The sequence below is a fragment of the Erinaceus europaeus genome, chromosome 12 (assembly GCF_950295315.1).
Source record: "Erinaceus europaeus chromosome 12, mEriEur2.1, whole genome shotgun sequence".
In the NCBI taxonomy this organism is placed as follows: Eukaryota; Metazoa; Chordata; class Mammalia; order Eulipotyphla; family Erinaceidae; genus Erinaceus; species Erinaceus europaeus.
The window spans coordinates 11,171,273-11,224,543 of NC_080173.1; the positions used below are offsets into that span (position 1 = coordinate 11,171,273).

Below are 53,271 nucleotides of genomic sequence, written 5' to 3' on the forward strand. Positions count from 1 at the left end.
AGGAAAGTTGGTGTAGACATTTACTTAGTAAGAATGTGGTGGGTGTCGACTCCAGTGATCTGTGTTTTTCTAGGCAATCACGCACTCACCTTGAGTAATGCATTCAATTTGTAGAGAAATTTCAGCAAAGTTCCACTTTGATTTGTAAAACTTTTCTGTGTATCTGTGGTTATTTTCTCTTTTCACTTATTTAAATTTTTTTTTTACTATTATCTTTATTTATTCAGTGGATAGAGACAGTTAGAAACCAAGAGGGAAGGGGGAGACAGAGAAGAAGAGAGACACCTGCAGCCCTGCTTCACCACTTGCAAAGCTTTCCCCCTACAGGTGGGGACTGGAGGCTCAAACCTGGATCCTTGTGTATTGTAACATGTGTGCTCAACCATGTGTGCCAACACCCAGCCACCGTATTTTCACTTTTTTTTAAAACTATTATATAATTTTAACCAGAGTATTCATTGCTCAGCTCCAGCTTACGGCGGTGTGGGGGACTGGTCTTTCACTTTTTAGTTTGTCAGGACCAAAGATGATCTCATTATTAGACTGAATGTTATGAAGGACCTAGTGGGGGCTGTATTGCTGTGTGGAAAAATGAGAAATGTTATGCATGTAAAAAATATTGTATTTACTGTCAACTGTAAAACATCAATCTCCCAATAAATAAATAAAAGAAACCAATACCCAAACAAAGAGAGCCCTAACAGAATGGGAGAAGATCTTTACATGCCATACATCAGACAAGAGTTTAACAACCAACATATATAAAGAGCTTGCCAAACTCAACAACAAGACAACAAATAACCCCATCCAAAAATGGGGGGAGGACATGGACAGAATATTCACCACAGAAGAGATCCAAAAGGCTGAGAAACACATGACAAAATGTTCCAAGTCTTTGTCAGAGAAATGCAAATAAAGACAACAATGAGATTCCACTTCACTCCTGTGAGAATGTCATACATCAGAAAAGGTAACAGCAGCAAATGCTGGAGAGGGTGTGGGGTCAAAGGAACCCTCCTGCACTGCTGGTGGGAATGTCAATTGGTCCAACCTCTGTGGAGAACAGTCTGGAGAACTCTCAGAAGGCTAGAAATGGACCTACCCTATGACCCTGCAATTCCTCTCCTGGGGATAGATCCTAAAGAACCCAACACATCCATCCAAAAAGATCTGTGTACACATATGTTCTTGGCAGCACAATTTGTAATAGCCAAAACCTGGAAGCAACCCAGGTGTCCAACAACAGATCAGTGTCTGATGAAGTTTTTCTTTCTTTCTTTCTTTCTTTCTTTCTTTCTTTCTTTCTTTCTTTCTTTCTTTCTTTCTTTCTTTTCTTTTCTTTTCTTTTCTTTTTTTTTTTATCAGAGCACTGCTCTGCTCTGGTTTATGGTGGTGCAGGGGACTGAACCTGGGACTTTGGAGCCTCAGTCTTGAGAGTCTCTTTGCATAACTATTATGCCATCTACCCTACCCAAGTTTCTGTTTCTTAGTTACAATTAGACATCAGCAACTTCATATGGTCCCACTTTATATTATTTGCACAGATATTCTCACCCCAATACCCATAATGCTGTGCAGGATCCCTCATTTATCACCACTCAAGAATGTGAGTTAAGACATAGGATAGAATGAAGGATGCTGGCAAAGTTTGAGAATTTTTTTTTTTTAATTCACATAATTTTCCAGGGTGTCCCATGCTCCTGTGGACTGCAGGCAGGCCTCAGTCTCCCCTGGTTTTGTGTCCCTTGGGTGGAGGCAGATGGATCTGTGCTGTTCTTTAGATTAGTGAGCCTCTCAGGACTGGGAGGTGCTGGGGTGGGGCTGGTGGGTGCAGGCAAGTTCTTAGGTTTGGTAATGAGAGTTCCTGCTCTGGTAGGCTTAGGTAGGGCAGTGCAAAAGGAGGTTGAGGTCTGCAGGGAGGGGCTGCTGTGGGCAGAACTGTGGGGTGACAGGAGTGGACACTGACCTGTGGTCTGTCTGACTGGTGGGGGTAGGTGATATGAGGTGAGAGATTTTGGAGGGAGTGGACCCCGGGTCTGCTGTCTCCTAGAGGTCCTGATTCACCTGTGTTTTCCAGGCTGTGTGTCTCTGAGTGGCCCCAACTCTGTGAAGGGCATCATGGGGAGATCCTTGAGTGTGCAGTGTCGCTACGAGGAAAAATACAGAAACCACCTGAAATACTGGTGTAGAAGCCCGTGTTTGACAGAGCAGGCAGTGATTGTGAAGACCAGAGCATCAGAGAGAGAAGTGAGGAGCGGCCATGTGAGCATCAGGGATGAGCCTGCTGCCCTGACCTTCACAGTGACCTGGGAGAACCTCACTGAGGAAGATGCGGGGAAATACTGCTGTGGGATTGATAGGCCTCTGACATTGACAGAATCATGGCTGGATCTCACCGTCAAGGTCACAGTCTCTGTGTTCCCAGGTAAGTCACACACCTCACTTCTCTATGCCACACCAGGGCCACCTGAAGAGGCTCAGGTGGGAATAGTGAAGATAGTTATCTCAGATCTAATGATCAGAGACTTGGGCCAAACTCTGAGTAAGTGAGTGAGTGAGTGAGTGAGTGAGTGAGTGAGTGAGTGAGTGAGGTGGGGGGAAGGGAGGAGAGAGAGAGAGACCTCCTATTGAGCACAAAGTGCCCAGGTGCAGGGAGGCTGAGACACTGAGTGTGTGAAAGGGAGAGAGAGACACACACTGGTCAGCCCTGCAGAAACCCTGAGCTGAGCTCCTGGAAGAACACTGTGCTGAGCGCTGGTGGAGTGGCAGGCAGGGACTAGGGGCGAAGGCACTGAGTACAGCAGACACTCTAGCAAGTGCCTCATGGGCTGCAGTGTAGACAGAATGGTCCGTCAATCAGCATGTAACTGTTACTGGGGGCTGAGTCTGGACGTGGAGGTAACTAGGGGTCTCCTGAGCCCGCTGGCAGGGTGGACCCAGGAGTGTCAGGAGTGGTGCATGTGTCCTGTTTGGAAATATTCACATGGCCAGAGGTGATAGCCCTGGTCCTACAGCCTGTCCCCTTCCAAGTAAGTGTTCTGTGTGAAAGTAAACAAATAAAGCAAACAAAAACATGATGAGTGAGTCTGGAGAGAACCTTCTGGTCTGACTTGTGTTTCTGCACCAGCACCAACAGGGCAGTCACCAACAAGTGTCACTGCTGCCAAGACCTCGACACCTTCAACCACAATTAACGTCGTGTCCCCAGACACGTGGCCTCAGACGTTCCACACGCCAGCCACAGAGAGCACCACCCACAGTGCCAGCATCCTGGAGGAGGCCCAGTCAAGGATAGGGTAAGGCACCGAGTCTCCACATCCTAGTGGTGTCTGTCCTCCTCCTTAGTGGAGTGGGGGGGGGGCAGGAATGGTGGTAGGGAGACCTCAGGGGAGGCACCTCCTCTCCTGACTGTGTGGCCCAGTTGGGGGTGGGGGTGGGGGTGTCACACCCCTGCGCACTGGGGACCTCTGATTCCCCTCGTGTGTGTTCTGGGTTGAAAACTACTGTGTGTATGTACTTACTCTGGTGTTTGTCTGTTGAGGCTCCACTGGACTTGCCCTGGGTTCTGGGAGAGGGTTCAGCTGGGGAGATGTTCAGGGTGGATGGACAGCAGGAGATGTCTGATGAGAGACCCCAGGGATGAGCTAAAGGCCTTACAGCAGTGACTCCCTACAACCACTGTTCCTACCCTCACCTTACAGAGAGTGCCCCGTGCTCAGAGAGGTGAAGCAGTTTGCTGGGCCATGTAGCTGCAAGACGCAGGTTAGTTTGCAGCTCAGGCTTATATGATCCCAAAGACTCGGCCTCTTCCTTGGAAACTTGTGATTCTTGGCCATCTGTGGGTCTCGGCTCCTCCTGGGAGAATCTGGCACTGTCTCTCCAGAAACATACACCATTTCAGGGGTTCAGAGACTCCCTACCTGATGCCGCCTGGTGTTAGAGTTTAATCTGCAGAGACCATCTGGAGCTCCGAAGGCCGCGGGCTTGCTCCCACAGACTTCAAACTGTGCCTTCAAAAACCTTGCCTGACTTTAAACTCCTGAGCACTTGCAGGTGTTGCTGACCTGGGGTAGGGGGTCTTGGGAGCCCTCAAACCTTTTGAGGACTTATTCATTCATTAATGATGGAGAGAGAGAGAGAGAGAGAGAGAGAGAGAGAGGAGGAAGAGAGAGAGAACTAGAGAGCGAGAGCCAGAGTACTATTGTTGTTTGTTTTGTTTTGTTTTTGGCACATAGTGATGCTGGGAATCAAACTCAGGACCTCGTGCTTGTGAAGTCTAGCACTCTAGCTTACGTGCCACCTCCTGGACCATGCCCCTAAATTTGTAGCCAGCTGGTCCACAGCATTTGATAACTTAGAAACCTCACTTAATAAAGAGAGGAGATATAATTCGAGTGTAACAATTATTATACAGTGTTATCACGAAGGGGAAAGGTTAGGGTCGGCCACATGAACTGCTATACTGGGTGAGTGTGGGAGGGTCCTGAGCACAGAGCTCTTCTGCCCTGTCCCTGAGTGCCGGGTATACCGCCATCCTGATTCATCACTGGGGTCACCAACTGAGAGTTTGAATCAAGCTTCTGTGCCCAGGGCTTTCGATGTGGCTTCATCACATAGGCATGGCTAGCTGAGTCATTGGCCCTGTGGTGGAAGTCAGTCCCTAGTTACTCTACTTCTGGAAAGTCAGACTGGCTCCAAGCCCTAGGTCTCTGAATCTAGTCACCAGCCTCCATCCTGAGTTGCATCTTCTCTGCACATAACCTCTGGCATGAGCCAAAGGGCTCGTGAATAACAAAGTAATTTCTACCTATAAGGAAACCCCAGAGTTAAAGGCCTCCTCCCAGACTAAGCCCTGCCAGATTCCTGACGGTCTGACACCCCAAAAACTCTTCCATAGGCTCCAAACAAACCAAGTCACAATCTTTTAAAATTTTTTTTTATTTGCTATTTTAATTGTTTACTTATTTATTCACTAGAGATAGAGAGGAATTGAGAGGGGAGAGGGAGACAGAGAAACACCTGCAGCCCTGCTTCACTGCTCACAAAGCTTCCCTCCTGCAGATGGGGTCTGGGGGCCTGAATCTGGGTCCTTAGTGCGTAATAACATGCATGCAAGTCACAGTCTTAATCTCTGGCAAGGTGAAGCTCAGACCTAAACATGCTGCAAAGTGGAACAGTACTAGGTTTTGTGGGGACCAGTACAAACGAGGCATCAAAGGAGGAGCCTGGGCTTATGAGGGGACCACCCCTAAGCTGTGTCAGCCTCTCGGTAAACCTGTTTTTCTTACCCACATGTGAAATGGTGGGACTACAGGGTGATATATATATATTTGCCTCCAGGGTATCTTGGTACCGACACTATGAGTCCACTGCTCCTAGAGGCCATTTCCCCTCCATTTTATTGGATAGGACAGAGAGAAATTGAGAGAGAAGGGGGAGATAGAGAGGGAGAGAGAGAGAGAGAGAGAGAGAGAGAGATACCTGCAGACCTGCTTCGCCGCTTGTGAAGCTTCCTCACTTCAGGTAGGGGGCTCCAATCCAGATCCTTGCACTCAGTACTATGTGTACCACCGTCCAGCCCCAAGTGAAAAATCAAACACTGTAGGGTCTAGGGTCTGTGCTTGTAGCGGAATGCTAGGTGACTGTGACGATAAGCAAAGGACTGCTTCCTTTGTGCGAGCATACAGAGCTCTCAAGACGCACAGTCCCGAGCACTTAGCAATGGGCCACACAAACCTCAGCAGTTCCCGTATCTTTCCCAGGTGTGCAGGGAAACGCTAGCATCTGGGTTTGTGGAATTATGTTCTCCTTCTTCTTCTTCTTCTTCTTCTTCTTCTTCTTCTTCTTCTTCTTCTTCTTCTTCTTCTTCTTCTTCTTCTTCTTCTTCTTCTTCTCCTTCTCCTTCTCCTTCTCCTTCTCCTTCTCCTTCTCCTTCTCCTCCTCCTCCTCCTCCTCCTCCTCCTCCTCCTCCTCCTCCTCCTCCTTCTCCTCCTCCTCCTCCTCCTTCTTCTTTACATTATTTATTTATTTGCCTCCAGGGTTATCAATGGGGCTTGGTGCCTGCATCATGAATCCACAGCTCCTGGAGGGCATTTCCCCCCCATTTTTTTGTTGCCCTTGTTGTTACAGCTCTTGTTGTTGTCATTAATGTTATTGTTGCCATTGATGTTGTTGGATAGGACAGAGAAATGGAGAGAGGAGGGGAAGACAGAGAGGGGGAGAGAAAGATAGACACCTGCAGACCTGCTTCACCACCTGTGAAGGGACTCCCCTGCAGGTGGGGAGCCGGGGGCTCGAACCGGGATTCTTATGCTGGTCCTTATGCTTTGCGCCACCTGCGCTTAACCCGCTGCGCTACTGCCCAACCCCCTTTTAACATTTTATTTTGATGAGAAGGAATACAAAAGAAAGAGAAACCAGAGCCCTGCTCAGCTCTGGCTTGTAGTAGTGCTGGGAATTGAACTAGGGACTTCAGGATCTCAGACATAAAAGTCTTGTGTATTTATGATCTATGATACTTGCATGCATTTCTCAGTATATAACCATGGCATTAAGCAATGCATGCAGTTCTGTTAAGTAAAAAGTTAGTGTCTGTTTTTAATTCTATTATTACTTTTTTTTTATTGCCACCAGGGTTATTGCTGAGGCTCAGAGTCTTCATGATGAATCTATTACTCCCAGATGCCACTTTTTTTCTTTATCTATTTTTTTCTTTCTTTATTTTTTTTGCTATTGATATAGACAGAAATTGAGAGGGGAAAGGAAAAGAAGAAATAGGAAGGGATTGCAAGGACCGGCTTAAGGATCCTGGTTCGAGCCCCCGGCTCCCCATCTGCAGGGGAGTCGCTTCACAGGTGGTGAGGCAGGCCTGTAGGTGTCTGTCTTTCTCCCGCCCTCTGTCTTCTCCTCCTCTCTCCATTTCTCTCTGCTCTATCCAACAACAACAACATCAATAACAACAACTACAACAATAATAAAAAAATTTAAAAAGAAATTAAAGAAAAGAAAAGAAAACAGAACTAGTGAGCACAGGTGGCTATAGATAACAATATATATATATATATATATATATATATAAATTTTTTTGCACTAAACAGTTGTTCTATTCATGTTCCTTTGAAGAGAAGACCTATCTCTTACATTATACAAAGAGACTCTCATGCCTGAAGCACCAGTGTCCCAGATTCAGTCCCCCACACCAACATACACCAGAGCGGAGCAGTGCTCTGGTCAAATAAATAAACCAGTGAGTCTGTGAAAGGCTCTTGGCCGCGTGTGGATTGAGTGCACAGTGTATATGTGTGGTGGTGGGGTGCATTGGGTAGATGGGGGATGTGTAGGAAGGGAGCTTCTCACTGTCTACTTGGTTTTAAAGTTCCACTTTATCTATCTAGCCATTGAAATGGAGGAAGGCGTGGCCTCTGGTCAGTCCCCCCCAAACCCCCACTTCAGGTTCCAGGTGCTGCTTCCCCTGTTAGCTTTCCTGCTGCTGCTGTTGGGGGCGTCCTCACTGCTGGCCTGGAGGATGGTTCGGAGACAGGCCAAAGGTAAGTCCGGACAAACCCTCATTATCCTCCCCCACCCCCTCGACAGGCAGCCCCTGACCACACCCTCTGTCTTCAGGCTGCATCCCAGTCCCCAGGATGAACTCATCCTGGGTGACCGTGAGGGCTGGCTCAGAGGAAGTGGCCTTGTGTGGATACAGACTGTGGGGTGGGAGCCCAGAAGGAGGCCTTTTCACAGCAGGGTCTAGGGGCAGGTTGCCCAGTAAAAACGTTACTTTCTATTCAGAACCCTCAGCAGCCCAGGTCCCTGCAGAAGCATCACAGCACTCCACATTGTCCCTGTCACCCCTCCCACCACCCCTGTCCTCTGCACAGCTGTCCCCAACTTGTCCCTTGGCAAAGCCATGGCTTCGTTCTCCCTCTCTGCATTCACTTGAAACCTTCGGGTGTCTCCCTTGCCCTCTGCTCCTCCCTCACTCCTGGTGGTCTCTGGGACTCTCATTCCTCAAGACCTTTCTCTGGCCCCCAAAGAGCAGTTCAGGCCCCTCCTGAGTGAACGGCCACTGTCACAGGCCACACCACACTCACCGTCTCTTTTCCTGCTTCCCCACTGGCTGTGCAGAGCCGTAAGATCACGGACCATCTGTGTGAAGGCAGCTAATAGGTCTCTGCTGAGTCAGTGGCTCAGTTAATATCTCCAGTAGCAGCAGTGGTGTCTTCCATAAGCTCTGGGCACCCTGGGGTGCACCTGCTACCTTCTGAGCTTGGTTGAGGGGAGAGAAGACCTGTGGTGTGTGGTATGCCCCTTGGCACTCAGTATGTGTCCAACCCGCACCTGACAAGTAAGTTCTGACAGAAGCAAATGGAAAACCATGGAACAGGGGCGTGACAGTGGTGCACCTGGTGGAATGCGCATGTTACCAAGTTCAAAGACCTAGGTTCGAGCCCTTACTCTGCACCTGTAAGGGGGGATGCTTCAGGAATGATGATACAGGTCTGCAGACGCTTGTCTTTCTCTCCCTCTCTCTTTTTAAAAAATAGTTTTATTTAGTTATTATTGGATAGAGACAGAGTACAATTGAGAGGGGAGATGGAGAGGGAGAGGGAAAGAGACAGAGAGACATCTGCAGCCCTGCTTCACCACTTGTGAAGCTTTCCCCCTGCAGGTGGGGACCAGGGGCTTGAACCTGGGTCCTTGCGCACTGTAATGTGTGCATTTAACCAGGTGCACCACTGCCTGGCCCCTCTATCCCCATCTCTGTCACCTCTCCCCTTGCAATTTCTCTCTGTCTTATCAAATAAAATAGGAAAAATAAAAGGAAAAAAAAACTCTACCAGTGGATTTGTAGTGTTGGCACCAAACCCCAGAAGAAATAACAATGGCAATAAAAGAAACCAGAAAAGACACACATACAAAGAAAGTAAAACAGAGTGGCTTTCCATCTGCCAGTTGGTTCTCTGAATATATAAAGTATTCATTCATTCATTCATTCATTCATTCATTCATTCATTCATTCGTTCATTCATAGCCAGGGAAGTGGAGATATTCATAAGAGCAGATCACTTGCAGCCAAGGTGACCACCAGGCTTCCCTCTCCTTGCTGTTCTGAGAGCTCTCCTTTCCCAGAACAGAGGCCCCTTCCTCCAGGGGTGATTGTTTCTCCTGAAACAAGTCCATCCTTAAAGGCTACAGTGGGGTGATGGAGGAGGTGTGCTACCACTATAGCTTCAAGGCTAATTAGGAGCTGGGGGATCACTGCTTCACACTCACCTCCAGCCAGACCCTGTTCTGCCCCCCAAACACACACACACACACACACACACACACACACACACCAGCCTCTCTTCTCCTGCCTTGCCTGTTCCTACTGCCTCTCAGAAAAGTTCAGCTTATTTTTGTTGTTGTTATTTCACTGCTTCAAGTTGATCCATTGAGAGAGACAGAGAGACAGATAGAGTGAGAAACCACAGCACCATAACTTCCTTCAATGCAATAGGGGCTGGGCTAGGGTTGGGCCAAGTGTGTGGCCAAGCACTAAGTGAGCTAAGCCTATGAAGCTCCAGCCTTGGAAAGAGAAGTCAGGAGTCCCTCCAGGCTTGAAGCATGAGAAGGAAGCCACTTCCTCTCCCAGGCTGCTGCCCCCACCATCTTCCCACAGGCCTTGGGCCATTCTAGGACACTGCCAGCCACATGGGGATTTTCCCAGCTGCATTGACTCAGAATTGTGGGTCCCAGCAGGTCACTTCAGTGCCCTTTCACCTAGAAAGGCTCCTTTAAAAAAAAAAAGAGGATCTGTGAATGCTGCTAAGAATTGGAGAAATAGTGGCCCAGGAGGTGACACAATGGGTAAAGGCTCTCAAGAACTATAAAAAGAAAAGAAAAGAAAAGAACTGGAGAATAAGTCCAAGTCCAAAGAAAACCAGAAAAGACACATATACAAAAAAAGTGGAACAGAGTGGCTTTCCATCTGCCAGTTGGTTCCCTGAATATATAAAGCATTCATTCATTCATTCATTCATTCATTCATTCATTCATTCATTCATTCATCTCTCCATAATAAACACACCTGAGCTCTCCCACCACTGGAGAAAATCTGTCACTGACAGAGGCACTAGCTCAAGGTCACCTCCTGTCACGGGACCTTTCCCCCTTCTCATCATGGTCCCACTGAGAACAGAGCAGGTGTCTGGGGGCAGACATCATATGTTCTCTCTCCTCTCTCTCTTTTAAAATATTTTATTTATTTGACACAGATAGAGAAATAAGTGGGAGAAAATATATAGAGACACCTTCAGCAATGCTTCACCACTCAAGAAGCTCCCTCCCACCCCACCGATGGGGACTGGGGTCTTGAACCCAGGTCCTTGAGCACTGTAACATGTGCTCTCTACCAGGTGCACCACTTCCTGTCCACCCACCTCTTTTAAACTTTTATTTATTTTTATTTGCTAGGGCAGAGAGAAATTAAGAGAGGAGGGAGAGATAGAAAGGGAGAGAGACAGAGAAACACCTGCAGCACTGTTTCACTACTTGTGAAGCCTTCCCCCTGCAGGTGGCGACCGAGGGCTTGAACCCAGGTCCTGGCACATGGTAAGGTGTGCACTCAATCGGGTGTGCCACTGCCAGGCCCATAGCGTATTCTCTTAAGTCAGTAACTGACCAGGCTCCACCAACGCTTCCACTATCCACGGTCTTTCCCCTCCCATTTTCTCACTCACTAATTCACCTGCTCACCAAATTCTGGGGTTCCTTCCACACTGCTGACCTGGAGCCATGCACCCCCAGGGACCAGTCATTAGGGAAAAGCCTCCCCTCAGATGCATCTCAGGACCCCTCCCTGTCTTTGTTCTGGGGTTCAACCTTCTCACTGTTCTTTCCTTTCTTTAGCTGGTAGGAATTCAGTGCCACTCCAGAACAGCAGTCAGGTAAGAAGATTGACATTAGGCTGCTGCAGGGTGGACATGGTGGTGGCGGCGGGGTGCTGGACAATTCCATTAGGCAACAGGTCTGGGTGGACGGTGGGATGGGGCACTTGCCCAGGGCAGGCAGAAGGACACCTGGGGGGTTGGCCACTGGGGCTGTCAAGCACTCCGGCTAGCCTGCCCCCTCCCTCTAGGGACATTGAGAGAGGGGTGGGTCTCCTGTGTTGGCCTAGGGGCCATTGAGCTACCATGGGGAGAGGAGCAGAAGGGTAGGGAGTTGGGGGAGGGCTAGACTGGGGGTATCGAAGCAGAGAGAGACTGGGAAAGTTGTCCAGTAGGTGATGCAGTGGGTCAAACACTGGACTCTCAAGCATGAGATCCTAAGTTCTTTATTTTTAATTTTTTAATTATCTTTATTTCTTGGATAGAGACAGCTAAAAATCAAGAGGGAAGGGGGTTATAGAGAGGGAGAGAGACAGACACACACCCGCAGCCCTGCTTTACCTCTTGTGAAGCTTTCCCCCTGCAGATGGGGACTGGGAGATTGAACCTGGATTCTTGCACATTGTAATATGTGTGTTCAACCAGGTGCGCCATCACCCAGCCTCGAGGTCCTAAATTCAATCCCCGGCAGCACATGCACCAGAATGATGTCTGATTCTTTCTCTCTCTCCTCCTATCTTTCTCATTAATGAATAAATAAAATCTTTAGAAAGAGAGAGAGAATGGGAGATGACCCTCCCCTCCCACCCACAGAGCGAGCCCTGCTATGCGAACCTGGAGCTGCAGACGAGGCCACTCCAGGGGCAGCCCATGCACCCTCGGCCAGAAGAGGTGGTATACAGCACAGTGGTGAGTGCCAGGCTCAGCGGGTGTGGGGACCCTCAGTTTTAGGGGGACATCACCCAAGGGAGGTGGTGGGCACAGAGGGGACCTGAGAAGCTGCCTTGGTGACCCTGGGCTCTTCTAGTATAGGGCCACACAGATCATGGGGCAAGTGTGGCTTTTCCCAGAGCTGAGCTTGGCATCACTGTGTCTGGACAGTGGGGTGAGCAGGAGATGGAGAGGCTTCTGGAAAGTGCTAGTAGTCCAGGAAGCACAGCTCTGATCAGGCACCTCCATGATGCCTCACTGCTCGGGTCCTATAAACTCATTGGCATCATCAACTCTGATTTTCAGGTTTCTTTTCTTAAATATTTTTATTTGCTTATTATTGCATAGAGACAGAAAAATTCAGAGGGGAGGAAGAGATAGAAAGAGAAAGAGGCAGAGAGACACCTGCAACACCGCTTCACCACTCGTGAAGCTTTCCTCCTGGAGGTGAGGACCGGGGGCTTGCACCTGGGTCCTTGTGAACTGTAATGTGTGCACTTAACCGGGTGTGCCACCACTGGCCCCTGATTTTCAGGTTTCTATCTCAGATTCCCCTAGGCTGTCCCGAGGACTCTGAATTCCCTCCCGTTAGTGGAAGAGCTGGGAGGGGCAGTTGGTGAAGGAGACTGAGGAGTGATTTTTATACCAGACACATGGTTCCGGCAACATCCTTGTTCCCCCAGGACGGTGACTAATGGTCTCAATGCCCGTTGCAGGGCCCTTTCCCCCAGGTTTTGAGGACAGGGTTTTGTGAGTGTGTGTCTGGGTGGAGCAGGGGTGGGGGTGGGAGCTCAGAACCTGGTCCCTGTCAGAGATAGGTGTTAACAGAGGGGAAGGTGGGCCCTGTGCTCCAGTACAAGCCCCCTCCCAGGTCCCCTTGGCACCCACCTTCCTGCTGCCTCTCTCTGAGTCTCAGTGTCTCTCTGTAGGCTGCACCCAAGGAGGACGTGCACTACACCACGGTGGTGTTTGCAGCCCAGGACTCTAAGAGTGACGAGAATCCATTTCAGAGGCCCGTGGATGAGCAGCCAGTGTACAGCTTGGTGAAGAAGCGATGAACCTGGGCCTGGCCCTGCTCTCCGTCCCGGCCCCAGCCTGCCCTCCTCAAGGTGGCTAATAAGGCATCAGACTCCCACAGACTGTTTCTCTGTTGCCGGAATGAAAGGACAGGCAGGGAGGGTCCTTGCTCTGGCTGTCAGTCCTCTTTCTCAACTTCATCCCTGCAGCAGTGGTGTGGTGTGGTGTGTGTGTGTGTGTGGTGTGTGTGGTGTGTGTGTGTATGTGGGGTGTGTGTGTGGTGTGTGTGTGTATGTGGGGTGTGTGTGGTGTGTGTGTGTGTGGTGTGTGTGTGTATGTGTGGTGTGTATGGTGTGTGTGGTGTGTGTGTATGTGGGGTGTGTGTATGTGGGGGGTGTGTGTGGTGTGTGTGTGGTGTGTGTGTGTATGTGGGGTGTGTGTGTGTGGTGTGTGGTGTGTGTGGTGTGTGTGTGGTGTGTGTGTATGTGGGGTGTGTGTATGTGGGGTGTGTGTGTGTGGTGTGTGTGGTGTGTGTGTGGTGTGTGTGGTATGTGTGTGTATGTGGGGTGTGTGTATGTGGGGTATGTGTGTGTGGTGTGTGGTGTGTGTATGTGGGGTGTGTGTGTATGTGGGGTGTGTGTGGGGTGTGTGTGTGGGGTGTGTGTGTGTGCGTGTGTGTGTGTTTATGTGTGCTGTCTCAGCTCCCCCCATGCTGCCCCAGGACTCGAGAAATGGTTCCACTGACAGCTTTATAACACCAGCCCCATGGAAGCATCTAGAACACAGGATCCGGGACAAGGCTCAGGGAAAAGGGAGCTGGCAGAGCACTGAAGACCGGGTCCCTCATCCTGCAGACAGGGAGCCTGCGGCCCAGACAGCACAGAGGCTGCCCAGGCTCTGGATGGACTCTTAATTTCCCTGTTAATATGAGAGATTAATACAGTTTAAAATATCATAAAAGAGAAGAAACGGGTCAGTTAAATAACACCTGCTATGTGTCCACAATCCTGCAGTAAGAGGGCTCCTGGGTGAATGTCATCCCGAGATATATCACCTGTGAGCTGCAGAGGGGCCGTCCTGCTGGGCTGGAAACACCGTAGCATTATAGCCACAAGCTTAGACTTGACGCCAAGGTGTCCTCCCCGCTACACCCCTACACCCTCTGTCTCTTCCAAGTGTGCTCTTTGCCCGTGAGAAGCCACAGGGATTTTCTTATAATTCGGAACAATATTTGGACCCATTTTAAGTAAGTAAAAGTCAAAAGGCAAGGCTGTGTTTCAGTGAAGTGACGGGGTTGGGGCCAGTGGTGTGGCATATGTGGGGAGCCCTTTTGAGCAGTCTCCTCTGAGCTCTGGGACGAAGCTGGAAGCTGTCAGAAGGCTTTTCAAGTGGCAAGTGGGTCCCACGGGGTGGAGGGAGTGCTCTGTTCAGTGGCTTGAGCGTTTAGTTATTTATGCCTGCATGAGTCACCTCCTAATACTTCCTCTCTGTTATTACTACTGATCTTATGAGATGCAAAGGAGGAATTAAGTGTAGATGTACAGAGGGGAAGGGAGATGGACACACACACACACACACACACACACACACACCCCTACACCTGTGTATGGAGTGTCAGAGTGCTATCAGAGGCCAGTGGCTACAAACCCAGTGAGCCTCAGGGTGCCCCCAGCTCTGTCCCAGTGCCCTTCTCCATCTAGCAGGTGGGCAGTGGGCAGCGTCCTCTCTATCCTCCCACCCCCTGCCAAGAGGGAACTGAGACTCCAGCCCACCAAGGAGGATGTGCAGAATATGTGGCCAGAGAGGCCAAAAGCTGGGACCCAGAGCCGGCACAGACCTGGACTGGGGTGGGGGCTGAGGGAATAGGGAAGGGAGAAGGGTGTGGGCTCCCAGGAGGGCCTGAATCACTTTTGACTCTGAAGAAGAAGGGTCCCATGTTAGGATTTTATATAGCTTCTTCTTCCTTCATTTTAAATATTTTTTCAATGTTTATTATTTATTATTTTATTTATTTAGTTTGAATAAGACAGAGAAATTGAGAAGTAATAGGGAGGTAGAGAAAGATACCCGCAGCCCTGCTTCACCACTTGGGAAGCTTCCCCCCGCAGATGGGGATCTGGGGGCTTGAACTCAGATCCTAACATGGGGTGCGCCATTACCTGCCCCCTTCATGCAGTTTCAAGGAGCTGGACCAGCACAATCCTGCCAACTTTTGAGAATTTGTGGCTTTTGGATTCAAGAGGTGATAATGAGTGTTGCTGCAGTCCACTGGGTTTGGGCAGCGATAGGACCTGAATGCTCTAACTGAATGAACACCCTGTCACCACGCACGTCCCCGTGTGGCAAGACAGGGTGTTCCTGCGGTTCTGGGAACACAGGATGGGGTGGCAGCCAGCACCAGGAGGGAGTGTGCTGTGGAGACAAGAGGAATTTCCCAGATGGCTCCAGGTGTGCGTCTCACTTCTGTCCTTCCTCCGGACCTCTGCTGTTGTGCTGTGCTGTCATTTAAGCACCTCCAGCGAGCATGAGCCCTGCTCAGCTCTGGTTACTGGTGGTGGTGGTGGTAGGGGGACTGAACCTGGGAACCTCAAGCATGAGAATCTTTTTTTTTTTTTTTTGCATAAATATTCTGCTATCTCCCCACCCTCCAGTGTTCTGATTACACCCAAATCCCAAGCTCTTCAGTGAAGTCTGAGAGTGTGACTGGCTAGTCCAGGGTTGGTGCTATGGTGGGGATGAAGGGGCAGGTGGATAGTGGGAGTGTGACCTCATCCACACGGCCCTGGACTGAGTCCACTGGCCAGCAGCGACAGCTCTGTGTGGCAGGACAGACAGACTCGGTGCTGAAGGAGGTGGCCCGGGACGCAGGCCGGGTTGAGACTGTGGAAAGCTGGTAAGAGGTGAGCTTCTTTCTCTCCAAGTACAGGAAGAAAGGTCACAGTGAGTCACAGGCATTATCTTGCAGTCACTAGAGAGGTGAAGGGGTTGGACATAGAGGTCAGAGAGTGCATTTGTGTGGTGTGTGAGCATGAAGTTCCCCAGTGGTGTTGGGTGGGGGTGGGGCTTGGGGAGTGAGGGAACAGAGTGAAGAGGGGACCAGCTATTCCAGACACTGCACAAGGCTGACCCAGCCCCTCACCTCTGCCCGTTCTGTGTCTGTCACTATCTGGTTTCTAGAGTGGCCATAGGACCCTGAAACCGAGGGCCTGACCAGTGACACATAGGCAGGGGTGGTGAGGTATTGAGAGGGAATCAGAATTCAGAAAATTTTAGCTGAGGGGAATTCCAATAAGCTTACCACCCCCTCATTCCTGGACCTGAAAGACAAGATTTCCTGTACCCTGGCCCGGGATGCTTAACCCGCTGCGCTACTGCCCGACCCCCCCCCCCCCCCCTTTTATCAGAGCATTGCTCAGCTGTTGTTTATGGTGGTATAGAGGATGAACCTTGGACCTCGGAGCCTCAGGCATGAAAGTCTTTTGCATAATCATTATGCTATCTTCACCCCCACCTTAACACTTTTTTTTTTTTTTTTTTTTACAGAGCATTGCTTAGTTCAGATTTATTGTGGTGCAGGGTTTGAACCTGAGATCTCAGAGCCTCAGCCTTTTTGCATAACCATTATGCTATCTCTCCTACCCAGGCTGCCTTTTTCAGGTGAAAAGGGACCCAGACTGGGAGGCAGAGGAAGAGAGGGAAAGACATTAGAGCATGGAAGCTTCTTCTCTCCATGGTGGGGGCCTGGCTCCAACCTGGGCTGTGTGCATAACAAAGTGGGCAACTTTCAAGTGAGCTGTCTCACTGAGCCCACAATGAACCATTAGAAACAGTCTGTTGAAGTAAATCCAGTGTTGGTATATTCCAGGCCTGGCACAGAGTAACTTGCTTCTTATCAGAAGAGTGACTTCTACAGGTTGGGACATGGCAGAAGCTGAAGGGTCCTTTCTCCTCCATGGAGTGAACTTTAAGTCCACCAGTTAGAGAGAAAGTAATCTTTTGTAAAACAAACGTAGCTAGGATCTGAATCAGGTTAAGTGTAGCAACCCAGTCACCGCGACTCAGCGGTTGGACTTGCTACCACAGGGCTCAGTCAGGAGGCTCCTTCTGCTATGTAGCCATGAGCTACCCCAGCCCCATGAACCTCCACAGCGTGGCTCAGAGATGTCTCCAACACAGAGCACCTTCACGCCAGCAACCCCGTGGGGAGCCTGTACTGTCACTGCATCCCAGTTGGTGGGGAGACGTCATGAGGAGAGACCTGACTCCTCATCTCCTTTTTTTTTTTTTTTAAATTTGTTAATCTCTATTTACTTGATAGAGGCAGCCATAAATTGAGACGAAAGGAGAGATAGAGAGAAGGAGACAGAGAGACACCTGCAGCCCTGCTTCACCACTTGTGAAGCTTCTCCCCTTCAGGTGGGGACCAGGAGCTTGAACCCGGGTCATTGCACACTGTAACATGTGCGCTCCACCAGGTGTGCCACTGCCCGGCCCCATCTTCTTTAAGTCTTGCTGCCTTGTCTACACACATTTCTCAGCTCCTTTTCAGGAAGTTTTGCAAACCAAAGGGCACCTGGAAAGGAAAGCTTTCTTAATCGAATTTTTGTTTCTTCAAGTTTCCTTGTGGCTTTTCTCTGGGGCCCCTGGTGGATGCTTACAGGAGTATAATGGGGAAGGGCCAGGCAAGGTGGAGTACAAATATCACCAAACACAAGGACCTGGGTTCGAGTCTCTGCTCCCCACCTGTAAGGAGTCCACTCCATGAGCAGTGAAGCAGGTCTGCAGGTATCTCTCTTTCTCTCTCCCTCTCTATCTCCCCATCCTCTTTCAATTTCTCTCTGTCCTATCTAAAAAAAAGGGGGGGTGGGTAGATGGGAATGGCCACCAGGAGTAGTGGGTTTGTAGCACCAGCATCGAGCCTCAGCGATAACCCTGGTAGCAATAAAATAAAATAGTGAAACAACAGCAACAACAGAGAACCATCATGAACAAGAGCAACATGGTGACTTCTCTGAATTCATTTCAGGGTGATTTGGGAGGAAACGCCTTGCGGCTAACATTTTCCTTTCACTTACGAAACATTAAGCAATGTGGTACAATAAGCTCAAAATCCACAAGAGAAAATGCAGCAAAGAATTCATCTTTATTCTTACACTCAGTCAGGCAGGCACAGTGCTACCATTTATGTTTCTTCCCCTAGACAGTTCATCACACAGCACATATGCACATACATTTCTGTCCCTTACTATCTATCCACATACTCCGGATCTGTCATCTGCTGGTCATGGAAACTGGGAACTGGTAAACAAAGTCACCATACCTAGGGGTTACTGGAAAACAGAGCTTTTATTTTTGGCGCACCAGACTCAGAATCGACTCATGCCAAAGAGCTTCTGGCCCCTGATGTACTGCAAGATTTTCCTTTTTGGGAGTCGGGTGGTAGCACAGAGGGCTAAACACACATGGCGCAAAGCGCAAGGACCGGTGTAAGGATCCCGGTTCGAGCCCCTGACTCCCCACCTGCAGGGGAGTCACTTCATAGGCAATGAAGCAGGTCTGCAGGTGTCTGTCTTTCCCTCCCTCTTTCTGTCTTACCCTCCTCTCTCCATTTCTCTCTGTCCTAGCTAATAACTTTAACATCAGTAACAACAACAATAACTACAATAAAAGTAAAAAAGCAACAATGGAACAAAAGGGAAGATAAATATTTTTTTTTAAAAAAGATTTCCCTTTTTATAGATAAAGAAAAGTTGACAAAAAGTGACTCACAATTATGCATACAAGGAGTAGGAGATGGTTGCTGGGACTTTTGCACACACCAGAAGCAGGCTTGAAATCTGCCAGGGTTTTTACAAACACAAGGAGGAAGAGGGAATTTGGTTTAAAAAAAATTTTTTTTTTTGCTCCAGGGTTATCTCTGGGCTATCTGACTGCACTACGAATCCACTGCTTCTGGAAACCATTTTTTCCATTTTGTTGTTGTTGTCGTTATTGTATTTTGTTGTTGGTATTGCTGTTGTTGTTGGATAGGACAGAGAAATGGAGAGAGGAGAGGAAGACGGGGTGGGGGAGATAGACACCTGCACATCTGTTTCACTGCTTGTGAAGCTACTCCCCGTCCTTGCACTTTGCACTATGTGTGCTTAACCTGCTGCACTACTGCCTGTTCCCCTTGGTTTAAAATTTATGGGTGGCTAGAAAAAGCCTGGTACAGTTGAAGTTAATTTCCACGTTCTCTGCTTCAATTATAAATGTGCATTCAGTTTCCTCATCTTGTCTATAAGCAAGTAATCCTATAGCTCTTCATATGTTTGTTGTGATGATCAAATGATTAGCAAGATACTTGAATTGTGTCACAGTAATAATACAAAATTCTGGCCATGCTCACAGTATTGTTGTTTTTTAATATTTTATTTATTTATTTTCCCTTTTTTTGTTGCCCTTGTTGTTTTTATCATTATTGTTATTGATGGATAGGACAGAGAGAAATGGAGAGAGGAGGGAAAGACAGAGAGGGGGAGAGAAAGACAGACACCTACAGACCTGCTCCACCACCTGTGAAGTAACTCCCCTGCAGGTGGGGAGCTGGGGGCTCGAACCAGGATCCTTAAACCGGTCCTTGTGCTTTGTGCCACCTGTGCTTAACCCGCTGTACTACCACCCGACCCCCACAGTGTTTTTTTTAATATTTATTTATTCTCTTTTGTTGCCCTTGTTTTATTATTGTCGTCATTGTTGGATATGACAGAGAGAGGAGGGGAAGACAGAGAGGGGGAGAGAAAGATAGACACCTGCAGACCTGCTTCACCACCTGTGAAGCAACTCCCCTGCAGGTGAGGAGCCGGGGGCTTGAACCAGGATCCTTATGCCAGTCCTTGAGTTTTGCGCCACCTGCGCTTAACCTGTTCCGCTACTACCCGGCTTCCGCTCACAGTGTTGTTTTTTTTATTACTATTTAAAAAATAACTATTATTTTTATTTACTTGGAAAAACAAATTGAGATGGGGAGGGGAGATGGGGAGAGAGAGACAGAGAGACACCTGCAGCACTGCGTCCCCACTTGTGAAGCTTCCCCCTTGCAGGTGGGGACCTGGGGCTCAAACCTGGGCCTTTGGGCAGAGTGATATGTGTGCTCAACCAGGTGCACCACTATCTCACCCCTCACAGTGTTTGTAGTCTCTCTCCTGGCTTGTCTTTATTCTCCACTCACACAAGCATTGTCCTAAATGTCTGAGCAAAGGATGCTGGAGAAGTTGATGTTTCAGAGTCTTGACCGGAAATGGAGTCTGTTAGTCCTGAGCTACTGCTTCTAGGTGGAATGAAGGGGTGTGTTGGGGATGGGGAGTGGAGAGTCTATTCTTTTTAATTAATTAATTAGTTGACTACTTAATTAATTTTTTAAAACGAGACCACTGGTTTATGGTGATGTGTGGATTTGAGCCTGCAATTTTGGAGCCTCAGGTATGAGAATGTCTGTACATAACCATTATGCTATCTACCCCCACACTGGAAGGGGAAATTCTGTTAGGGAGTAGTCTGATACTCCTGTACTTGGAGAGAAGGAAGCTCACCTCTTACCAGCTTTCCACATTTTCAACCCAGCTTATGTCCCTAGCCACCTCCTTCAGCACCGAGTCTGTCCTGCCACACAGAGCTGTCGCTGCTGGCCAGTGGACTCAGTCCAGGGCCGTGTGGATGAGGTCACACTCTCACTATCCACCTGCCCCTTCATCCCCACCATAGCACCAACCCTGGACTTGCCAGTCACACTCTCAGACTTCACTGAAGAGCTTGGGATTTGGGTGTGATCAGAACACTGGAGGGTGGGGAGATAGCAGAATAGTTACGCAATGAAATAAATACAACTGGGAATGAATCTTGAACCTATGACTCATGGATCTTATGGTTAAAACACCACAGGAACAATTTCAAACTTAGAGAAAAATTGTGAGCACAACACATAGAACTCTCACATGTCCCTTAAACATTAAAAATCTATTTATCTAGGAGGTCAGAAGATAGCACACCAGGTTAAGCACACATAGTACAAAGCTCAAGGACCCTGGTTCAAGCCCCCGGATCCCCACCTGTGTGTGTGGGGTCACTTCACAAGGAGTGAAGCAAGTCTGCAGGTATCTGTCTTTCTTTCTCCTCTATCTTCTCCTCACCTCTCAATTTCTCTCTGTCCTATCCACTTAAAAAAAATGGCAGGAGTTGGGCAGTAGCACAGTGGGTTAAGTGCGCATGGCACAAAACTCAAGGACCAGTGTAAGGATCCTCCTGGTTTGAGTCCCCGGCTCCCCACCTGCAGGGGGTTCACTTCATAAGTGGTGAAGCAGGTCTTCAGGTGTCTATCTTTCTCTCCCCATGTCTGTCTTCCCTTCTTCTCTCCATTTCTCTCTGTCCTATCCAGCAATGACAACAACAATAATAGCTACAATAAAACAAGGGCAACAAAAGAGAATAAATAAATAAATAATTTTTTAAAAAAATCTTTAAGAAAAAAAAGTGGCCACCAGGAGTAGTGGATTTGTAGTGCTAGCACCAAGCCCCAGTGATAACCATGGAGACAAATATGTATCTGCCTAGTGAGGAGACAGAGCTGGGACATCACTCTGGCATATGCAGTGCCAGGAATCAAACACAGGACCTCAAGCACCAAGTCCTGAGCCTTCACCCTGCCACTTGTTTTCATTTATACAGATTTTATTGTTTACTTTTTATTAACATTATATCACATTTGTTTTTTTATTCAATCTTAACTGTATATGTATGTGTATATGTGTGTGTGTATATGTGTGTGTATATGTGTGTGTATGTATATGTGTGTGTGTGTATATGTGTGTGTGTGTGTGTGTGTGTGTAGACAGTGCAAGAGGCCATATCACTGGAGCTTCCTTCAATGCAACTGGGGTCAAGCTTGAATCTACGTCATGCACATGGTGAAGCCAAGTGAGCGACTTTGCCAGCCCTGTACTTTTTCTCAGAGCCTTCTGTCAGGAGGTTACTTACTTGACTTTTTTTTTTTTAACCAGTTTTTTAATTCAACTCTGGCTTATGATAGTATGAGGGATTGAACCTCTGACCCAAGAGCCTCAGGCATGAGAGTCTATTTGCAAAACTATTATGCTATCTCCCCACCCACTTGACCTCTTTTTGAGTAAGCATGGCACCCTCAGATACCATCCCAATGGCTTTCTGTTGTTGTCTGATGAGATCCTGAAGTCTGCCCCTTCTGTCGAGTCTTCATGTTACAATCCAGATTTTTACAGTCCCTCCAAACTGCAGAGTTCTTATGGGTACAGTACATATTTGCAGGCTTAAATGATATCAGGTTTAAGGCCAGCAAAACAGCTTCCATGGTAAGGTGCTGGCTCACCCTCATTCAGGCTGGTCCCTACCATCCGGAGGGAAGCTTCAGTGTTGTGGTGTTTCTCCCTCTATCCCCCTCTGTTTCTATCTTTCTATCTAAAAAAGTCCAACCAGAATGGTGAAGCTCCAATGAAGAACAAACAACAAACAATTGTCAGGTTCATCATCAGTATAACCATAACTGTCCTTAGAAGACAGAAGGTATTCATTTATCACCCATGTCTTTGAGAGATAGCCAGAGCTGACTCACTTAAGATTCAGAAAATGGCCTCAAGACTGTAGGATTATTTTCATTTGTTAAATATATTATATGCCCTCTCACTCACACACAATGTTGCATGAGACATTTACCAGTTTTAATAAACATCTAGAGGATTGACACTCAGCGTATATAACATGGAAAAGTGCAGAACAAAAGAACATCTAAAAACAAAAGCACGTACTTCTAGAATGTAAGAATCCTGCACATAATATGGTTACAGAGTGCTAACAACTAAGAAAGGAATGTGAAAACAGATGTAAAGTAGCTGCGATTTCAACATTAACAAAATCATTTCACCTGGGGCCAAACATATAAAAATCTTTTGGCTATACTTTATAGACTTTCAATTTTCCTCAGCCTAAATGACTATGAGCGAGACCATCATTTTCTCAACCCCAGTTCCAGCACAGAAAGGCATGGTTTTGGGAACATTAAACTGCACATTCCTAAAAGTTTGGGTGGGGAACAGAAACCAAGAGAAACTAAGATACTGCTATCTTCTGCTGAACAACTATGTTTCATGTACAGTCAGAAACTCACATCAGAGATGCCACTGAGCCTGCAATTTTACGTTAGCCAAGGTTCATTGCAAAAATCGACTGTAGGATTTTTTTTTTTTTAAACCTCATGCCTCAGCCAGTCTAGTATTAATATAGCTCAGAAAGGAAGCCGGGTTGCATTGGATCGACCTTCTCGTGGTGCATCCCGTGAGTACCCATTCATTGGGGAAACTGACGATCCTTCCTAGCCGACTGAATCCACATGGATCCCAGTCACTTTCAAAGCCAGCAACAAGCAGCTCCTGACAGCTTTGCTGTTGACTGGCTACGGAAGAAGGGTAAACGCTAGAAGAAGAAGAAGAAAGGAAGCCTATTAATCTTTGGATTAGACAATCATGTGTCTCCACCCTGTGGCCAGTCTGGAAATGCACATCTTGTATTCCAAGCCCGCCATATTTGTTCTGTATTTTCTAGGTCAGTGCAACTGAGAAAAAAGCTTAGAAACAGAGGGAAAGGGAGTTGGGCTGTAGCACAGCAGGTTAAGCACAGGTGGTGCGAAGTGCAAGGACTGGCTTAAGGATCCCAGTTCGAGCCCCCGGCTCCCCACCTGCAGGGGAGTCGCTTTACAGGCGGTGAAGCAGGTCTGCAGGTGTCTGTCTTTCTCTGCTCTTCTCTATCTTCCCCTCCTCTCTCCATTTCTCTCTGTCCTATCCAACAACAACGACATCAATAACAACAATAAAACAACAAGGGCAACAAAAGGGAATAAATAAATAAAATAAAAATAAGTTAAAAATAAAAAAGAAAAAGAAATAGAGGGAAAGGAGCCAGGCGGTGGTGCACCTGGCTAAGCGCACACATGACAGCGCTCAAGGACCAGGTTCAAGCTCCTGGTCCCCACCTGCAGGGGGAAAGCTTCACAAATGGTGAAGCAGGGCTGCAGGGGTCTCTCTGTCTCTCTCCCTCATTTTCTCCCTCTCCCCTCTCCATTTCTGTCTCTAGCCAACAATAAATAAATAAAAATGTTTGAAAAAACTAAACAGAGGGAAAGGGAAGGAGAGCCTTGGTCAGCCTTGCAAGTCCTCTGTCCATCACCTTTTGAGTGCCCTAAAGAAACTCAGTGTTTCCTCAACTTTGGATTTCCTTATTCTATGTCCAAATGCTCCTTCCCAATGTCTGAGAACATCCTGCTTTCATCTGGACCCTAATTCAGGTGCCACTGCAGTGCACACATCAGCAGGTGTTGGTGACCATCAGGGTGCTGGTGGAGGGACAGTCGCTATGAAGCCTATTTGACGCATAGCCACTGTCATTCTGACACTGATCCTGAGACTTGAGTCACATGTCCGCTGAAGTCCAGGCTGCATCTGATTCCCTCACTCCTCTACCTTTCCTCATTAGAGTAACAGGCAGCCCACAGAACCCCGCCCACCAGAACATGGACTCCATCCATGTGAGCAGAGGTTCTCAGGCTCTGGAATGATGGCAAGAAATGGCCTGGAGAAGGTGGGCCTCTCCCCCAGCCCTGTACCAGGCCTCCCGTCAAGTGTGGAGCACGTGCCCTCAGGAACGGTGTATCCAGAGCCCCTGTGAGATCTGGCCAAGACACGTGCACGTCTGCCTCCCTCTGGATGGTTCTGACTTTGGAGTCAACATCTCCCTCCACACATACACATTTGTCCTTGTAAGCATCTTTCTTCCAGAGTCAGAACTTTCCCTGGTTGACTTTAGAAACAGTCACTCTTCATGTCTCCAAGGCTTGCCCACTCTTTAGTGCATGTGCCTCAATGCTTTAATCATCTTTATAGCTGAGTCGTACTCTGTAGTACGTATTGTCTCTAGTAGCAGGGACTCAGTACCAGCACTAAGAGTTCACTGCCCCGGTGGCTCTTTTCTCCTTTTTTTTTTTAAATTTGATAGGACAGACAGAAATTGAGAGGGGAGGAGGAGAAAAGGAGAGAGAAAGATAGATGCCTGCAGACCTGCTTCACCACTTGTAAAACATCCTGACTGCAGGTGGGGATCGGGGCCTTGAACTCGGCATTGTGCTTAGGACTATGTGTGCTTAACTGGGTACTCCACCGCCCGGCCCCCTATATTTTTATCCACTTCTCATTGGATGGGCACTGCAGTCGTCTCCATGGAATGCTGCAAGCATTCATCTTCACACGGGCACAGATGTTCAGTTCTCTGGGACTTCTGGCTAGGACTAGAATTCCTGACTCACACTTGCTTCAGCCACAGGCATACTGGATGAGGTAGGTCTTTGTCAGAGAGAGTTGGCCTGTGCACAGTAGGCTGCTTAGCAGAATGCCTGGCCTCTAACTGGTAGATGCCAATAGCTCCCATCCCTGAAATCACTGCCGAGAATGTCCAGGCCAAGTCAAGGGCGCATGGCTTGTCATTCACAATGCCCAGATTTCAGCCCTAGCACTGTGTGGGGTGGGGGGTTGAGGGGAACCATAACACAGGAGGAAGTTCTGGGGCTGTGATGTGTCTCTGTCCAAATGAAGAGGTGACTGGAGATGGTGAAATCACCCAAATGTGAGACCCCAGCTTCACAAAAACAAAAAGAACCCAAAACTTCCCTGTCCGCCAACAATGAACTTTAATGCAACTCAAGTCTGTCCTTGCTGAAGAGTCAGCCCCTCCCCGCTCCTCACCCTGGTGCTCTGTTGTTTCCTCATTTCGCTGTTTGGCAGCTGTCTATCATCTTCTGTCTGCTGGAGGCTGTTGCGCAGGGGATGGACCAGTAAGAGGCGATAAGGAGGGAACGGCCCTGCTGCACAGCTCCCCCTCCCCTCCCCTTCCTCTTTCTCCTCGCATCACCTGTGACAAACACTCATGCCATGCAGACAGAGGGCTGAGTGTTGTAGACACTTACAATGAAAGAGTCTGTCAGGAGGCGGAGAGCAGGGAAAGAGTACATTAACTGGGTCTGTTCCTCTATACTTCTGCCATTCTTCCCAGGGTGGTTTGGGTAGTCAGAATATTGAAGGTAAACCAAGATACTAAAAAGGACATCACTTCAGTTATATTGGAAGCATATGTCCTCTGTGCTGATGGGTCACATCTCACGGCATGTGGGAGCCACACCTGGCCGGCAGTGATCCCAGTGGCCTGGATGCCTGTTACCCAGCAGCCAGGACTCCAGCCCAGCTGGCCTTGGTGTTTTCTCTTTCATCCCTCTCCTCCTACCATGACTCCAAGTTGGGCCTTTATTTCATGTATTATCAGTATAAGGGGTAAAGAGGACAGAAAGCTTTCAGACCAGAGTTGAGAGAGTGGTGGAAAGTTGACTGAACTTTATCTCACAAATGACAAACAGAAGCATGCAGAGTGTCTGTGCAAAACTACAGCGTGGTGGTCTGGGAGGTGGCACAGTGGATGAAGCATTGACTCTCAAGCATGAGGTCCTAAGTTCAATCCCTGACAGCACATGTATCTCAGTGATCTTCTCCTATCATTCTCATTAATAAATAAATAATAAAATCCTTTAAAATTAATAAAACTATAGTGTGGCGATCCCCATATCTGAAGCTACCTCCTTGATCCTTCCTGCCTCTTGTAGATGTCTTTCCTCACTGAAGCCCTTGTTCCCCCCCCCCCCCCTCCTCCAGTGTTATTACGGGCTTGGTGCCTGCACTATGAATCCACTGCTCCTGGTGGCTATTTTTTCCATTGTATTGGATAGAACAGAGAGAAATTGAGAGGGGAGGGGGAGATTGAGAGGGAGAGAGGAAGAGAGACACCTGTGGACTTGCTTCACTGCTTGTGAAGTGTCTCAGCTGCAGATGGGGAGCTGGGGGCTTGAACTTGGATCCTTGTGCCGGTCCTTGCGCTTGGTACTATGTGTGCCACCACCCTTCTCTCTCCTCTTTCTCCCTCTCCCTCTTTCTTTCTGTCCTTTCCATAATAGAAGTGTCTAAGGTGAAGATTCTGTCTGTCTTCCTACTTGATGATTAAAGGAATATTGTTAATATTGAGCCCCCAGCTCCCCCCTTTCACATTTGCTTTCTTGGGGTCAGTCTCATTGGTGTTCACCTTATCTTTGGAGCACTAGTATCATATGATGGGTGGTAAGGACATGTGTGCCTGGTGGGGGAGGCATCTATGGTACCACAGAGAGAGGTAGTAAATTCTCTATTATTTTGATAATAAAATCTATGGGCTCCCATCCCCCAAGGCTGGGTGGTGTGGGCAGCAAATATTTGCCTACCAAAGTCCAACAATAAACACCTCTTTAACTATCAAAAACTACACCTCAAACCCTCCCCAAGTCCTGCATGAACCAGAGTCAGAGAGAGGACAGGAATGACATCTTGTGCCATTTCCGGTCACTTTTTAACTCATGGATGAATAGTCACACCTCTGAGACTCAGTATGATATCTCTATGAAAAGATCAGACTCGCTCTTCCACCACATACAGAGGAATTCCTGACTGGGATTGCAGACTGTGCACTATAGAACTTCTGAGCTTCTGTCTGGACCAGCAGAGCCCAAGGTTTCAGCATGGATGCCACCTGAGGATGTTCAGAGCTTAGGTCACACCTTCCTGGGAACAGGGAAGAGAGGAGGGCATCATCTCTTGAGGTGCTGCCCACAAATCAAGAAGATATGTGAGATGCATTGGTCTCAAAACAAAATGTTAATCCTCTTAACATTTGGCCAGGATCATAATCACCTGAGTTTATTGCAGAACCTGGGAGGGGCTGATGGTTCATGCATGACTTACACTCTGAAGAGCTTGTATCCACCTGAAGGCATCTCCCGTCACCCTGGAGAGAGTGACCTTGGGAGAGAGGAGAGGAGAGGAGAAAGAGGGTCATGTTTCTGAGGATGTCATCAGATAACCCCAAGCAGTGGTGTCGGAGCCAAGAGCCTATCACACTCACATAAACGCAGGCACAGGCACCCATGGTGACATGAGATGAGCCAGAGTAAAGAGGGGTCTAGGAGGGCTCCTGTGGCAGTCATGTTGGTCACTTCCTAAATAACTTTCACTCTCCCAGGTGTAGCCACCATCTTGCCCCGTACCCCCGTTTTCATGGGAATCAGGTAGTCTGGTCCCAACCATCCTTCAGTGAATGGTTCAAGGATGGTCACCTGAGTCTGAACCAGCCCGTGAGATGCAGGGGAGGTGTGTGTCTCCTAGTTGGGGCTCTATTAACATTTCTAGGTAGAGTGGCTGGAAGTATTTCTCAGAAGCCTCATAGCTGGGCATGGCCACTATCTGTTACACGCTTTGTGGGGAGAGCCAGCTTCAGCTGCAGACAGCATTTGAGATTATGATGCAAAGAGCAGGAAGGAACTTGCATCAAGGCACCCCACAGACATGCCCCAATGTCCAACAAGCCAACTGAAAACCCAAAACCAAGAGTGAGTTCATGGTGAAACCAGATAGCAAGCTGAGACTACCTAGAACCAGAATGACTTTCAGGGAATCCTGTTTTGGCAATGAACACAGAATTTAGGGGAGCAAAAGATTCAAATTCTTGAAACTGAGGAACTTCACCTGAAGCTCCACTTGGGTAAGGTCAACATCCTCAGAAAGGTGCTAGACTAGAATTTCCTACCTCTAAGCAAGGAGGGGGCAGGGGACATAGCATAATGGTTATGAAAAGAAGACTTTTGTGCCTAAGGGCCTAAGGTCTCAGGTCCAATCCCTAGCAGCAATATAAGTCAAAGCTGAGCAGTGCTCTGGCTAGTCTCTCTCTCTCTCTTTCTCTCTCTCTCATTTTTGTTTGCTTGGCAGAGACAGACAGAAATAGAGTGGAAGGTGGAGGTAGAGAAGAAGAGAGACAGAGAGACCCCTGCAGCTCTGCTTTACCCCTTGTGAAGCTTCCTCCCTGCAGGCGGGGAGCAGGGGCTTGAACCGGAGTCCTTGCACATTGTAACATGGGCACTCAACCAGGTGCACCACCACTCAGCCTTCCTTTGGTTAGTCTCTCGCTCTCATTAAAACAATATAACAGACAAAATATATCTTTAAAAATCAAGGAAGATGACGATTTTTAAACTAATAAGGGGCCAGGACATAGCTCACCTGGTAGGGTGTGTGCCTTACCATGTATGAGGGCCTGTGTTCGAGTCTGGCCACCACATAGGAGCACCAAGACATTGTGGAAGTCCCCACAGATGATGGGGTGGCACTGTGGTGTCCCTCTCTGCCTCTCCCCCACCCTCTAAAACAATAAGATACACAAAAACTGGTCTCCATTGCAGATTCAGCTAGAAAAGGTGATCAACAGTGAGGGTCGTATTAATAGTGTCCTTTCAGACTTGTAAGCATGGGACCGGGCTCCAGACTTTCACTCTCCACATTGTTCTGCTTAACAAATGTGGAGCAGACAATGCCATATAGAACTGTGCCATGTCATTGTCAGCCCGTGATGCCCCATAGAAGCAAATGCAGATGCTTCCTGAAGAGAGGCGTTCTCAATCCACAGGTGAGATTTGATGAAGAACAGATTTAAAGCAACAAAAGAGACTGTTGAAACTGGGACCAAGGTAACAGTTGAAAGAGACGGTTCAATCCTAGAGGGCATCCGGAAACAGAAGACACGCCAGGTCCTGAGGCAGTGGGCTTTCCAGACGTCATGTCCTTCTGCAAGGACCTTGGCCTCTGCTCCTGCCCAGGCCAGTTACTGTGCCCTCAGGGAGCTTCCTCTGTGGTCCTGTGGTCTTGCTAAAGTCAGCAGAGGAGAACCATCCTCTTGTCCAGCTGTTTAAAGGTAGAAGGACTCATGCCTTAGGCTCATTTGCTAGACGATGCTAGCCTAGATCTAGTATCTGATATTTTCTTTCTTGTTGTGCGTTATTTATTAAGTTAGAGTATATACCGAGTCCAGTCAGAGTATAAGAGACATGGAGCTGTGCCTATCACTACATCACATTAAGAAAATAACTTTTCATGTTGCACTTTGACTGCAGAAACATCACTCTGGAAGCAAAGTCCCTTCAAGCCCAAGCTGTCTACATATGAGGGGAATTTCGAGGCAGTTGCCCTAAAGATTCCTGGCTCCTTTATATGTGACCTCTTGTTGCAAGGAGTGCTTCCTGGCCAGAGGATGGGGACTCTAAAATCACACTTCAGAAAACTGTAGACTTCCTGTCATTTCATGTAACACCAAACTGACTGTCCCCTACGGACAATGAGTACCGGCACTGGGAGTCCCGCTACTGTGCAGGGCAGTGCTGAGGCTTGGTCTCTGGTTTCACTGCCGCTGGTGGCAAGCGGAGCGCTCAGACTACCAGCACTAAGTGTTGTTGTAAGCATGAAGCTAGACACCCCTCACACTAACCACACATGGCACACTTTTTACACGTGGGTGAGGCCTCCACGGGCAAGCGGCACTAAAAAGCACTAACGTAACACTCCAATCCACAGTGATGCGAGGTAGTTGGAGCAATGTGGTGAGGGGTGGGCCTCCACCAGCCCATGCCCAGCATCCACTCTGGCTCAGATGCCCTGCTCCTAGTCTGGGGGTTTCTGGGATCACAGAGGAGCACGTCAGGCAACAGGCTGCACAGTGTCAGAGCCAATGCACATGATGGGACATGGCATGTAAGTCACAAAGTCTCCCAAATAGCTTCCCACTTAGTAAAATAAGCTTAATAAAAGCATAATTTAATGGAAGTGTCAAAAGCTGAGTGTAAAATTAAAATGGGAAACTCCATTGAAGTCTGAAGGCTGGCCTGAATAACTCATTACCATCAGTCATGATTTATTGATGGGAACTTCAGCTCAGTGATTTCAGAGTCTGGGAAGCAGCTTCCATTCCTGTCACCATACGCGTCCCTGGGTGAGAGTCCACAGCCTTTCTGGAGGTGATGTGGGAGTCTTCTCATGGAGGCTAGGAGGAGCCCGAAGTATGGTGGGGAGGGCTTCATAGGTCTGGACAGGAACTGAGCACCAATGAAAAAGGGCTGGTGTGCACTGTGTCACCTGCTGGACTTGGGGTGTGCCTCCAAACCCCGGGTTCTGGCGCCTCCTCTCAGAGCAGAAGTGCAGACCCATGTGGACCCAGGAAATCAGGCAGGAGCAGGAGGCAGAGGCTCAGGGCAGAGAGAGAGCAGGGGTGAGTCTTCCCTGGATGAGTCCTGGTGTTGGGGGGGGGGAGACACCACACAGAAGTGGGATTGGCTACAACTGTAGGTGGGGCTTTTGGCTTTAAAAGTGGTGGACCTTGGGGGGCTTGCTCTCTTTCTGGGGAATACCATGTGACCAACGAGAAAGTAAGTGAGTACATTCTATTCTCTCTCTCTCTCTGTCTCTCTCTGTCTGTCTGTCTCTCTCTCTCCCCTCTCTCTTCCCCTAACATGCTTTGTTTTCAACAAAGTTTAATTTACTTGGTAAAACAAAAAGAAAAAGGGATGATCTTCCCACTCCAGTTTCCATCCTTTCTTCTTCAACATCTTGCCCAACAAACTTCAAGCCTTGCTCTTCCAAACACTATCTCAATACTGGATTCACCTCGAATCTGTGGTGGTGCCTCTCTTCCAGATCATCCATATTTCCATAAAGTCTTCTCGTGACTGAGTTCTTGGTCTGGAACAGAGCTCTCCTCTTGCCCAGCCTCACGGTCCTGCCCATCTGGCCGGGGCTGTGTTCTGGCATGTGGGTGACTGATCTTAGGGTCAGATTCTATAGAGCTGGCATCTTGCCATCCCAGCACATTTCTTTAAAATTCCACCACTGCCAGATGCATTCCTAAGCACACACCCAAAAAAGGCTCCCTCTGTTTCTGAGCCCAGGCAACTGCTTGGGTTTTCCCTTCTGTTCCTCGAACACTGAACCCCCCCCCCCTGGAGCCAGGATTCCATTAGCACTGCAGAGCTTCTACCAGCTTTCATGTTAGCGTACAGGCTCCTCCTGTAAGGTGCGTGGGTCCAGGTCCGTGGAAACGATGTACTTGATCTCCGACTTGTGGTTGATGGCCGGTGCAGAATGTTCCAGAACTTTAATGACAGGAGCATATGAATCTGAGAACTTGGTGTATTTGCTCACAAGGGCAGTAGTGCAGGTCTCCAGCAATCCATACTTGTCAGCCATCTCTTTCACCTTCATCAGCATTTTTTGTGACTGTCTCTCAACAGGAAGGTCAAGTCTTAAAGGAAATAATCTATACCTCCCTGCTCCTCTAACAGCAAGGGGACTCGGTAGAGAGATGAGATGTCACAGACACAGATCACTTGTTCAGGTTCAACATGGAAAAACATTGATGTTTTTTCTTTCACTGATGTGTCGAGAGGGTTTAAGCACCTGCATACAATCAGATCTGGGGAAAGTCCAAGTCCTCTGAGCTCCCGAATCCTATTCTGGGTGGGATTAGTCTTCTGTTGTCCTACTGAACTTGGCTGAAGAACAAGACTGATGTGAATATTACAAAAGCTCTCTTTTTTGACCTTGAATTGGAACTGATGAAAGGCCTCATGAGTACTGGCTTGTTTTACTGTCTGATTTCTCTCTCTCACTCTCTCTCTTTTGCATCAAAGGTTATTGCTAGGGTCCAGTGCTGGCACTACATATCCACTGCTCCTGGAGGCCCCCTCCCTTTTTTCCCATTTGTTGGGTAAAACAGAGAAATTGAGAAAGAAGGGAGAGAGAAAGAGAGACACCTGCAGATCTGCTTCACCACTTGTGAAGTGACCCCCCCCATGCAGGTGGGGAAACAGTGTCTCCAACCCGGATCCTTACACAGGTCCTTGCACTTTGTATTATGTACCCTTAACTAGGTGCACCACTACCCAGCCCGCTTAATCTCTATTTTTTCTCCCTTCCTTGATTGTGGGTACATTAGGCAAGACTTGATTGACAGTTGTTTTTTTTTTTTAAGTTAATGATTTAATATCAGTTTACAGTGTGTTAAAGTTATAGAGGCACTGCTCCACACCACACCCACTACCAAAGTTCTGTGTGCCTCTCCCCACCGCCATCACCAACTATAACCACGATAGTTCCCAAGAAGTCTTAGAGACAGTGCACAGGTGTTTGGCTACTTTTTAATTTTTGCAAGTATAGATGCTTTCATTCTCTACATTCCCCATATGAGCCAAACCATTGGTCATTTTGATGGCATTCTCCAGAAGCCAAGGGCAAGTTCCCATAAAGAGGAAAGAAGGAGACACAGAGAAAGAGAAAGACAAAGAAAGACAGAGTGTTGGGAGCGGTCTTTCCAGACAAGACAACAGATCCCTACCCCAATAGTCTCTCTGATGGTTCTGAGAGCAACAGCTGAAGTATAGAGCAGGGGCTACTGCCATTGGCAGAAGCTCTGGGAGAGGTGTGGACTCTAGGCAGGTGTCCACCAATGACCCCTTAACCATCTAAACCAGCCAGGAAAATGGCTGGGCTCTAGCTTTGCCTTCACAGAGCTGCCATGTCACCCAAGTTAGTAGAGGTTTAGGAGACTGGATGCAGGGGATTCTCATAGAGGACATCTCTGGAGCTGGTGCCCCACTCCCCAGCAGCGTGACTCAAAAGGTCTTAGCCCGACTCACACTCTGCCCTTCCTGGGCATTATGGAACACTCATGAGCATCACTGCACAGGACTGTAAGCTAGGTCTGAGGTGGGAGGAAGTTCCCTATTGTCTGAAGGGCAAAGAGAGAGGAGAAGAGGGTCTAGCTACCAGGCTAGGTCATAAGACTCCCTTCTTTATTCCTGGTGAGGTCTCCTCTTGCTCTCCTGAGGCTGAGAGACCAGAGCCCATCAGTTTGTATAGAGGGCTGAGGGGAGAGAGGGAGGTCTCACACATCCTCACAGATATTTAAAGGGAGAAGCTCCACAAAGAGCCAGAGGTAGAATGGTAACTACTAAGGCAGAGGGTGGGTATGTGGAGAATAGGGAGATGTGGGTCAAAGGTCTAGACTTTCAGCTGTACAGTTTGTCATAGCCAAAACTAGGAGCAGCCCAGGCGTCCAACAACAGGTGAGTGGCTGAGTAAGTTATGGTCTATATACACAATGGAATACTACTCAGCTATTAAAAATGGTGACTTCACCTTCTTCACCTCATCTTGGATGAAGCGTGAAGGAATCCTGTGAAGTGAGATCAGCCAGAAAGAGAAGGATGAGTATGGGATGATGTCACTGCTAAATAGAAGTTGCAAACAAAGAACAGAAGGGAAAACACTAAGCAGAACTTGGACCGGAGTTGGTGTATTGCACCGAAGTAAAAGACTCTGGGTTGGGGGGTGATTCAGCTCCTGGAACATGATGGCAGAGGAGGACCTAGGTGGAGGGGGGGTTAGAGTGTCATGTGGGAAACTGAGAAATGTGACACATGGACCAACTACTGTATTTTACTGTCAGCTGCAAACCATTAATCCCCAGAATAAAGAAGAAAAATATTAAAAAGAAGGAGGAAGAAGAGGAGGAGAGGAAGACTTTCAGCTGTAAGCTTGGAAAGCAAATGTGCAGAGTGGTGACTACTGTTCCCAACTGGGTGTTGCATTTTTGGATTTGCTGAGAGTAGATCTAAGTGTTCTCATCACAGCTAATCAACAACACCCCCCCCCCATGAGCTAATGAGGTGATGGGGGTGTCAGCTTGATTATGGTAATCATTTTACTGTGTGTAAGTATGGCAAATTATACTTACATTAGAGCTCGGTTTAAAAAAAAATCACGTTGTTTACCTCAGATCTATACATTTCTATTTGTCAACTCTGCCTCAATACAACCTGAGGTGAGCAGCAGATAAGCCAAAGGAAATCGCTCCCAATCCAGGGAGATGTGTGGAGCACACTGCATGCAGAACTGAGTCTCTTCGCATGAGGTCTGTCTCCCTCTAGCGTGAGGTCCCCTGAGCCACATGCCGCCCAGCGACACAACCATTCTCACACCTGAGCTGCATCTCAGCAGCCCCTAGTTATACTCCCTGAGTCCCAGGGCTGAGTGGGACTCGCCACCTTGAAGAAGTGGGAACAAGGGGCCCGTCCTCCAGGAGGCAGCGGCATCCAGAGGCCCAGCTGTGTCCCTGGGCAGCAGGGCTGTGGCTCAGACACTGCCTCCTCCACAGCATGTGTTTCCTCTGGAAGTGGAAGCTCAGGACCTTCTCCTCACCCCTCTTTCTGGGGGACTGTGTCTTGGATCAGAAGACTGAAGGACGAATTCACATAGAACGGCTCTTCACACTGCTCCCTGGGGTTCCCCTGAGGTCCCTTCAGCCAGAACACGACCCCCACCACTGCGAGCAGGATGGGCACCTTCACAAACACCAAGAGCATGTAGTGGGTCCTGGTGGTGGGGAGCAGAGTGGTTAGGGCTCCCATCATGCCCCTGCCTGGACTGTGTGGGGCCAAAAGCCAGCTTAGCCCAGGCTGTGGCCCTGGGCCCAATACCTCTTCCAGAGGGCTCCCTCCCTCCCCCATTAATCCCCTTCATCACTCAGCCACTGAGCCCCTCAGAAGTAACCCCAGCCCCCTAGTTTTGCTTTGCACGAGGCCTGCCTGCCTTTCTTTTTTTTCCCTTTTCAAAAATATTTATTCCTTTTTTTCCCTTTTAAAAAATATTTATTTATTTATTCCTTGTTTGTTGCCTTTGTTGTTTTATTGTTGTAGTTATTATTGTTGTTGTTATCGATGTCTTTGTTGTTGGATAGGACAGAGAGAAATGGAGAGGGGAGGGGAAGAAAGAGAGGGAGAGAGAAAGATAGACACCTGCAGACCTGCTTCACCACTTGTGAAGTGACCCCCTTGCAGGTGGGGAGCTGGGGATTCAAACCCAGATCCTTACGCTGGTCCTTGAGCTTTGCGCTTAACCCGCTGCGCTACCACTCGACTCCCTGTCTGCCTTTCTAACCTCTCTCTGAAAAACCTCTTTGCCTCAAATTCATCTCAGCCCAGGAGAAATGGCTGCAGGTGGGCTGACTGCCACTGGAGAGGCCTCAGATAGGGGCAGAAGAAAGAAGCACAGTCTCTCACCTGGGGTGGGGGCCGGATCTCATCCCACTCTGGTTGCTGACCATATCCTGGGAGAGCAGGCTTGTTGACGTGTGCAGCCCCGCTAGACAAAGCAAAGGCAGACTGGGTTAACAGAGACTGGGGGCTGAGCACAGCCCCCATCACCACTCCCTCCTGGTCAGCCCTGGCTCTGGGAGCTCAGTCTCTTTGAGGGGGCGGGGAGTCCCTCCCCTTCAGGTGTGAGCCACCCCAATCACAATTCACAGAATCTCTTCCATTATTTTCAGATGTGGCAAGGAACAAAAGTGCACCAAAAGCACTTTGGTGGCAGTGGTGGCAGTGGCGGTGAGGGCAGATAGCATAATGGTTATGCAATGAGATTCTCATGCCATCTGCGGCCATACCACTCTGAACACACCTGATCTTGCCTCATCTCAGAAGCTAAGCAAGGTCGGGCCTGGTTAGTACTTGGATGGGAGATTCTCATGCCTGAGGTTCCAAAGTCCTAGGTTCAGTCCCCCACACCACCATAAGCCAGAGCTGAGAAGTGCTCTGCTAAAAAAAAGGAAGATTAAATACTTATTGTGGGGGAAAGAGCTATCTGTTCACGCTTTCTCCCTCGATTCCTCTCAATGGTCCTATTGGTTTGAGGATGGGGAAGGTTGGACCCCTGGTCCTTCCTGCTCAAGCAGTGCCCAAGCAAGGGCTTGAGAATGGATAGTTCTAGAAATGGAGGCGGGGTGGGGGGATGTCTTAGCCACTGGTGATGAATAAGAGGGCATCTTCCAGTTAGTGAACAGAGACGACAAGGAATTAAATATATTTACAAAGACTCAGAAGACAAGTCACAGTGAACAACTTGGCCACAGGTTTCTGAGACAGGCTGGGCACCCAGCACCCATGACCTGTCTTGTATTTGAGTCCCAAGTCTTTTTCTGCAAGTCTTGGTGACCACAAGCAGCCCCTAGCTAAGACCCAGCTTGGTGCAGCCGCAGCCAATCATCTGGGACCCCCTGATTCAGATCACCCCACAAGTGGGTCCATCCCTGACCACCCCCACCCCAGAGCCTAAAGGCCTGTCACCCTAAAGCCTGTCTTGGTCCCTGCTCACATGCCTTACTCAGTCCCTTTTCTGCCCCTCTGCGGGGCAGCCCTAGGTAAGTCCTGCTTAGCCAGCCCCCTGAGCACGCTGCCCTCCCCCAGCAGCAGCCCTCTGTCTCTGCCTGGTCCCGGCCTTGACAGTGAGCAGGTTGCTTCTAACATCAGTGGACTTTGTTTGCCTGCCGCTATTCACTGCACCCCCATGAGTTCTTGGCCCATAACAACTAAGCACACGCATGCACTCCCCACTCCTGCTTCTATTCTGGGCCTGTTTTCAGATATCAGCCGCAGCAGCAGAGCCAGGCCCCTGAATCCCTCCCTGAGACCAAGGCACAGAGAAGACCCCAGGGCAGCCAGAGAGGCTCCAGATGTTGACTTAATGGTGACAGGTCTCCCTCTCCCTCTCTCTCTTGAATTATCTTTATTTATTGGATGGAGACAGCCAGAAATCAAGAGGGTAGGGGGAGATAGACAGAGATACACCTGCAGCCCTGCTTTACCACTAGTGAAGCTTTGCCCCTACAGGTGGGGACCGGGGGCTTGAACCTGGGTCCTTGTGTACTGTACCATGTGCCTTCAAACAGGTGCACCACACCCAGCCCCAACAGGTCTCCTTTAAAAATATTTTATTTATTTTATTTTAATAAGAGAAGAAGGCATATAGAGACATATACGAAGACCAGAGAACTGCTCATCTCTGCCTTAGGTGGGGATTAGACTGGGGATTAAACGTGGGCCCTGGTACCTCAGGCACTAGAGCCTTTTGCAAGACCACTGTACTGTCTCTCCAGCCCCAGTTCCCCTTTCTTCCATTACTTCCTGATGCTGCTACCCTTGCTTGTTCTTAACAGGCAAAGTAGAGAAGGGGGTGGCTGGGACTGAGAGAAGAGACTGACTTTAAAGTGTTCAGGGTCACTCTGGCCTGGTGAGCTCATGGGATTAACAGTGGGACCCTGTGGACATGTTCAGCTACCCTCCTCCTTATAATGACAGGCCCAGAGACCACTAAAGCTCTTCCTTGAAAGGTTGTCTTGGGGCCCACCAGCTGTGTCTGAAGCCCACTGCCATGAGGGAACACCAGGCTCCCAGGGCCATCCAGACCCAGGAGTGCAGGGCTAGGCCATGGGATCCAATATAGCCACGTCCTCTGTTTGCAGTCTGTCCCAAATCAGCCCTGACACTTGGGTTTTGGGGCACCTTGGGAAACCCCAGGAACTGTGACAGACTGAATGGATCTTGCTCAGTCTCTCTCTCTTTTAACATCTTAAATTTTTTTGAAGAAAAAAATTTTCGTGATATATTTTTGAATAAAGACAGAGAGAAAGTGAAGGAATAGATAGATAGATAGATAGATAGATAGATAGATAGATAGATAGATAGCCCTGCTTTATCACTTGTGAAGCTCCCCCCTTGCAGGTGGGGACCAGGGGCTTGAACCTGGGACCTTGCACACTGTAATGTGTGCACTCAACCAGGTGCGCCACCACCCGCCCCCCCCCCCCAGTTTCTCTCCTCCCCTCTCCTGTCTCTCTTAGCACTTGCTCCCAGGTCACTTCCCTCCTGCCCAGGGGGAGAAAGGGGAGAACCAGGGTCCCACCGTGTAGGTCAGAGAGCTCTTACCTGGCTCAATGTCCACTGTCACTCTTGCCCAGAGGTCATTTCCCGACTTCTGGATCCCGCACCAGTAGAGGCCTGCGTCACTTTGCCGAAGCTCCTTCATGGTCACATGGAAAACCTGCTTTTTATGGTCATCCCTGATGGAGACACGGCCCTTCCTCACCTCCTGCTCAGATCCAGTGGTTGCAACAAGGGTGCGGCAGGTTTTCCAAGGGCCTCGGCACCAGTACTTCCCGTAGTTCTGCCACCCTGAGGTGTAGTGACACTGCACAGTCAGCGAGCCCTGCTCCCGGCCTCTCACAGTCTTTAAGGCAATGATAGAGAGACAGCCTGGAAGACACAATAGCCCCAGTAACTCCATACAGCACCAGACAAAACAGCCCCAATAGCTCCATACAACTCCAGACACAAAAGCCCCAATAGCTCCATAGAGCTCCAGACACAATAGCTCCAATAACTCCATAAGGCTCCAGACACAACAGCCCCAATAGCGCCTACAGCTCCAGACACAATAGCCCCAATAGCACCATACAACTCAAGACACAATAGCCTCAATAGCCCCATACAGCTCCAGACACAATAGCCCCAATAACTCCATACAGCTCCAGACACAATAGCCCCAATAACCCCATACAGCTCCAGACACAATAGCCCCAATAGCACCATACAACTCAAGACACAATAGCCTCAATAGCCCCATACAGCTCCAGACACAATAGCCCCAATAACTCCATACAGCTCCAGACACAATAGCCCCAATAGCCCCATACAGCTCCAGACATAATAGCCCCAATAGCCCCATACAGCTCCAGACACAATAGCATCAATAACTCCATACAGCTCCAGACACAACAGCCCCAAGAGCCCCATACAGCTCCAGACACAATAGCCCCAATAATTCCATACAGCTCCAGACACAATAGCCCCAATAGCCCCAATAGCCCCATAAAGCTCCAGACACAATAGCCCCAATAGCCCCATATAGCTCCAGACACAACAGCCCCAATAGCCCCATACAGCTCCAGACACAATAGCTCCAATAGCCCCATATAGCTCCAGACACAATAGCTCTAATAGCTCCATACAGCTCCAGACACAATAGCTCCAATAGCCCCATACAGCTCCAGACACAATAGCCCTAGTAGCCCCATACAGCTCCAGACACAGTAGCCCCAATAGCCCCATAAAGCTCCAGACACAATAGCCCCAATACCTCCATATAGCTCCAGACACAACAGCCCCAATAGCCCCATACAGCTCCAGACACAATAACCCCAATAACTCCATACAGTTCCAGACACAATAGCCCCATATAGCTCCAGACACAACAGCCCCAATAGCCCCAACAAGCTACAGACACAATAGCTCCATACAGCTCCAGACACAATAGCCCCAATAGCTCCATATAGCTCCAGACACAATAGCCCCAGTAGCCCCATACAGCTTCAGACACAACAGCCCCAATAGCCCCATACAGCTCCAGACACAATAGCTCCATACAACTCCAGACACAATAGCCCCAATAGCTCCATATAGCTCCAGACACAATATCCCCAATAGCCCCATACAGCTCCAGACACAATAGCCCCAATAGCCCCATACAGCTTCAGACACAACAGCCCCAATAGCCCCATACAGCTCCATACACAATAGCTCCAATAGCCCCATATAGCTCCAGACACAATAGCCCCAATAGCCCCGCACAGCTCCAGACACAATAGCCCCATATAGCTCCAGACACAACAGCCCCAATAGCCCCATACAGCTCCAGACACAATAGCCCCAATAACTCCATACAGCTCTGGACACAATAGCCCCAATAGCCCCATATAGCTCCAGACACAACAGCCCCAATAGCCCCATACAGCTCCAGACATAATAGCCCAAATAGCCCCATACAGCTCCAGACACAACAGCCCCAATAGCCCCATACAGCTCCAGACACAATAGCCCCAATAACTCCATACAGCTCCGGACACAATAGCCCCAATAGCCCCATATAGCTCCAGACACAACAGCCCCAATAGCCCCATACAGCTCCAGACACAATAGCCCCAATAGCTCCATATATCTTCAGACACAATAGCTCCAATAGCCCCATACAGCTCCAGACACAACAGCCCCAATAGCCCCATACAGCTCCAGACACAATAGCCCCAATAACTCCATACAGCTCCAGACACAAGAGCCCCAATAACTCCATACAGCTCCAGACACAACAGCCCCAATAGCTCCATACAGCTCCAGACCCAATAGCCCCATACAGCTCCAGACACAATAGCCTCAATAGCTCCATACAGCTCCTGCCTCCTGGCACAGCCCAGCCCAGGTGCCTGACACCTTGATTTTAGCCACTAACACCACTTGGGATTTCTGTCCTTCAGAAGCAAGGGAATAGTTGCTTTTTTAATAGAAAAAGATTTATTTTGATAGGACAGAGAGAAATTCAGAGGGGAGAGGGAGGTAGAGAGGGAGGTAGAATGACACCTGTGACACTGCTTCACCACTTGTGAAGCTTCCTCCCACCCTTGCTCCACAAGGACTGGGTGCTTGAACCCTGGTCCTTGTGCACTGTGACATGTGAGTTCAGTTGGTGTGCTACTGCCCGATCTCCCGGAAATAGGCTTTTGTCATTTCAAACCACTATGGTAACTAGACCAGAGGAAGTCAACATAGTATTTTATGTATTTAATTATTTGATTTATTTTTGGGGGGATTAATGTTTTTTTATTTTAACTTTTTTCCCATAATTTAAAAAATTATCTTTATTTATTTATTGGATAGAGACAGCTAGAAATCAAGAGGGAAGGGGGAGATAGAGAGGAAGAAAGAGACACCTACAAACCTGCTTCACCACTTGCAAAGCTTTCTTCCTGCAGGTGGGGATTGGGGGCTTGAACCAGGGTCCTTGCACATTGTAACATGTGCACTCAACCAGGTGCAACACCACCCCAATCCCTGGGGATTAATGTTTTACAGTTGACAATAAATACAATAATTTGTACACGCATAACATTTCCCAGTTTTCCACATAACAATACGACCCCCACTAGGTCCTGGCCATCATGTTCTGGGACCTGAACTCTCCCCTCCCCCCATCCACCCCAGAGTTTTTTACTTTGGAGCAATACACCAATTCCAGTCTATATTCTACTTAGTGTTTTCTCTTCTGATCTTGTTTTTCAACCTCTGCCTATGAGTGAGATCATCCAATAGTCATCCTTCTCATAGCATTCTTTTTAAAAATATATTTTATTGGGAGTCGGGCGGCAGCACAGTGGGTTAAGCGCAGGTGGCGCAAAGCACAAGGACCGGTGTAAGGTTCGCGGTTCGAGCCCCCGGCTCCCCACCTGCAGGGGAGTCGCTTCACAGGTGGTGAAGGAGGTCTGCCGGTGTCTGTCTTTCTCTCCCCCTCTCTGTCTTCCCCTCCTCTCTCCATTTCTCTCTGTCCTATCCAACAACAATGACATGAGTAACAACAATAACTACAACAAGAAAACAAGGGCAACAAAAGGGAATAAATAAATAATAAAATAAAAAATCTATATATTATTTATTTGTTGTCTAGAGAGAGAGGAAGAGAGAGAGAAAGGCAGGTCCAGTCTGTGCTGCATGGTGCTCCTAGACTCGGGCACCGGACTGTGCCTATTTCATCTGTAGATGCACTTGCCATGAGCACCTAAAACATTTTTCTGGGCCAGCAAATTTCACTCCTATATATCTACCCAAAGTACTAACGCTGAAACAAACAAACAAACAAATAACCATATGCACCCTTAGTTTGTGGCAGCCCTATTTAGCCTATAGCTAAGCTATAGAAAGAACCCACATACCCAATGAGCAGTGAGTGGAGAAACACACGGTGTGTGTACACAGTGGGAAATTACTCAGCTGGAAGAAAAGACGGTGTTTTGCTACTTGTGACAATGTGTTTGGAATGAGAAGGAGAAAGACAAAGACTGCGTGATTTCATTGATACGTGGGACCAAAAAAAGAATGAAATAAAGGACTAAAAAAAAAAACAAAAAAAAACAACCCTGGAATTTGGACCCCAAATGTGAATCTTTTATTATTCATCTTTTATATTTTTATTGATTTATTATTGGATGGAGTCAGAGATAAATGTAAAGGGGAGGAGAAGATAGAGAGGGAGAGAGACAGCTGCTGCACGACATATGAAGGTTTCCCCCTGCAGGTGGGGACCGTGGGCTTGTGAGTGCTTAACCAGGTACACCACCACGTGGACCCCACCAAAACTGAATTTACCAAAGACGGAAGTGGGAGAGCGATTAAGGCCAGGGGGCCTAGTGGGCTGTGAGGGAGGTACATTGGTTCGTTGGTGGTGAGTGTGGTGTGACAACTTACATCAGAAGGAGTATGAGCCTGTGACTTGCACCATATGCAGTCTTGTAGATCAACATCACTCAATGTAGAGAGTGAAGAGGGGTCTGGGTGGTGGTGGTGCACCTGGTTAAGCCCAAGGGTCTGGGCTGGAGCCTCTGGGGCCCCCGCAGCAGGGGCCTTACACTAGCTGCAAAGCAGGTTTGCAGGTGTCTGCCTTTCTCTCTCCGTCGCTGTCTCCCCCTCCTCTTTCAATTTCTTTCTGTCCTACCCAATAAAATGGAAAAAAAAAAAATGTGTCAGGAGCACTGGATTCAATTCGTAGTGCTGGCACTGAGCCCCAGTGAAAATCTTGGAGGAAAAGAAGAGGAAGAAATTAGGATCTATTTATTATTTTTAAATAAATATATTTATTTTAAAAAAATATCTATTTATTTATTGAATAGAGACAGCCAGAAATTGAGGAGAGGAGGGGTGGGAGAGAGAGAGAGAGAGAGAGAGAGAGAGAGAGACAGACAGACAGACAGACAGACAGACAGAGAGACATCTGCAACACTGCTTCACCACTTGAAAAGCTTTCCCCCTGCAGGTGAGGACTGGGAGTACGAACCCAGGTCCTTGCACACTGTAACATGTGTGCTCAACCAGGCGCGCCACAACCCAGCCCCTCATGACCTATTTTACAGCCACTCTCCCCTGCCTCAGAATGATTGAAGATGCTTTAGTTGGGCATTCAAGTCTTTTTACCATTTAGCCCCAAGTTCTGGTTGATATCACTTCCTGTCCCTCCCTACCCTACTCTACGCAATAGCCTCCCACTCTTAGCTTCTTTTGACGCTGACATGGCCTCCCAGGCCACTGCATCATTGCTGCAGGAAGAGACACCCAGAGAGGTCAAGCCCCTTACCCAGGATGTGCCAACCCACTTGCAGGACGTCAAGGTTCAGCTTGCCTGTAAACTCCTATTCCCTGCACCACCCAGAATGCTTCCTCCCATCGCTGAATGCCTGGATTCTTCCTTGCTATTTATGATCCCTAGCATTCTTTCCCCGTCTCCCTTGCTGGGGAGAGGGGGGCTCTGTCCTGAAGCTAAGAGATTTTGTGCTGGTATGTTTTCTCTTTTCACCCCAGTCTCTTGTCCTGCACAGTGTCTAGACCCTGGTAAGTGGCACTAAGGTTTATGACTTTTGTGTGTGTGAGGAATCTAGATCTTACACATGTGCAATTTCACCATCTGGGCCACTTTTTCATTCAGAGATAGAGAGAAAGAAACAAACATGCCAGAGCTTCCTCCAGTGTCCTGGCATCTCCTATGTGGTGCTGGGGGGAGGGAGGTCAAACATGAGCTGCTGGCAACCATCCTACCTGGTGAGCTGTCGTTCCAGACCTGTGACTGTTGGTTTGCTACCACTCCTGTGTTCCCTGCAGCCATTTCCAACCCCTTTCTTTCTTTTTTGCTAGAATGTGAGAGGCAGAGACTTATGACTGTTTTTGAAAAGATTTTGGACAGAGTCTCTTTGATTCTAGCATCAACTATAACTGACACACTAATTATGAAGTATGAGGATGCTAACTGCTGTTTTAACGGAACCGTAAACTGTGTAAACAAACCCAATGCTGCTAACAAGATATCACGTTCATCTGATGCAGAGCTGGTGAGACTGCTCACCTGGGAGAAGGCCTGCCTTGCCATTCACGCAACCAGGTGCAAGTCACAGCCTCTGTAGCACTGGGATCTTTGCTGTGTGTTGTCTCTTCTCTACCCCTCTTTCTTCTTCCAGCTCTCTCTCTCTGAAGAAGTAAGCCCTAGTGGTAAAACCCAGTGATGACCAAAACAAATAGGATTCAACCAGAACTTGGTTTTCAGAAAAAAAAAAGATTATGTCTGGATGTAACTCAGAAGACAGAATGCAGAACATGCAGGTGTGAGGTCCCAGGTTCAACATCTGGCACTGAATATGCCAGTGTGAAGCTGTGCTCTGGTGTTTCTCCTCCTCCCCCACCCCATAAAAGAAATAAAGTTGTACCAAATAGTCCCTGAACCATTATGTCAATAAAAAGAAAACTATTAATCACAGATAATGATACAACAGACACTCAAGATACGCTATTATTAGGTGAGAAAAAGTTACCTGAGTGTGTACAATTCCATTTCTGTGGACTTTTCTACAGTACCTACCTAGGGGAGAACATAAAAATACGTGTTCTGAACCTTCTTTTTTTATTTATACATTTATTTATTATTTGCTTTTGGGGTTATCACTGGGGCTCGGTGCTTGCACTATGAATCCACTGTTCCTAAAGGCTATTTTTCCCATTTTTGCTGCCCTTGTTGCTGTTATTGTTATTGCTGTTGTTGTTCAGGACAGAGAGAAATCGAGAGAGGAGGGGAAGACAGAGAGAGAGAAAGATACCTGCAGACCTGCTTCACCAAGGGATAATGTTACTTTCTATTTTATGCACTTCTTACATTTGCTCAGGTGAGACACTACCACCTGAACCCTACACAGCGCTGGAGACTCACATTGCCAACAGAAACCAAGCTTAGCATTAACTTATAAAACAACAAAGGAAACTTTATAAAAAAGCGTGAGAATTAACCAGGAGAATAGCTGCTAAGACGTAGCAACAACATGGATTGAAGCCACATGCAAGAGCCAGAAGACAGGGTCATTCTCTTTCTTAGGAGAAAAGCAACCACTTCAGTAGCAAGTGGGGGTTCCATACAGATTGTATTTGCTGTGAACACAAACAGCAGAAAGAGATACAGCTACGTTAGGACAGAAGCCCTGCCAACCCCAGCCTTTGCGGCCAAGTCTTACCATGTAGCTCTCATCGTAGGACTGCACAGGACACCCTGGAATATACCTAAAACAGATTTCCTTACTTCTGCTCTGTTCCTACCTTTGTGTTTCTGTTTATTAAACAATTTTTCCTGCTTTATATCCTTCCACCTTTCAGCCACCAACTTGCAGATGCTACTAGGATTCCATCCTGACTTCCTTGGGCAGAGGACCTCATCAACGTGTCTCCAAGTCTCCCCTCTTTAGGGACCTGCCCCACCAGGGAAATATAGAAACAGGCTGGGGGTATGGACCCACTTGTCAACGTCCATGTCCAGTGGAGAAGCAATTATAGAAGCCAGACCTTCTACCTCCTGCACCCCATAAAGAATTTTGGTCTAGGGAGTTGGGCGGTAGCACAGTGGGTTAAGCGCACGTGGCGCAAAGCACAAGGACCAGCTTAAGGGTCCCAGTTCGAGCCCCCGGCTCCCCACCTGCAGGGGATTCACTTCACAAACAGTGAAGCAGGTCTGCAGGTGTCTGTCTTTCTCTCCCCCTCTCTGTCTTCCCCTCCTCTCTCCATTTCTCTCTGTCCTATCCAACAATGACAACATCAATAGCAACAATAATAACTATAACAACAATAAAAAACAAGGGTAACAAAAGGGAAAATAAAAAAATAAATAAATAATTTTTTAAAAGAATTTTGGTCCATACTCCAAGAGGGATAAAGAATAAGGAAGTTTCTAATGGAGGGGATGGGACATGGGACTCTGGTATTGAGAACTGTGAGGCATTATACCCCTGTTACCTTACAATCTTCTTCATCATTATTAAACCACTACTAAAAAACAAACAAGCATGGGTGAGGTCCTCTATATGTGCTAATTGTGATGGATGGACTGAGTCTAAAGGAAGAGAGAGGGGACATGATGGCCAGCTGCCCACAGGGAGCAGAATTCTAGGGGACAGGTTTGAAAAGCATAAAGATTGAATTTCAGCTTTTCATTTCTTTGAGTCAGAGCTCTGAACTTCCTCCTTTGTGTCACTCCTTTAGGAAAGCTTGTCACGGGTGATCAATCCTTGTGTGAATTGTCTAAAAATGGAGAAAAACATTTGAGTTCCACTTGTGGGCTGATGGCCTGTGATCAGTGACTCAAAAACTGAGTCCAAACAGCTGGGGGGGGCGCTTGGAGCAGAGGTGCCCACGGTGGCTTGGAGTGGGCACTGAGGGGCTTACCTCTCTCTCTCTTTTTTCAACATTTAAAAATACATCTTTTGTTGCTTCTTTCGAAATCATGTCAATAATAAAGGATAGTTAACTAATACATATCAGAAAAGGAAAATGATTTCCCCCATAATTTTAGTACCCAGGAATACACACAAATGATTCCATTATTAGGATATGTTCTTCCAGTCTTTTATCTAATTTAGTGCAAATAGAGGAGTTACTTCTGTTACTTGGCATTTTGGGGGCAGGTTATCCCTCCTTACATGCCCTGGTCCTGTGAAGTCCTGGCAGTTTGGAGCTGAGGTTAATCTCCAGGGAAAACTGTTCTCCCGGCTTCTCCCCACCTCACCTCCCTCCCTAGGAGAAGGCTCTGCTCTTCCTTGAGTCAACATTTACAAAGTCCCTGCTCCCTGCCCACATCTCCTTCCTCTTGGGGATACTGGGGGCAGGAGGGTCAGCTAATAGCCAAGCAGAAGTGGGAAGTTGGGTCATTCTGGCTTCACTCCAATCCTTTCTGTCTTTCATTTCACAGAAGTTACCCCAGAGTGACCAGTGGCATCTACTAGTGAGGACAGGCTGGGGGTGATTTCTCTTGTGTCCTCAGCTAACTTCATACCTTCCTATGATTGATCAGAATAAAGGAAAAGGATTCCCTATCTTGTCTCAATCCCCCAAGACACAGAACAGACACAGGGTGTCAGTCATTAGTGGGGGGGGCAGGGGTGATATGCATTACTCTCTGTGTGAGTAAGACTGTGTGAGCATGTGCAAGTGTGTCTGAGTCTGTGCAGATGTGAGGATGAGTGTACACGAGTGTGTGTTTCTGTGACTCTAGGTGTGTATGGGGGTGTGACTCCATGTGTGTGTGACTCCATTATGTGGGTGTATATGAGTGTGTGAGCACACATGCACCTCATGGGTCTTCTCGTTGACCTCTGGGTGATCTAGGTGTTGGCATTAAGCCAGGGAGCAGGGCTGAGTCCCTGAAATCAGAAGCGAAGTGGAGCTCAAGGGAGACATGGGCATGCTGAACTGTCCTTTGGGAGTTCTTGGCCACCTGCCTAGTGGACACACCATCACAGGGAGGCCACCCCCCAGTGCTGGGCTAGATTCACTGAGGAACTTCTTCATCAAAAAAGCCGGCCACAGCAGAATTCATGCAGGGGTGATCCAGCCCTTTCTCCTCACCCCGACCTCAGAGCAATAACAGGTTTCCCAGATTCTGGCCATGCTCCTTCCTGTGACCCTTCTGAGGACCCATCTCTGCCCAGTGGTCAATCCACAAGCTCCAAGGAAAGGTGATGTGACCCCCACATACCATATTCATCATGCAAACTTCCAGCTCTGCCCAGTGGACCTCTAAGTGTGCAGATGAGAAAGGGAAAGGGAGACTTTCTCACCTCCCACCTGGCCGTCTAAACATTTTTATTTTCCCCTTGAAGGTCCTGGTTCCTGGGCCTGGAGCTCTAAGACCCTTTGCAATCTTTGCATTTCCAGCCTCCCATCCAGCCAGACACCCCCAAGGCTCCCTGCCCAGCAAGAGTCCCCTCTGCCGGAGTCACAGACCTCTATCAAGTCTGCCACCTGGGTAAGTGCCCCTCTCCCTGGAATGCTCTTCTCTCCTCTCTGCTCAGAGCTGGTTCCTTCCTTCAGGACTCCTCGCTCAGGTGTCTGACCTCAGTGGGCTTTCTGTGCCTGCTCAGCCTGGCCTGCCATGTCACTGAATACACCTCTACCAGTCTCCTGCCACCTTTTAAAAATTTATTTATTTATAAAAAGGAAACACTGACAAAACCATAGGATAAGAGGGGTACAACTCCACATAATTCCCATCACCGTAACTCCGTATCCCATCCCCTCCCTTGATAGCTTTCCTATTCTTTAACCCTCCGGGAGTATGGACCCAAGGTTATTGTGGGATGCAGAAGGTGCCACCTTTTTTGTCAGTGGTTATCTATCTGTCTGCCTTACTCTCTCAGCATTGTGGGATTCAACAGTTCTAGTTCTCTTCTCCCTTCATATCCTTGGGGCTGGGTGTGTGTCTGGTGCAGAGGAGGACCCAGTGCTCTTTTGCATATTAAATTAACAAAGCCACCCCCCATCTTGTTTCTGGGCCAGAGTGACTCCCCCCCCCCAGTTCTTCCCAGTTCCCAAGGCCACAGTCACACTCACCTGGGAGGCTGAATAGGAGAAGCGCTGGGCACAGCCACATAGTCCTGCTTCCCTGCTCCTTGCCCTTGGAGGCACAGCCAAGGAACCTTCAGCTTCAGCCAGATTCTCAGAGCTCTGCCTCAGACCTGCTGTTTGCTTTCTGCTTGTCCAGATTGTCTTTGAGTTTCTGACGCATTTGCTTCCTTTTATGGTATTTCCTACTTTGGGCTCTTCTGCTAAAGGAGCGTCATTACTGGGCAGGGCTAGGTGGCAGGTTACTAGAGTCCCCCCAAGGTAGGAAATAGGGAACAAGGGGTCTGCAAAGGGCCTTCACAGGGTAAGGAAGGTCACAACAGGTGTCACAAGGACAATGGGTCCCAGCTGCTGGGAGGCCCTCAACACCCCAAGTGACAGGTGAGCGTGCCTGAAAATGTCTCTGTTCAGGTGTCAGAGTCAAGTGCAAACTATGATGCCCAGACGGACAGTCCTGGGCTCTAATCCCAAGCACCACCTACAAGCTGCACAACTGGAGACATCTCAGTCACTCTGGGCTCACTCACAACAGGTATTGTGAGACTTGAATGAGAAAACAGATGTCAGGTTCTGGGGACAGAGTCCCACACTCAAGACTGTTCTTAGTACCCTGAGAAAAACTTCAAATGTGTGGAGGAGAAACATAATGATTATACAAACAGTTTCCAATGCCTGAGGCTCCAAGGTTCTAGGTTCAATCACTCACACCACCAGAAGCAAGAACTGAGCAGTGCTCCAGAAAAAAATAAACTTTCAAATACTAGCAGAAACTTATGATCAAGCAATCCTATGGAAGGAACTGAATGGAGACGGGTAGACTGAGTTTCCTCACTAGTGATAAGACAGTTTTCAACCTTCACCTGACATGATTTAATTAGGTTTCTTATTTATAACCAGTAGGTTTAACTCTCTTCTCCCCCAATTTTTCTGTTTTGTTTTTTAAAATATATTTTTAATTTTTTTTAAATTATCTTTTATTGATTAGATAGAGACAGCCAGAAATTGATAGGGGAAGGGAGATAGAGAGGGAGAAAAACAGAGAGACACTTGTAGCCCTGCTTCACCACTTGCAAAGCTTTTGCCCTGCAGGTGGGGACTGGGGGCTCAAACCTGGGTCCCTGTACATTGTAACATGTGCATTCAACCAGGTACACCACCACCTGGCCCCTCCCCCTTAAATTTTAAGAGATTTATTTGTTGTGGCTAGGGAAATTAATAGCATAAAGAGTGGTATGCTTTGCAGACCTGAGAGCCCAGATTCGAGTTCTCACTTTTTCTCTTATTAAAGCAGTCAGTCAATCATTTAAAAGATGCAAGAGGATCAAACCTGGGCCCTCAGGCATGCAAGTACTGTACTCTAGTGTGCTGAGCTCTCACAAGCCCAATATATACATTAAAACATTTATTAATGGTTTAGTAATGGCTTACAAAATTACAAGGTTAGAGAGGTGTAGTTTCACACTGCACCCACCCCCAACGTTCTGTGCCCTCCCCCCTCAATGATAGCCACCATAGTTCTCACAGAGTCTTCGGGAAAATTCTTCACTTCTTTTTTGTTTATTTGAAATTTCCTGTATTCACCTAAGTGAAAACCATCTGCTAGTTGTCTTTCCTCTCCTTACTTCATTAAGCATAATCACCTCTATTTCAATCTATTTTGTCCCAAAGGACACAATATCATCTTTTCTTTAAATTGCAGAGTAGTATTCCATGGAAGTCCCATAATTTATTTTCTACATGTATCTTATTTTAATGAGATAGATATACAGAGAGAAATACCAGAACACTGTTCATCTTTGGCTTTTTTTTTTTTTTTCTAGAGATCTTCTCAGCTCTGGTTTATGGTGGTATGGGAGATTGGACCTGGGACTTTGGAGACTCAGACATGAGTCTTTTGCATAACCATTATGCTATCTACCTCCTCTGGATTTTTTAAAAATTGATTTATTGGGGGATTAACGGTTTATAGTCAACAATAAAATACAATAGTTTGTACATGTGTAACATTTCCCAGTTTTCCACATAACAATTCAACCCCCACTAGGTCCTCCTTTGCCATCATGTTCCAGGACCTGAGCCCCCCCCCACCAAGAGTCTTCTACTCTGGCGCAATACACCAGTCGTCTCTGGTTTATGGTGGTGCTGGGGCACCATGAAAATCTTTTGCATAAACACTATGCTGTGGCTCCAGCCCTATGCTTTCTCCTCAGCCTCACAATTTCTCTATTCAGTCCTCTGTCAAGCCACTGTCCTAGGGACTGAGGCAAATTACAAACCAACCCTCGTGTCCCCCCACCCAGGTCTTCCATTCACCTTCAGACATTAGCTGTCATGGTCATTCAGGCCAGACGTCCGGATCCACGGCACCTTTGACCATATCCATTCCTGCCCAGGACTTGGCCCCTTATTCAGAGGCCCCACTTTCAGATACAGCTTGTCCTAATGACTGGGGAACTCCAAGAGAGCACTTGGCTTTAGGTCACACCCAGCCAGTCACCCTGCTCCTCCTAATCTCTAGCAGAGTTACACGTGGTGACTTGACTCTTTTGAGGCTGATCCTGAGCTCAGGGAGCAGGAGTCTGGGCAGGGCTTGTGGCCACGTGAGGCCATGTAGAGCCCCCCCCCCCACCAAGGGAAGGGGCGTGCAAAGTTCTAAATGTCTGGGGGCCCCACTTTGTCTGTTGACAGCCCAGTGCCCAGTGGGATGGTGTTAGGTGAGCTCTTTTGGGGAGCTTGGGTTATGTGCTGAGCCCTTACCAGTGGGCATTGATGGCAGAGTCAAAGAGAACTCTTTGCCCCTTCACCATGTGTAGAGAAAGCAAAGTCAGCAACCCAAGAGGCCCTCACCTACCATGCTGCCCCCGATCCTGGCTACTGCTTCATGATCTGAGAACAAGAATGTTCATTTATCCTAAGCTAGTGGTATATGATGTTTGTCACAGCAAAGCCTATGACTAGGTGGGACATTCAGATCCTAAATCGGTCAGGTGGATGGCCCTACGGGGTCACAGGACAGTCCTCTCTGGAGGGCGGTATGAACAGAAGGAAAGATCTAGAGGGATTCAGACTAGGTTGTAGGTTGACCCACAAAGGGTGGTGAGTCCTGAAGTATCTGGACCTGTTTCCTCTCCCCCCGCCCCAGGGTGACAGTGGGGTCCAGTTCCTCTTCTTACACAGCGGACACAGGAGGGACCTTCTCGCAGGAGATAGCAACCAAAACCACTAAGAAGGAAGTCAGGGTAGGGGGCAGAGCTGTGGCAGGAGAGAACATGAAGGAAAAATACACAGTATGATTCAGCTCTTAGAAGGTGAAGCTCGTGTCTGTTAAAAAAAAGGTGGAGAACCTACAGGACCATCTGGACTAGTAACACCGGGAGCCCATTTTCCTGTCCCTCTGCTCCCCTGTCAGCAGGAAGCAATTTCAGGGATTTCTTTGGTTTGCCCCTGGGGGTCCACATTCCTGAGAAAGTGGGGTGACAGGGTCAACATGGACAGTCAGTATGTATATGAAGGTCACAGAGGCTCCCATCTGCCTGGGGCTCCTCTAGCCTCCCCCTCCAGTCTACAGCTGACCCAGGGCCCTGGCCAGGTAGCTGGTGGCTAAGGCATGATGGTGATGTCTCTCAGGGAGCAGGGTCTCAGACAGCTTGGGGGTAAGAGGAACAAGTGTCTGACTGGTTCCTTATTCTAAGGACACCTGAGGGAGGTGCAGGAGAAAACAGAGGTTCTACTTCTGAGAGGTTGGGGATTTGTGAGGGCAAGAACAGCAGCTTTTGTTCTAACTAGTGCTGTTTCATTCTCACCTCATCCAAGAAGCTTCAGGCCTGAGAGTGTGTCAGAGTGAGGCACACAGGGCCTAGAGTAGTCAGAATGCACACACACACACACACACACACACACACACACACACACACACACACCCTTATGGAATTGTCCTGGATTCTGATCACTCCTGCTCGTGCCGGCCCCCCACCCAGTTCCTGAAGAGAGAAAGACCAGGTCAAATCACACAGCCCTGGTGTGGTGTGAGGACACCGACACTACAACCTGGATACTGGGTTAGAACCATGATTCTTCTTCTTATTATTAGTGACTTACTAATGATTACCAAGACTGTAAAATAATATGGGTACAATTCCATACAGTTCCCACCAC

The 53,271-nt window shown here is 48.2% G+C and overlaps 2 protein-coding genes and 1 pseudogene across 2 annotated transcripts in view; 1 reads left to right on the plus strand and 2 right to left on the minus strand.

The window, feature by feature from the left end:
• Positions 1 to 13,088, plus strand: part of CD300A (CD300a molecule) — a 16,250-nt gene extending 3,162 nt beyond the window's left edge. Inside the window, exons 2-7 of the mRNA XM_016188639.2 lie at positions 2,078 to 2,425; positions 3,128 to 3,296; positions 7,453 to 7,547; positions 10,894 to 10,931; positions 11,685 to 11,780; positions 12,731 to 13,088. Coding sequence (XP_016044125.1) covers positions 2,078 to 2,425; positions 3,128 to 3,296; positions 7,453 to 7,547; positions 10,894 to 10,931; positions 11,685 to 11,780; positions 12,731 to 12,859 — 875 coding nt within the window. The 3' untranslated portion in view covers positions 12,860 to 13,088. The remainder of the gene's footprint in view (positions 1 to 2,077; positions 2,426 to 3,127; positions 3,297 to 7,452; positions 7,548 to 10,893; positions 10,932 to 11,684; positions 11,781 to 12,730) is intronic.
• A 16,950-nt stretch (positions 13,089 to 30,038) lies between these two features.
• LOC103115360 (CTP synthase 1-like) lies at positions 30,039 to 32,433 on the minus strand (annotated as a pseudogene).
• Positions 32,434 to 32,622: 189 nt separating this feature from the next.
• CD300LB (CD300 molecule like family member b) lies at positions 32,623 to 49,865 on the minus strand. The gene is made up of 4 exons (XM_016188647.2): positions 49,105 to 49,865; positions 38,581 to 38,907; positions 35,881 to 35,962; positions 32,623 to 35,194 (listed from the first exon to the last, which is right to left on the minus strand). The coding sequence occupies exons 1-4, from the start codon at positions 49,142 to 49,144 to the stop codon at positions 35,017 to 35,019; spliced, it is 627 nt and encodes a 208-aa protein (XP_016044133.2). The 5' UTR covers positions 49,145 to 49,865; the 3' UTR covers positions 32,623 to 35,016.
• Positions 49,866 to 53,271: the final 3,406 nt, after the last annotated feature.

What these genes read in the sequence shown, in the direction of transcription:
- CD300LB (XM_016188647.2), bottom strand. Translation starts at nt 49,144, where the DNA reads ATGTGGCTGTGCCCAGCGCTTCTCCTATTCAGCCTCCCAG. An exon ending in GACAGTGGACATTGAGCCAG is followed by an intron (nt 35,963 to 38,580) that starts GTAAGAGCTCTC and finishes TGCTTTGTCTAG; the next exon opens with CGGGGCTGCACACGTCAACA. An exon ending in AGATCCGGCCCCCACCCCAG is followed by an intron (nt 35,195 to 35,880) that starts GTGAGAGACTGT and finishes CCCCACCACCAG; the next exon opens with GACCCACTACATGCTCTTGG.